The 69,803-nt window shown below is 40.7% G+C and overlaps 8 protein-coding genes across 13 annotated transcripts; 7 read left to right on the top strand and 1 right to left on the bottom strand.

The window, feature by feature from the left end:
- Nucleotides 1–15,391: 15,391 nt before the first annotated feature.
- Nucleotides 15,392–16,542, top strand: LOC104416641 (HVA22-like protein e). 2 transcript variants are annotated; one of them, XM_010028003.3, is made up of 4 exons: nucleotides 15,392–15,455; nucleotides 15,548–15,574; nucleotides 15,696–15,818; nucleotides 15,906–16,542. In XM_010028003.3, exons 1-4 carry the CDS (start codon nucleotides 15,409–15,411, stop codon nucleotides 16,171–16,173), a joined length of 465 nt encoding a protein of 154 aa, XP_010026305.2. In that variant the 5' UTR covers nucleotides 15,392–15,408; the 3' UTR covers nucleotides 16,174–16,542. The 2 variants fall into 2 exon arrangements, with proteins under 2 accessions (XP_010026305.2, XP_039162375.1); XM_039306441.1 differs by having other exon boundaries at nucleotides 15,396–15,455; nucleotides 15,548–15,818.
- Nucleotides 16,543–24,743: 8,201 nt separating this feature from the next.
- Nucleotides 24,744–33,702, top strand: LOC104416657 (HVA22-like protein e). 4 transcript variants are annotated; one of them, XM_018866003.2, is made up of 5 exons: nucleotides 24,744–24,869; nucleotides 24,982–25,370; nucleotides 32,450–32,476; nucleotides 32,572–32,727; nucleotides 32,827–33,702. In XM_018866003.2, exons 2-5 carry the CDS (start codon nucleotides 25,192–25,194, stop codon nucleotides 32,972–32,974), a joined length of 510 nt encoding a protein of 169 aa, XP_018721548.2. In that variant the 5' UTR covers nucleotides 24,744–24,869; nucleotides 24,982–25,191; the 3' UTR covers nucleotides 32,975–33,702. The 4 variants fall into 4 exon arrangements, with proteins under 4 accessions (XP_018721548.2, XP_039161698.1, XP_018721541.2 ...); XM_039305764.1 differs by lacking the exons at nucleotides 32,450–32,476; nucleotides 32,572–32,727; nucleotides 32,827–33,702 and adding exons at nucleotides 25,466–25,492; nucleotides 25,588–25,743; nucleotides 25,843–26,295; XM_039305769.1 differs by lacking the exons at nucleotides 24,744–24,869; nucleotides 24,982–25,370 and adding exons at nucleotides 31,880–31,991; nucleotides 32,103–32,367.
- On the top strand, nucleotides 31,060–31,797 carry LOC120290051 (11-beta-hydroxysteroid dehydrogenase A-like). Its single transcript, XM_039305771.1, has 2 exons — nucleotides 31,060–31,407; nucleotides 31,498–31,797. Exons 1-2 carry the CDS (start codon nucleotides 31,225–31,227, stop codon nucleotides 31,765–31,767), a joined length of 453 nt encoding a protein of 150 aa, XP_039161705.1. The 5' UTR covers nucleotides 31,060–31,224; the 3' UTR covers nucleotides 31,768–31,797.
- A 2,321-nt stretch (nucleotides 33,703–36,023) lies between the features above and the next one.
- Nucleotides 36,024–38,046, top strand: LOC104416667 (11-beta-hydroxysteroid dehydrogenase A). The gene is made up of 6 exons (XM_010028027.3): nucleotides 36,024–36,335; nucleotides 36,423–36,615; nucleotides 36,724–36,809; nucleotides 37,073–37,204; nucleotides 37,283–37,447; nucleotides 37,532–38,046. The coding sequence occupies exons 1-6, from the start codon at nucleotides 36,153–36,155 to the stop codon at nucleotides 37,820–37,822; spliced, it is 1,050 nt and encodes a 349-aa protein (XP_010026329.1). The 5' UTR covers nucleotides 36,024–36,152; the 3' UTR covers nucleotides 37,823–38,046.
- A 424-nt stretch (nucleotides 38,047–38,470) lies between these two features.
- Nucleotides 38,471–43,910, bottom strand: LOC104416598 (recQ-mediated genome instability protein 1). The gene is given in 9 exon segments (XM_010027972.3): nucleotides 38,471–39,625; nucleotides 39,709–39,837; nucleotides 39,933–40,043; nucleotides 41,113–41,609; nucleotides 42,191–42,321; nucleotides 42,678–42,823; nucleotides 43,112–43,282; nucleotides 43,370–43,640; nucleotides 43,643–43,910. Coding segments are annotated over 9 exon segments (1,845 nt in total). The 5' UTR covers nucleotides 43,864–43,910; the 3' UTR covers nucleotides 38,471–39,457.
- Nucleotides 43,911–44,563: 653 nt separating this feature from the next.
- Nucleotides 44,564–45,151, top strand: LOC120290154 (pentatricopeptide repeat-containing protein At1g59720, chloroplastic/mitochondrial-like). Its single transcript, XM_039305861.1, has one exon. The coding sequence runs from the start codon at nucleotides 44,564–44,566 to the stop codon at nucleotides 45,149–45,151; it is 588 nt and encodes a 195-aa protein (XP_039161795.1).
- A 31-nt stretch (nucleotides 45,152–45,182) lies between these two features.
- On the top strand, nucleotides 45,183–46,139 carry LOC104416587 (pentatricopeptide repeat-containing protein At5g66520-like). Its single transcript, XM_010027962.3, has one exon. It carries the CDS (start codon nucleotides 45,183–45,185, stop codon nucleotides 46,137–46,139), a length of 957 nt encoding a protein of 318 aa, XP_010026264.2.
- Nucleotides 46,140–47,507: 1,368 nt separating this feature from the next.
- Nucleotides 47,508–49,695, top strand: LOC104416571 (omega-hydroxypalmitate O-feruloyl transferase). Of its 2 annotated transcripts, XM_010027946.3 has the most exons (3): nucleotides 47,508–47,654; nucleotides 47,833–48,298; nucleotides 48,577–49,695. In XM_010027946.3, exons 2-3 carry the CDS (start codon nucleotides 47,852–47,854, stop codon nucleotides 49,435–49,437), a joined length of 1,308 nt encoding a protein of 435 aa, XP_010026248.2. In that variant the 5' UTR covers nucleotides 47,508–47,654; nucleotides 47,833–47,851; the 3' UTR covers nucleotides 49,438–49,695. The 2 variants fall into 2 exon arrangements, with proteins under 2 accessions (XP_010026248.2, XP_010026255.2); XM_010027953.3 differs by lacking the exon at nucleotides 47,508–47,654 and having other exon boundaries at nucleotides 47,823–48,298.
- The last annotated feature ends 20,108 nt before the right edge of the window (nucleotides 49,696–69,803 follow it).

The following is a 69,803-nucleotide window of genomic DNA, read 5'->3' as shown; positions in this document are numbered from 1 at the left end:
TGTATACACATTCAGTTGTTTCTGAGAATAATAGTTACCCTTAGTTCTAAAATAAACATAGAGTTTATTCATTGAAATGAGCTGTTACATATAGCCTAACGTTAAAGAAATAAAATGCATTGCGATACTTGGAGGATATTACTCGCTCTCAGAGGACATGTCGCCATGATTCATGCAATTTGTTTCTTTTCTTTAAGCATAACCTTATCATGGATTTGGATGCATAATCCGTATTATAAAAATGTTGGGATCATGTAGGAGAATGTTATCTATAATGTGATCCTACGTTTTTAAAGATATAGTTTTTAAAATAAAAACTTATCCATTGACCCACATTTTCTCTTTTGAGGACAATTGTTTCATCATGTGGTTTCACGTTCGTACTTTTTCATGATAGCCCATTTAGAAACCGCCTTGACGGGAGATAATTTATAAGAACAATTGGTCATTTATGCAAAGGCGATTATAAGGTCTAAAGTAAACCCTCTCATTGGAAATACACTATTAACACATGAGGGAATTAGGTTAATAGAGTGTGCCACAATCACCGTTGAATTTTCGTAAATTTCCGACAAATACAAATTCGAACAATAGTTAGAGGTCAGTTTTTTAAATCCCGTTTTCCGCATATGATTCTAATTGATGTTTGAAATTTGTTTTTCAATACATGATTAGAATCGTTCATTTTTATTTAGCTAATCTAATAGTTTAACTTTTAAAATAATTGAGGATGGTCTGGCCAAAATGTCACACTTGGAGTCCCCGGTCCCTCTCAACTTTTGTCGGCACATGTAGAAGCTCGGCCCGCCAACACTCGTGCCCCAACAAGGGAAAAATGACAAAAGAAGAAAAAGGGAAAGTCGTCGTCCCCATGGCCTGGGGACACCTGTCACCGTCTGCCCACGTAAGAATACAAAAACTTTAAAAAAGCAGGATGGAAAGCGTAGACTGAGGTGCAGAAGATCGAAAAGAAGTATGAACGCTCTCTCTCAGGTTGCATCTCTCTCTCTCTCCATAAAGATTGATGCAGGGACAGTGGAGTGGGAGTCGACGGTGGTGATTAATCGAACGGCTAGACCTTCGTCCATTCATTTCTCTTTATCAAACTGAGGTTCAGGAATGACGAAAGCTTCCTGACATGAGCAGGCCCCCGACGCCTGCCACTTGTCATCTTGAAATGCCAAGATATAGTTTGCAACTCATTGAAAAAACAAAAAGGCCAGCCTTTCTCAAGGCTTAACTAGGCTATTAGTATATATCAATTTTTTTTTGGTTAAAAATATATATCAATTATATAGAGTATGACTTACAAAATTTACTGCCAGAGTGAATGATCTAACCGATAGACTCTGACCAGTTTGACAACTCATCCTTCCACTCGTACATACTGCACAATGTTCCCTACATAATACTGGTACATTTTCTTCTGACTAATGAAGCCAACACCATACTGGTTGCTCCATCTTCATAGCTAGCAAATCACATGACAAGAAGTTTGCTTTTTTCTTATGGAGTAAGTTTGTTAATTCATTGATCCTTGCTTAGTATGATAGAGACAGACTCAATTCATACACATGGGAGCTTATTACGGCATCCTAAATATACCATACATCTCTGGCAGAAGTGTTGTGATTGGGTCATGCAAATGTGAGGGCTAAATTCACTAGTCCACATATCAAACACGGCTAATGCGCAAACTGGAGATTGAAATAAAAAGGAAAAATTCAAAATATCAACTTGAGCCACTCACTTAAAATCCAACTCCATCTCAGGAAAAATCGCGATCTCACGGGTCCATAAGTCACGACGCGTTTCACATGCTACGCAAGTATATATCAGTAAAGAGTCCACACACGATCATCAACGTGTTCCTTCACGTAGACACACGACTCGTCTCTCCTAGCGTCAAACTTCGATCAGCAAAAAACCACGGTGCGCTCGATCAAGAACGCATCGCAACCCAACCAGAGAATCGATCTCATCTGAGGCTGTAGATCCAATCTAAGATCGAACTTCCAATCGCAGTAGTACAGGAATGATGTCGTTCGACTCTAGCCAAGGACGTTGACGCAGCCGGAGCGGGAGCCGAGCTAGAGCGATCACCACGGGACAGTACATGGGAGCCGGTGACGGTGGCAACATCCATGCCAAGGAACTCAAGGTGGTCGGGGGACCAGAGGGTGATGGGATCATTGAGGCCGCTATGCCACTATAGGAGGAAGGTGAAGCAGGCGAGGGTTAGTGGGAGGATAGTGAGGAGGAGGAGGAGGCGGGAGGCGAAGGCCTAGTGGGGCAATGGAATAGCTTCCTATTATTTCACAAGAACGATGGAGTGGAGTTCGCAAGAGGGAGGCGAAGGGACGTAGCATCGGCATCGGCGTCGCGATTCACTAGAAGAGAGGCGCGACTTTGACAAGGAGAGAGAGAGAGAGAGAGAGAGAGCGGATTGGAGGTCGCGAGAGGGAGGCAGGGGCATTGGCGTCAGCGTCGGGTTTGGGGGCGTAGACAAAGGCGGAGGTGGAGGGGCATCGGCGTCATGCGAAGGAGCATCGGCGGCATCAACATCGGGGTTGGGGGGGAGATGGAGGCAACCAATGGAGGAGGGAGAGCAAAGGAGGGGGAAGAGCATATGGAAGCAATCTGCGATTTTGTTCTCCCGCAACAGAGAACGAGAGAAGAGAGAGAGAGAGAGAGAGAGAGAGAGAGATGGTGCAGAAGATAGTAGAGGAGAGAGAGCGTCAGAGCATATGTGCAGAGATGTGGGCCAGGTCTACAGAAGAGAGAGCAGAGGTGGGTGTTGAACAAATTTTGAATCGCTGACCTCATTTACACGTGGCTCCATGTGTCGACTTTTGAATGGTTTTACATTTCGTCTACATGGAGTGTAAAACCCACCCAATAATTTCTCCTTGAGTGATGCGAATTTTGACAGAATCGAGTCAAATTCTATCTTTTCATTGAGGATCGTTTCCGAGTCAAGAATCAATAGTTGACCTCAAGAGCTTGAGCCTTTATAAAACATGGTTAACCCAACTTAGCCCACTTCCGACTATCAAAATTCTTGCCACTGCCGCCACAATCGTGACTGCCAACAATGTTGCCCCGTCTTGCAAAGGTTGTTCGCGTGATGTACTCTTTGGTTGTGGTGCATGGAGAGGTCAAGAGCAGCTCTTTCGGTCGGTGCCATGTCGGTGCCATCCATAGGAGCCAGCTCGCTCTCTCAGTTTGTAGGTCGAGGTTGGCGGTGGCCTTGTGATCATGATGGTTTTAATTGGTGATGGGCTTAAGGCCCATCCGCCCATGCTGGGCCCAAAAGGCCTGGCCCACGGGAATAGGGCCCGTGGATGGGGGAAGGTATAAAAGGGAAGAGAGAGAGAGAGATGGCATCTGTTGGAAACAAACATACGTACGCTTTTCTCCCACTCGCTCTCTCTCTCTCTTCTAAAGACAAAAGAAAAACAGTAAGGCTTCGGCAATTTTTCTTCCCTTCATTGCTTCATCGGATCGAACAGGCCAAATCTCTTCCTCTTATCGGCGTCCTTGTCTAATATGTGGCTAACAAGGTACGCTCGAATCCGTGGTGTGTTTTAGGATTGATGATACGTGTTAATCTCGGGATTCGTCTTCCGCATTGATTTAGGGGTTCGATTTAGTGTCGAATCCAGTTTTCAGGGATCCGTTATTCCCAACATTGGTATCGAGCCCTAGTTTACGTTTTCCGACCTGTTTGACATTTTTTGATTGATTTTTCGCAAAAGCAATTCGGCCATACGAATCGGGGTGAGAAATCCCGACACTCGAGCACTATTCATCGATTTTTTTGAGTTTCTGTAAGTCGAAATTGAATTCTGAATGCATAGGGTGAAAGGAGTCGTCGAGGCGAGTCCGGCGACATGTCGTGCGCCCCCGAGCGATGCCGAGCGACACCGCACGCGCCCACATGCGCGGCCAGAAGGCGCTGCGCGTGGGCGCGACGCACCCAGAAGCGTCGGCTCGCCCGGCGCGTGCGGCACACGTGCCAGTCGGCGAATCGGCGCGTGCGCACCGACAGCCAGCGAACCGGCACACGCCGGTCGACGGACCGACGCGTGCTGACGCCACCCAACGATCTGTAACCGCTGGGATGACGTCATCGATGACGTCAGCGCCGACGACCGTTGGCCGGCCAGTCACCGGCTGGCGACCCGATCGGCGACCCGACCCGAATCGCAAACGCCCGGCACGCGCGCGGCACGTGCCGTCCGGTCCGACCAGTCCGACGACCTGGCCGTTGACTCGTTGACCGACCGTTGACCCGAAAAAAAAAAAAAAAAAAAAAAAAAGAGGAATTTGTTCATTTTTCAATTATGTCTATGTGGGTTAGAGGTAATCCATTTTTTATTCTGCATTTGTTGCATGAATCATGGAAAATTATGTATTTTCCATTTTGTTTATTGTGGATTATAAGTGATCCATTTAAGTTCTGCATTCCTTGTAGGAACTATGATGCGTTATGTACGGATACCTGCAATCCCAAGAACGGACGAAGGAAGAGCTAGACTAAGAAGGCTGATGAAAGAGTTAGCTGATTATCGGTGGCTTGATGGTGATTTAGTATCACACATGGTCAAGGTCAATCGATGATACAGAAATCATCTCGGAATGGTTATCTTATGCCGGATTTTGAGAAGGTGCCGGCTTTGATGAACACTATTTCACCTAAATGGCAAGCAGTGTTAGATCGGTTATGGGAGGTCAACGTGGTCCCGGATTACAGGGGGCTAGTGGAAACTTTTGTAAGAGAGTACTATAGGATTGAGTTGGCCAAAATTTCAACCCTTAGATTGAGCGCCACATGGCGCAGAGTGAATGCACCTTGGTGGCGACATGAGAGCTCTCCAACAGTTTTTCCATGGTTGTCAAATGTGCCTTCAGTTTTCTCAGATACTTTGACTGATAGATTAGAAGGGACTTTCCCTATTTATTTCTTAGATTAGTTTGAGATATTTTTTTTTAGTGATGAATATCTCTTTCAATGTTGATATTTCTTTTTTGGATATATTACTTAGTGTAATAGATTGTTGTATTAGTTGAAGGCATTATTATTTTATTGGATGTCAATTATCTGTTGATTTCTGTTAATTGCTGATTGCTATGGGTAGTTAGCTGTGGGTAGTTATAGAAGTTTTTGTAACTTCATAGAATTTATTTTGCATAAGACAATTATATGTGCTATGATAGTTTTAAGTTAGGATTTTTGGAGGATGATTGGAAACGTAGTGACCTTTTGATTCTGAAACCTTACTTGAAATTATTCATTGATATGATGGGTCTGTGCAAAGTGGATGCATAAATGATAGGCATTAAGTATTCGTGCATATATGTCTCGATGTGTTTAGATTGATGGAGTCAGCAACTAAGAACGTAATTGCTGATGTGAATGGCAATAATTGTGAAATATTGAATATGAAGATTTAATATGTGCTGGGAAAGCAAGAAGCACTAGAAGCTCTTGACTATATTATGGAAGATCTTGAGGATGCTGTGCGCCACCTTGAGCTAGTAGAGGACTGTCTATCGGCATTTGAGCCGAAAATAGACATTGGCTATGCTGGTCCTAGCTCAGAAAGGGCTTTGAGCTCTAAGCGCAAGCGTATTGATTCATTCAATATGTGTGAATGCAAAGGATCAAGTCCTTATTGCAAAAGATCAAGAGTTAACCAACACAAGAGAGGAAAACGTCCTCAAGTGAAGAAAAAGTCAAGTGTGAGGTGTTACAATTGTGACAAGAAAAGGTCACTATGGTCGTAACTGTTGTGTGACATCCCGATTTTCCAATTCTATTTTCAATAAATTGAGACGGGCATTTCGTTGGCACGCATATAGTTCTTTTCCTTGAGTCGGCCACTCATGTGAAAACTAGTTTATCGAGTGAAGCTGTTAAGAGTTTCTAATGCATCAGACTCGAGAATTTGACCAGGAAGCGATCTTTCGACCAAGCTAGTCTGCAAGGGTCATTACGGCACAATTTAAAATTGATTAGAGATCGGAGATGGGTCGACTCGACAGAGGCATGTGATCAGGTGTGGGTGATTCCACCGGATCACATAATCCTTGTCGATCGACACTGGACCGACTTTTCTATCGATTGGGTACCCTGTGTTCGTATTTGAAACCTTGAGATTTCCCCGACAACCGAAAGTCGCCAATGTTTCAAAGATGTACATTGTGGCTTGAGATAATCAACCATAGGTCAAATGCGTGAAAATTTCTAAAGGCTACCCGGTAGGTTGGGCCGCGCTAGTATCGTGCCAAAGTGAAATTAACCGTGGAATTGAGATCGAATTCAGAAATTGAAAGTCTGGGTGTGTCACAAATCATTTCAGGATCATCGAATCATCTTTGGAAGATTTTTTCATGCAATCAGAGTTCTTTGGCAAATTAAATCCGAAAATGGCTAATTTGGCTCGAGAAATAGTAGGCTCGTCTTTGGTCGTGCTTTTGGGACTTAAGTTGGTTCTATGGCCAAGTGAGGATGTGAATTGAAGGGTGGTGACATTGGATTAATTTTATGGACTTCAATTGGACTCAATTGGAAGAGAATTGAATGGAATTGAAGAGATTGGATGTACAAGATTTTAGGCCCCGGCGGAAAATGAAATTGGACCCATTGAAGAATGTTGTGGGAGAAGAGATAGTGAAAGATGACATGGGATGATGTCATGGTGGGCCTTTTTGGGGATTAAAGAAAAAGGAAAAAGAAAAGAAAAAGCCCCCATCTTTCTCTCTCTCCTCCCTCTCTTCTTCCTCTCTCTTCCGTGCGATTCCTCCATCTTCTTCATCTTCCTTCTTCGGCTACTCGGTTCCGTGGAGATCGAAGACCAGAGGAAGCGGCAGCCGCCGTCGTATGCCCCCTCCGTCACTCGTCGCCGCCGTTTGTGCCGCCGTCCGCCGCTCGCCCAAACCGCTCGCATCTCCATCTTCTCCTTGCATCTTCGAACCCAACAACCGGAAGAAGACCTCAGTAGCTGCAGGAGATCCGCCGAAGCCATTGTAGCCTCCGTGTGTCGCCGTCGCCGCCATCCCGCCGGACCGCCGTTGGCCGACCCCTTTCCTTTCCCCTTCCTCTCTTCCGCCGACTCTCTCTCTTGCTCCTTTCCGTTCGACGCCCAGAAATTTCAAAGCACAGGAGCTGCCTCCAGCCACCGTGTGGCCCGCCTGGCCGCCGCCTCGCCCATCCGAGTGACCGACGAGCTGCAGCCGCCGCTTCTCCGCCGGTTCCGCGCCCGAACCGCCGCCGATCAGCCCCTTCTCGGCCGCAACTAGCAGCTGGAAAAATGGGTATGCAGCGGCTTCGTGGCCCGTTTTGGCCGCCTTCCCGAGCCCGGATGCTTGGCCCGCTTTGAGGAAAGTTGTTCTCCTTGGCGTCCCCGTCGTTTTGGTCCGCTCGGCTCGCTAATCCGGTGAGTTTAACTCACTAAACCTCGCTTAGAGGGTTAATGATGCTTTAGGTGTGTTTAGTTTATGTTAAGTGTTATTAGGTGGTTAGTTTAATTTATTTAAGTGTAGATTATATTAATGTGCTTGATTAACTTAAATTGTGTTTAATTTAAAGTTAAGTGGGTGTTTATATTAATATAAACATTGATGTGACATAAAGGAATTTACTTTTGATTTATTTAAATATTCCGAAATCATTAAATAATTTAATAATATATTATTATTCGAAATTATTAAAATATTATTATTTAATTATTTTCGGAATAAATTTAGTTATTTATTAAATTCGAAAATTTTGTCGGGACCCTATGTTCTTAGAATTTCGTCTTTGGTCACTACCGTATAGTCAGATTTTGAAATTGATAATTGGATATTATGAATTGAGTGTGGATCGTGAAAGATATGCACATTATTATTTAATTAATTTTCGGAATAAATTTAATTATTTATTAAATTCCGAAAATTGTCGTTGGGACCTTATTTGCTCAGAATTTCGTGCCGATCGCTGTTGTGCATGTAGAATTTGAGTTTGATGATTAATTGTGGCAAATTGAGTGTGATTGTGATAAATATGAATTCTTTATAGAATCCTAAGTGTGGAAATTAATGGGAGATTGGCCGTGATTAACCACCTATTAGAGGTCGTGCCCAGTGAGGCCGTGATTAACCACCGATTGGAGGTCATGCCTAATAGGGCCGTGATGAACCACCTAAGAGAGGTCGTGCCTAATAGAGCCGTGATGAATCACCTAAGAGAGGTCGTGCCTAATGGGGCCGTGATTGACCACCTATTAGAGGTCGTGCCCAGTGAGGCCGTGATGGACTACCTATGAGAGGTCGTGCCCAGCGAGGCCGTGATGGACCACCTATGAGAGGTCGTGCCTAGAGAGGCCGTGATGGACCATCTAATTAAAGGTCGTGCTGAGTGGGGCCGTGATGCCACTGATTTTAAATTTGCCAAGTAGGGCCATAGTTGAGAGCAAGGATTGATTTGCTTGAATGACATGTAATCGACCGAGTCGATTGATCGCTGAGACGATCCCCATGATTGAGCTGTGCTGATGATGTGATTGTATCTCCGTGGTTGAGTTATTAGAATTGCACGTAGTTGAATTATATAAACTGTGCTAACCTGCAGATGAAGGCTAATGCGAGGTAAGTCTTCTGTGTGATGTGGCTAGGCCACCTGGGGCGTATTTTCTTTCTAATAGGGGTTTAGGGGGTTGAACTTGCTGAGACATCGTCTCATCCCGGTTGTGGGATTAAAAATTTCAGGTCCCTGGTGGGCGGAGCGACCAGATAGCTTTGGTTGGCATTGAGGAGTTGCAGAGGTGAAGTTATAAGGATTGGAGGACGTGCCCGACTTGTAGGTCATAGGACAATTCCTCTTTAAGAGCCTTGTCTTGTGTAGACTGTTGGCCGTAGACCTCTGTTTGTAATTCTGTTGAGTTATGTAAGTGCTTGGTTGTGAAATTGTTTCCTGCCTTTCTATCCCGTATTTTATTGTTAGGGGTTTTATAATACGTTCCGCTTGCGCAATAATAAATCAATGGGGTCGGCGACACTACCTGGGAATGTCGCAATTTGATCGACCGTAGTGGGATGTGCCCGTACTCGGGGTCCGGGGCGTGACATGTTGTGAGCCGAAAAAGGTAAACACCTCTTGTACATTTGAGAACTTTGATTATGTGTCAAGTTCTGAATTATTGGCTGAATTCAATCCTTTGTAGACTATAGATTTAGGAAAGACAGACCATGTAGCAAAGGATAGAGAATCCTTCGTGGAATTCCGACGATACCGACTGGAATTAAGTGGATCTATGTGGGATATAACTCCAGAAATGAAGTTAAATGGATTGGCACTTGCCAATTGAACATGCGTGGTGGACGCAACTTGTTCCTACATGAACTTCCATAATAAATGTGTAGATTTGTGTTTAGATACAAACTACTATGGTTGTGGTCACTTTCTGGATGGTTTTGTTGTACTGAATGTTGACTGTGGTGATGTCAATATATGTTATTCCCTTGTTTCACGTTTCCTACTTCATATGATAATGATGTGAATGTGTGGCATGCTAGACTTGGTCATATTGGCCAATAATGTATGAATAGACTAGCCAAAGAGGGCTGGTTGGGCAAAATTGAAAAAATCGATTTGTCCATATGTGAGCATTGCCTAGTAGGGAAAACGACAAGAAAACCATTTGGAAAAGGTAAAAGAGCTGACGTTCCTCTACATTTAATCCATTCTGACGTTTGTGGTTCAATGAATGTGAGAGGAAGGCAAAGGGCTGTTTATTTCATCACTTTTATAGATGATTATACTTGATTCGGATATGTCTATTTGATTTCTCATAAATCTGAAGCATTATGTTGTTTCAAAAGGTTTAGTGAACTTGGTAGAAAATCAATTAGACAAGAAAATAAAAGTATTTAGATCCGATCGAGGTCGAGAATATTTATCTGATGAGTTCAGAAAATCATGTGATGAAAAAGGAATAAAAAGACAGTTATCTATTCCATATACTCCTCAACAAAATGGTGTTGTAGAGAGAAGAAACAGAACCATACTAGAATTGGTTAGGTCCATGATGGCGCATGCTAACTTACATATCATTTTTTGGAGTGATGCGTTGTTAACTGCTGCATATATACTTAACCAGGTGCTTTCCAAATCAGTTAGTTCCACTCCATATGAGTTATGGACAGGTAGAAACCGGACTTAAGTTTTCTTAAGCCATGGGTTATGCTGCCTATACTCATGAGTCCTCTCACAAGTTTGGGAAATTGGGTCCCGAAGGAAAGAATAGTATTTTAATGAGATACTCCGAACACTCGAAATGGTGTGTTCATAGGTAAGTAGGAAAGTTGGAGTATAACTGAATTTGAATCACGGAATGTCACATCCTTAGTGGATGAATTTCCTAAGAAGGGCGAAATAGGAGAAGATTACTTCCTATTTGAAACCTTAGATTAAGATAATGATATTAGTGGAGTTCGTCCAAGTGGAAGTAATATGAGAAGTGATAAATTGAATCCAACTCGTTCTCAATTGCAACCACATCATGAGACGAAGTCATCATTATCTAATCCTAGTGGGAGCATAATGGGGAATGATGTGCTAAGTGTACAATCTCCCATACGGCGAACAAGTCGCCAAAGTATTCCCCGTCGATATTTTGATATTGAAGGGGAAACTTTTATGATTGTTCCGCAAGATGAGAATGAACCAAGAAATATTAATGAGGCTCTGAATTGCCCTAGTAAGGAAAAATAGATTCATGAAATGGAAGAGGAAATGGAGTCAATGAAATCAAACCAAGTCTGGGAACCGATTGATCTTCCAAAAGGACGCAGAGCCATTGGGAACAAGTGGGTTCTCAAAATAAAGCGAAAGGCTGATGGCTCGATATAAAGGCATAAGGCTCGCCTTGTGGTGAAGGGGTATAATCAACAGGAATGAATTGATTATGAAGATACATTTTCTCCTGTAGTGAGATTTACCTTGATTCGCATTATTCTGGCAATAATGGCAAGTATGGATCTTGAGTTACATCAAATGGATGTAAAGACTGCTTTCCTCAATGAAGAATTAGAGGAAAAAATATATGAAACAACTTGCTGGTTTCATAGTAAAAGGCCATGAAGAAAAGATATATCAACTTTTGGGATTGATATACGGCCTTAAGCAGTCATCAAGACAATGATATATACGTTTTCATAATGTCATAATGGCATATGACTTTACAATGATTGATGAGGATCATTGTGTATATATCAAAAGATCCAGAGATCAATTTGTGATCATATCATTATATGTTGATGATATACTGATTGCCGGAAGTAATATGGAGTTTGTTAATACTATCAAGAGTTGGTTGTCTTCCAACTTTGAGATGAAGGATATGGGTGAGGCTGCATACATTATTGGAGTTAAGATTTCAAGATTGTAAACCCATAGATACTCCTATTGCAAAAGGTGAAGGATTGAGCCATAGATTGTGTCCAAGGACTCCACAAGAGAAGGAACAAACGAAATATGTTCCTTATGCTAGTGCTGTTGAGAGCTTGATGTATGCTATGATGTGTACAAGACCTGACATATGTTATGCAGTTGGAATGGTGAGCAGATACCAATCCAATCCAGGTCAAGCACGTTTGGAAAGCCGTTAAAAGAATACTAAGGTATCTAAAGGGGACTGCTGATTATACGTTGAGTTATTATGGAAAGGATCTGCAACTCAAAGGCTATTCTGATGCTGATTGGAGAGAAGATTTAGATGAAAGAAAATCTACCTATGGGTTTGTTTTCTTACCGAATAATGGCACAATATGTTGGAGCAGTAAGAAACAAAAGAGTATAGCCTTGTCCACGATGGAAACTGAGTTCGTGGCATTATTAGCAGCAATATAAGAATATGTTTGGCTTAAGAGATTATTGGATCATTTAGGTGTTATTTGAAGTGCTGCAGATTCATTGTTGGTTAACTGTGATAGCCAAGCGGCAAAAGCATACACCAAATATCCAAAATATCATGGCAAGACCAAACCTATAGATGCCAAGTATAAATTTTGTCAAGAATATGATTGCACGAAAAGATGTGAACTTACAGTACATGTTACGCATAGAATGGTAGCAGATCCCATGACAAAGCCAATACCTAGAGATGTGTTTTTGTGGCCATATGAAATCTCTAGGATTGCGTAGAGGCTGATGTACTGAATATTGTAATTTCCCTAAGTGTTCACATTTGATGAATTTGTGTTTTCATCATTGATGCCTATGTATCTTTGTTTGATCTTTATGCATCTTAATGCTCAGTGCATTATTTTAAGTTGAGGAAGTATGTCGGACAGATATAAGATTAACCCACTCACACGGGTAATCGCCTCTATTTACTGTGTGATAAATAGAGATGAGACTGTTTTTAAGCTTATTATCTAGGTGATAATCGAGAGTTCAAGCTTAAAATACGTATGTCACCTTAACTGGGTGTTAAGATGATGACATAATACTTACTATGTCCGAAAGTAAAATACCCCACATATTTTACTTTATCTGTCTATGATGCCAGATGTGAGTTCTGATGAATTTTGTGAATGAGTAGATACATGAACTCAAGTTAGACATTGGGTATGTCTGAACTATCATCTGTACGGTATTGAAAGGAATAAACATATGCTCCATGGGAAAGGAGTTAATACCGTAATACGTGTTTCATACTACGTATGCATGAGACGACCAATAAGAGTGGCAAAAGTTTGATCTCAACTTTTGTGTCGTGTGACTCTTGAGGAAAAGAGTTCCTCAATTTTTAGTCCCCTCATGACTCTTACTTATTCTCAAGATTTCTATTTAGTATTTGCTATCTTAGGATGTTGCCAATGGTCATGAGTTGATTCGATCTAATGGGGCATTTCTAGAAAAGCAAGCTGAACTGAAATTGAGAGTTTGAAGGGAAGAGGAAGATCGAATTTGGAGAATCACATTGTAATTTTTGTATTCACCGGTTAACCAATTATGACTGTCTTTGTGATAATAATAATTGTGAATACAATATATATATCATTGTTTGAAAGAGATCAAGAGAGATATAAATGTGATCAATCGATCTAGGGTACCGCATACCGAATCTACTCGGAGTGTGATTCCCATTATGAGCTGGTATATATTCCTAACAGATGTATAGCAACGAGCTCTCAAAATATGCTGGTCGCACGGATTATTCACCGGTATGAATGTTGAAGAGAGGTAAAGAGAATCCTGTTCAGCTCACCATGTGTGAGTGGGAGATGATGGTTTTAATTGGTGATGGGCTTAAGGCCCGTCCGCCCATGCTGGACCCAAAAGGCCCGGCCCACGGGAATAGGGCCTGTGGATGGGGGAAGGTATAAAAGGGAGGAGAGAGAGAGAGATGGCACCTATTGGAAACAAACGTACGTACGCTTTTCTCCCCGCGCTCTCTCTCTCTCTTCTAAAGACAAAAGAAAAACAGTAAGGCTCCGGCAATTTTTCTTCCCTTCATTGCTTCATCGGATCGAACAGGGCCAAATCTCTTCCTCTTATCGGCGTCAGTGTCTAATCTGTGGCTAACAAGGTACGCTCGAATCCGTGGTGTGCTTTAGGATCGGTGATACGTGTTAATCCCGGGATTCATCTTCCGCATGGATTTAGGGGTTCGATTTAGTGTCGAATCCGGTTTTCGAGGATCCGTTATTCCCAACAGATCATTCAGTGGCTCAACACTTAGTCTAAGTCTAGTTCTATAAATGTCTGTGTGCCAGCAAGAGAATAACGGGTGGCATAGTTATTGGTAGCGACTTTGCCTACACCGATGGCATTGCCTGTTAGTGCTAGTGGACACTCAAAAGATGTAACTTTGGGGTGGTTCATTGTTGTCAAATTCTTTTGCTCATGATAGACTCCATGGCCACTTGGAAATGGTCCGATTCTAAGATCAAATGGTGTTCAAATTTTGCCCTTTGGGGCTGGCATGCTCTATACGGGGACCCAACTAAGGCCCAACGGAGCTTGTTTGAGTAGTATCTTTCGGTCCTCATTCCTTAAACTTTTATGGCTGGAACATGCAGAAGCTTGGCCCGCGAACACTCAAGCCTAAGAAGAGAAATATGACAAAGGAGAAAAGGGGGAAGGGGGCACTTGTCATCACATGGTTGGGACACGTGTCACCGACAGCCCAAATATGATAATACCAAGATTTGGCAAATGGATGAAAGCGAAGATTGAGAAGGTGTAGAGATCGAAAAGGAAGTAGGGGTGAGCATGGTCTAGGATGGGCCGATTCATCGCCTAACTTTGGGACCAATTCGTACAGATGTTGGTTTTCAATTTTTGGAACTGAAGACTGATCCTATTGAGCTTGGGACCAAGGATCGAACCAACTTAATGGATTTGGTCCGGTTCCAAGGTCAACTTGAGAACAATCAATAATTTTTTATTTCATTTTTTGTACTCTTTAAAAAAAAAAATTAAGGACCGAATTGACTCAATATGTTTGGTTTGGTTTTAGGGTCAACTTATGACCAACCAATAATTTTTTATTTCATTTTTTATACTCCTTAAAAAAAGATTAATGACCAAACTGACCCAATGAATTTGGTCCAATTTTAGGGTCAACCTAGGACCAACCAATAATTTTTTATTTCATTTTTTGTACTCCTTAAAAGGGCAACCAATGACCATATTGACCTAATGGGTCCGATTATGAGTGACGTCAGCTAAGAAAGGCAAGTGGTGAGGGTCAAGTGGGGTGAGCATCGAACAAAATGAGCATCGAATGTCAAGTGGGAAGCAACAAGCCAAACAAGTATCGAGCGGTGACTGGCACGAGTGACCTAAAGCGAGTGAGGCAAGTGTCAAGTAGTGAGAAGAAAGGTTGTTTATTTTTATTTTGGCAAATTGAAGACTAAGATGATAAATAAGATTGAAGAGAACGAATACTAGAGGATGATGCTATAATGAACTGTTTATGTCTTTTTGAACGCCGTGAGGACTCCTCGCAAAAACATTTTCTTCCTTCGTAAATTATGATAATTAACGCCGTAAAAGACATTAAAAATCTAAGTTATTAAAGAACAATTTAAATTACTTGAACTCCTCATTAAAAGTTTAATATTATTTTTTGGTAAAATATTGTTTAATACGCCATTTATTTTAAGATTTTTCTATATATAAAAAATTATAATTAATATTATGAGTCGAGTTGGGACCGACCCAATTTCCTGAACCGAAGGGACCAACAAGGTTGGCCCGGTCCAAGGTCGATCCAGGGTTGACCTTAGACCGATGCTCAACCCTAAAAGGGAGTATGAACATAAAGAGGGATCTTAGTTGTGGACAGGCTAAGCCTCGTTAGGATAGGATCCCCCGACGTCTCACGTTTCGCCCCCCCCAAAAAAGAAAAAATGGGTCATCTGTGGACTCTCCTCACGCACGCTCGCTCCCTTGCTGGGTACTTTTTCCTCTCCTTCCTCCTCTTCTTCTTCTTCAACGTAATATTGAACGACTCGTGTGGCTTATCAATCTTTGATGGAATTGGCGCAGGCCTATGCTGATGCTGTTCTATCCTGTGTAAGATACTTACTGGGTTCTTTCTTCGCCTGATGCTTATTATGTCGGGTCAATCAATTGAATCAAGGCAGGGAAGAGATTTGAGGTTGATGGTTGGTGGTCGTGTTCTCTCTCTGGGCAGGTACGCGTCTGTGATGGCCATAGAGAGCCCTTCCAAGATAGACGATGAGCAGTGGCTGGCTTACTGGATCCTCTACTCCTTCCTCACCCACGTCGAGATGCTCCTCCAGCCTCTTTTTGAGTGGTTAGTGGCGACCTACCCTTATCTCCTCTCTTGTCGGGTTTGATGATTGATCATCGAGATGACGAATCCTCCTCCTCTTTGTGTCAGGATACCCATATGGTACGATGTGAAGCTCATCTTGGCAGCGTGGCTGGTCCTCCCTCAGTTCCAAGGCGCAGCTTTCCTGTATAAGAGATTCGTGCGGGAGCACATTCTCAAGTGGCAACCCAAGTCCAAGTCCTCCCATACCACCTACCCCAAGGGCATTCTCAAGAAATCCAAGTCCAAGTCCTTCCCTACCTCCCCAAATGGCAAACCCAAGTCCAAGAAGAAGGTCGTCCGCTTCAGCATCCCCACGAACAATTCGCACGAATAGAGCAGCAGGATATGATTTGCTGCGCTTCGAACTTGACGACGCCTGATCTTTGAACGGAACTAGTTCGCTTTGGCTGGAAATGATAACAGAAGCTACAAGTTAGGGAAAATACAAGATGTGGAAATGGTCTCCATTGTGCCTGTCGCGTAGATTCCTCTAATTAGTCAAAAGCAATGTGGGAATGGATGAGCACGAGCCAACTCTGATGTCGACTTATTTCTGTGGTCCCCAGACCCCACACGGAATGGGAACTTTCAAGATGCAATCCCCCCTGCCTATCAGTCTTATCGCCCAAGGCCCTGATGACCTTTGCATCTTGTTTCCGAGAAATGGACATCTGTCCTAATTAGCGAAATACCTTTCATCAAAGATTGATTTTTCTTTTTATTTAGCGGGTTGAGTGGCAATTCGAACAGGAATTGTATTGGAAACTGAAAATGTATGGATAAATTGCAAATACAATAGGAATTTATATCGATGATCGTGCATCCCTTTACAATGGTTACACTTGATCGTACATCGCCCTTCTCCACGAGCAGGCTGCAACTCCTTACAAGAAAGAATGAATCAATTACATGGAAACCTCTATTGTATTTAAGAAAGATTTTCTTCATTGCCTATTTTGATATGGAATTGCATCAAATGAATTTCAAAACGACAATCCTCGTGAGGAACTAAAGCAGGAGGCTTATATGAATCAACCACAATTATTCTTCTCTAGTAAATGTGAGTATTTGGTGTATAAGCTTAATAAATTTATATATGTCTTGAAACAAGTATCCTGCCAATAAGACTTAAGGTTCCATAATGTCATTTTTTCATTTGGTTTTGTAGAGAATGTCATAGATTAATGTTTATACCAGAAGGTTAATATGAGCAATTTTTTTTCCTTATGCTATATGTGGATGATATTCTATTTGCAATCAATGATAAGTGATTGCTACATGAGGTGAAATAATTCCTCTTTGAAGGTTTGCCATGAAGGAAATGAGTGATGCATCTCATGTCATTAGCGTTAATATCCATAGAGATTGGCCTTGAGGAATTTTAAAACTATCTCAAGAAACCTATATTAATAAACTCTTAAAGATTTCATATGAAAGATTGTTCACTAAATATATTACCTATTGTGAATAGTGACAGATTTAATTTGAACACGTGCTCAAAGAACAATCTAGAAATTGAATAAATGAAGAACATTCCATATGGTTACGTTGTCGGAAACTTGATGTATGGTCAAGTTTGCGCTTGACTTGACATTGCTTTTCCCGTGGGAGTTTTGGAGAAATATTAGAGTAATCCAGGTATGGACTATTGGAAAATTGCAAAGAAAGTAATGAGATGTCTTCTAGGTTCCAAAAGTCACATACTTATGTATAGACAAATTGAAAATTTTGTGATAATTGGTTATTTGGATGTGAACTTTGCTGGTTGTGTTGATTCTCAAAATTAACATCTTGATACATTTTTATGTTAATTGGCAAGATTGTGTTATGAAGGAGTGCGAAGCAGATTTTGACCGCTACTTGAAACATGGAGGCTATGTTTGTTTTTGTTTTGAGGTTATTTTGCATGATGTATGGTTGAAGAGTTTCATTTCTCAACTTGGAGTTATTAATTATATTTTTAGGCTATTAAGAATATATTATGATAATTTAGTTGCTGTTTTTATGACTAAAATTGCTAAAAGAGAATGTGTTAAGGAGAGTAAATTGGTCATAGAACACGTTAGTACTGAATTGATAATAGTTGATCTTTTAAGTAAATGCATACCGTGAATGAAGTATAAGGATTGTATGACTAGGATGGGAATATGTCTTATCATGTGATTTGTTGTCATATAAACAATTTATGAAACTTTTATTCAGTTGTAACATCATTCTCAATTTTTTGTACACACATTTGGTTGTTTCAAAGAATAACAGTTATCCTTGATTCTAGAATAAACATAGAGTTTATTCATGGAGATGAGCTGTTACATATATGCTAACATTAAAGAAATAAATTACATTGTGATACTTGGAAGATATTGCTCATTCTTGAAGGACATGTCACCATGATTCTGCATTTTGTTTCTTTTCTTTAAGCACAATGTTATCATGGATTTAGATGGATAATACATATTATGAAAATGTTGGAATCACATGGGAGAATGTTATCTATAATATGATCTTACAATTTTAAAGATATAGCTTTTAAAATAAAAACTTATCCATTGACCCACATTTTCTCTTTTGAGGAACAATTATTTCACCATATGATTTCACATTCATACCTTTTTGTGATTGTTCATTTGGAAATCGCCTTGAAGAGAGACAGTTTATAAGAACAATTGTTCATTTATGTAAAGGTAATCAAGGTCTAACGCAAACTCTCTTTGGAAATTTACTGTCAGTACATGAGGGAATTAGATTAGTAGAGTGTGCCATTATTACCGTTGAATTTTCATAATTTTCCGACAAACGTAAATTTCAAACAATGATTAGATGTTAGATTTTTTTATCCCGTTTTCCACATATAATTCTAATTGATGCTTGAAATTTGTTTTTCAATGTATAATTAGAATCGTTCATTTTTGTCTAACACATCTATCAATTTAACTTTTAAAATAATTGATAATAGTCTAATCAAAATTTCACACTTGGAGTCCCCGGTCCCTCTCAACTTCTCTCGGCACATGCAGTAGCTCGGCCCCCCAACACTCGTGCCCCAACAAGGGGAAAATGACAAAAGAAGAAAAAGGGGAACTCGTCGTCCCCATGGCCGGGGGACACCTGTCACCGTCCGCCCACGTAAGAATGCAAAAACTTTTAAAAAGCAGGATGGAAAGCGAAGACTGAGAGGTGCAGAAGATCGAAAAGAAGTATGAACGCTCTCTCTCAGGTTGGATCTCTGTCTCTACAGAGATTGATACGGGGACAGTGGAGTGGGAGTCGACGGTGGTGATTAATGAAACGGCTAGACCTTCGTCCAATCATTTCTCTTAATTAAAATGAGGTTCGGGAATGACGAAAGCCTCGTGACGTGAGCAGCCCCCCCGACGCCTGCCACTTGTCCCTTCGGCCTCGGCCTTTTTATACGGGAGTTCCTTCCTTGGCGGATCGCATCGTTTCTGTCTCTCTTTGATCTCTCTCTCCATCCGAGAAACTGCGCTCGATTCCTCTGTTCTCATCTCCATTTGAAGTTCCTCTCTCGTCACTCTCGCTTCCACAAAGCAATGAGTCATCTGTGGACTCTCCTCACGCACGCTTACTCCCTCGCCGGGTACTTCTCTTCTTCTTCTTCTTCTTCTTCTTTTCAACGTAATATTGAACGACATGTGTGCCCTAACGATCTTGATGGAATTCGCGCAGGCCGGTGCTGATGCTGCTCTATCCTCTGTAAGATTCCCTGTTCTTTATTATGTAGGTCAAAGCAGGGGAGATTGGGGATTGATGGTGGTGTGTGTTTCTCTGGGCAGGTACGCGTCTGTGATGACCATAGAGAGCTCCAAGACGGGAGATGACGACAAATCAAAAGCCAAAAAGATAGAGACGACGACCAGTGGCTGGCTTACTGGATCCTCTATTCCTTCCTCACCCTCCTCGAGATGCTCCTCGAGCGTCTTCTTGAGCGGTAAGTGGCGACCTAACCTACCGTTGTCTCATCTCTTGTTGGGCTTGATGATTGATGGATGGATTATGAGATGATAAATGATCATGCTCCTCGTCATCAGCATACCCATATGGTACGATGTGAAGCTCATCTTGATAGCGTGGCTGGTCCTCCCTCAGTTCAATGGCGCGGCTTTCCTGTACGACACATTCGTGGGAAAGCCCCTCCGCAAGAGGCGCTCCAAGCCCTCCTCCCCAAACGGCAAATCCTCCAAGAAATAGTTCGTCTGACTTCATCACCCCGAAGAAAGTAATAGTCTTTTAGCATCATGGCCTTTTCGCTCTTGTCCCTTTTCTACATGCATGTACAATAAGCTTTCCTAACCGGAGCGTGCAACTTTGCCTTTGTCCTGGGGAAGCACGAGGCGTATTGATCGGAGGAGGCGTCTCGGATTCTCAGCAATTCTCTCTTTTACATGCTAGAGACTGTCGTGCTTTTTTATTTATGAATCCTGTACCGCTACTACTGATCGGATGGCTTTAAATAGTACCCCAGCTTCTTCACTGATCTTTCTGCTTAGCAAGCTTGAAATCACCCAAAAAAGCCGCAGTTTTTTTCGCCACAAGAGAATTCCAAAACAGCACAAACAATTCGCATGAACAGAGCAGTAGGTCATGATTTACTGCTCTACGAATTTGACTATGCATGATTTTCAAAAGGAACTAGTTAGGTTGGTCCGTTCACTGTGGCCATAGCTCTCGACAACGACGGCAAAGCGGATACAATAACAGCAGTGGAATAGACAACAAATATACCAAATTGGGCCAATGCAAGACATGCACATGGTCCCTCATAGCGCTAGTCGATCCTTGACAATACATCAATCCCAACGTAGCTTTCTATAATCAGTCAAAAGTGATGTGGAAACGGATGAGTACAAGCAAAGTCTGATGTTGACTCATTTCTGGGGTCCCCCATCGGAATGGGAACTCCCAAGACATAATCCCCTTACCCGATTCAGTCTTGTAGCCCAAGACCCTCGGGTCATTTCCAATCTTGTTTCACCAGAAATGGGGAGGGATCTGTCTCAATTTTGATTTTTGATTTTTTGTTAAGCGGACTCAGTGGCGATTCGGAGAGGATTTGAATATGCGTGACAAGGACGAAGAACAATAAGTTAAAAGGTAGAAATGCAAGCACCTGAAACTGAAAATATATTGATAAAGGGTGGCATTATTTCCACCCTCATTGGCCAAGACACTAAGTTTCTCCGTCAACTTACCAAAACACACTTCTTTCTCTCTTAATTTTATTGTTTCTTTTTTTATTAGACTAACCCATAAAATTGATTCTATCATCTCTCTTATCTTATCTAGGGGTGATTGGTTTCAAGATAAGTATGTTCCAAAATTGAAACCTAGAACCTATTTTGTTATAATTAGTTCCCAATTTTTGGACCCTAGAACCTACCTTATTTGTTTATAACCAATTCTTGAACCTACCATGTTTTTTCGGTTCGGCTCTAGGGTCTATCCAAAAATAGTTGGGCATTGCATTTTATAAATTGCAAACGATAGTTACAATTGCCCTCCACAACTTTTGGTCTTGTGATCAAATGCCAACTTTCTCTACAAGTGGTTACAACTCTTTCAATGCAACTGAGTTCAGTATTTTTGTCTTCAATCAACGTCTCCACTTCGTCTCCTTTCTTTACTTCCCCACGTCCAACACTTCCAGATTCATTTCAACATTGGCCATTTGTTGGTTTTGTCATCCAATCAATTTGTTTGGCGACCATTCACCAAGGTGCGTCATAGCTCCATTTCATGATCGATACATCATCATAGTCATTGACAAGTGTATCCATTATTGATAACTTATCGACAACCAAATCCAACTGAACAACAAGCTCTATATTCATTCAAATCGAAGCCATACCAATTGCAAGGACTTGGTTATTTTTGTGTGTGAACATGTCCATATCACGCCCATAGGATCATTTAGAGGACTTTTAGACATCATAAAATCTTTGAGAAAAATTATCAAAAAGCCATAAATCTATTGTACAATGATCAATTTAGTTTTAAATATTTCAATTATCCAATTTAGTCATAAAGATTTTGACAACTTGCCAATTTAGTTCTTCTACCAATTTTGACTACAAATTACTAATTTGAATGCTTACTATTCTACGTGGCATTGTTGACATTGATATAAACAATTTAGTATTTTTGAAAACTTTTTTTTCTTTTCTTTCCATTTGGCCTGTGGCTAGTACTTGGTCATGCCTAGTGATCAGCTACAAGCAAGAGTTGGCCTTCACTAGCCCTCACCAAGCCACAAGGGTCGAGCCCCCACTTGTGGATGGTCGTAGGCCATGGTCAAGTCATAGCCACAGGTCAAAGGGAAATAAAGGGAAAAAAATTTAAAATGTAAAGATTGTCCACGTTAACATTTGCCGTGCCATGTTAGCATGATGGATATCCATATTAGCGATTTCTAGCTAAAATTAGTTAAAAATAATATATTAATAAGTTGTTAAAAAGAATTAAATTGATAAATTTTCAAAATTAAGACTTGATTAATATAAATAAAATGTTTATTATCGATAAAAAATATTTAAAATTAAATTGACATAATTAAAAGATTTAGGACTATATTGATAGTTATATAATTGATAGAATTTTTTAAAAAATTATGTCGAGAACCTTTAATGTAAAGTCAAGAATCATGCCTTAATGATACTGACATCACTAAAAGAGTTCCTCGATCCTGTTGGAGGTCCTATTTATTCCTTTATCCCACGTGGACATGTCGGAAGAATCTTAATTAGTGGAATCAATTTGAGAAGGAATCATCTAGAGAGCCCACCTGAAAAAATGAGTTAAAAAAGAATTTCCTATTGATGTTTAAGTTTACGAAAACAACTTTCTTTTTGAAAAATTAAAAATCATTTTTCAAAATATAATTAGGTATTGATATCTGAACTAAAAATTCTGTGTTTGGGCATGGAAACCTCAACGCTCATTCCCTAGCCCTTGGCAATGGAGACGGATGGGTCTTTAGCACCCAAGCTTGAGTCCATCAAGGCTATGCTTGGGTCCATCAAGCTAGGCTCCAAACCCCTACGTCCATGGTCAAATCCTTGAATTCTTAGCCTAGGTCTATTGAGGCTAGGCCTAAGACTCATGTGCTTGTGCTCGAGTCCCTATGCTTGTGCCCTAGTCCATTGATGCTAGGCCTAAGTGTCAAGGGTTGAGGCTTGGCCTCGATGGGCTTGAGTTCGAGAGCCAAGATCCCGAGCCCAACTTCGATAGACTTGAGTCCAATGGAAGGGGACTGGGACCCGAGTGTTGAGTCACAAGACCTTGCCTTTATGGACCTAACCTAAGCATGGCATTGATATTGGAGAGCCTAGCCTTGATTGATGCTCATGCTCAAGAGTTGGTGATTAGGGCTTGAGACCCTAGTGCCCTTGCTGAGTTGGTTATCTATGTGCAAGTCACTAGTGCTTGCACTAAAATAATGTATATCTATTTAGAAAAGAGATTTTCATGATTAAATAAAGGAAAATATTTTTCAGTTCATTTTCAGTTTTAATTAAATACTAAAAACTATTATCATCTTCCAAAAAGTGATTTTCAAAAATATAATTTCTAAAAATGTCACATTTTTCACTAAACAAATATAACCTAAACTTCTATTTTAGCAACATAGACCGGATAGTGTGCAATTCAAGTGAGGACAATCAGTCGGTGCGAGTGATCGAGACGGTGTACAAAACAAACGAAAGGAAAAAGACAAAGGGATGCGAGAGAAAGAGAGAGACCGTGCCCCGGAGTTCCAAGGGGAGCGACATATAAGTACGGGGCGTATTCGCCCGATGCAGAAGCAGAAGCTGCCATCCCTCCCCCGTCTCCTCTCTTCTATCTCTCGCTCTCATGCCATCACTTCTCGCTCTCTTCTCAGGAACCCAAACACAAGCAAGGCAGCAAGCGAGCAAGAGAAACTAGGAAGAAGTGAAGTTATCGCACATGGATTTGATCCACGAGTTCCTCAACCTGGTTGCTCCTTTCACCTTCTTTTCTCTCTGCCTCTTCGTGCCTCTTTTCTACGCTTTCAAGTACTTCCTCTCCACCTTGAGCTCCGTGTTCACGCGTGGAGAAAATTTCAGTGAGTGTCGAAGGTAAAGTCGTCCTCATCACTGGTGCTTCCTCTGGCATAGGAGAGGTACGCTTCACCCTTGCTTTCTGACCATCTTATTCATCCGAAATGACCGACATGTGCTGTATATAAGTTAAACTTTATGTTGCTTGCAGTACCTGGCTTAGGCTTATGAGTATAAGAGAAGAGCGCTGCTAGGGTTTTGAGAAGGAAACTAAAAGAATAAAAAGGGATGTGGCGCCTTGGAGGGAGGGGGAAGTGTCAGGTGGTGGGGGAAGGAGGGAAAGAAAAGTGACAAAGAAAGAAGTGGGGAAGTGTCAAAAAGTGAGGAAGTCACATGAGGGAGTGGGGAAGTGTCAGGGAAAGAGAGCAGGGAAAAAAGGGAGGAAGTGACGGAAGGAAGGGAGGGGAAAGTGTCAGGTGGTGGGGGAAGGAGGGAAAGAAAAGTGAAGAAAATTTTGGTGAGTGAAAGAGGAGGGGGAGGAAGTAACAGGAGGGAAGGGGAGGGAAGAAAAGTGAAAAAATTTGAGGGCGAGGGAAAGAGAAGGGGAAAAAGGGAGTTGGGGTGGGGAGGCGACCCCGGGAGCTTTTTATCTAATCGAAAAAATAATTAAATGAAATAAAAATAATTTTAAAAAATAAAAGTACTGAATGTTAAATGATTAGTGTAAATTTATTGATAGGTTTTTTTAAAATTAATTAATTATTATAAATTTGAATTAAATTAATTATAAATAAAAAATATTTATTTATATATAATATATTTTAACATGTCGAAATCTTTTATTTTAAAAAAAATAACGTATTTACGTGTTATGTCGTATTGCGTATTTATACTATTTAAGTTCTCATTTCACCCACTTTGTTAAAAAGGAGGATTGAAAGTGAAGACCGAGAGGCGCAGAAGATCGAAAAGAAGCATGAACGCTATCTCTCAGGTTGTATTTCTCTTTCTGTAAAAATTTATGGCACGGTGAAGTGGGAGTGGCATCGTTGATTAATCACACGGCTTTTGCTAAACTCTAACCCAATCGTTTCTCTTAATTGAAGGTTTGGAAATGGCGAAAGAAGTGAGGAGGCCCCCCGATGCCTGCCACGTGATCCCTTTTCCTTGGCCTTTTTATATGGGGGTTCTTCCTAGGCGAATCGCATCGTTTCTATCTCCCTTTCTCTCTTTCTCCATCCGAGAATCTGCACTCGATCCCTCTGTTCTCATCCCCATTTGAAGTTTCTCTCTCATCACTCTCGCTTCCACAAGCAATGAGTCATAAATGGACTTTCCTAACGCTCGCTCTCGCTCTCGCTCGCTCCATCGCCGGGTACTTCTTCTTAGCTCTCGCTCGCTCCATCGACGAGTACTTCTCCATCGACGGGTACTTCAACGCTCTCGCTCGCTCCATCGACGGGTACTTCTTCGCTCTCGCTCACTCCATCGCCGGGTACTTCTTCTTCTTCTTCTTCTTCTTCTTCTTCTTCTTCAACGTGATATTGAACGACATGTGTGCCTTAACTATCTTTGATGGAATTCGCGCAGGCCGGTGCTGATGCTACTCTATCCTCTGTAAGATTCCCAGTTCTTTCTTCCCCATGATGCTTATTACGTAGGTCAAAGCCGGGGAGATTGGGGGTTGATGGCGGTGTGTGTTCTCTGGGCAGGTACCGGTCTGCGAAGACCATAGAGAAATCCAAGAAAGCTTCAGCGAAAAAAGAAGAAGAGAAATCCAAGAAAGACAATGAGCAGTGGCTGGTTTACTGGATCCTCTATTCCTTCCTCACCCTCCTCGAGATGCTCCTCGAGAGTCTTCTTGAGCAGTAAGTGGCGACCTACCGTTGTCTCATCTCTTGTTTGGCTTGATTATTGATGATGGTTGACTTGTCGAGATGATGAATGATCATGCTCCTCCTCATCAGCATACCCATATGGTACGATGTGAAGCTCATTTTGACAGCGTGGCTGGTCCTCCCTCCCTTCAATGGCGCGACTGTCCTGTACGAGAGCTACGCGCATGGGCCCATCTGCAGGGTCCTCTCTCGGATCTCCTCCTTAACTCCTCCCTGAATGGCAAAACCAAGTCCGAGAACTAGTTCGTCGACTTCATCGCTCCCGAGAAAGTACAAGTCTTTTAGCATCATGGCCTTTTGGCACTTGTCCCTTTTCTGCATGCATGCATGTAAGTTTTCCTAGCCGGAGCGGTGCAACTTTGCCCTTGACCAGGGGGAGCAAGAGGCGCATTGATCAGAGAATGCGTCTCGGATTCTCAGCACTTCTCTCTTTTACATGCCAGAGATTGTCGTGCTTTTTGTATGTTATGAATCCTGTACTGCTACTACTTATCGGAAGGCCTTATGAATCCTCTATCTCTCCCGCCTGCACGCACGCACGCTTCTTTTTGCAAGCGGTCGCGTCTTACACAAGATATGTTTATGAAAATGCCGACACAAGCCCTGACCACCACCGCTTCCTTCACCAATAGCTACGAGGCTTGAAATCAGGGAGGGTCGTGCCCTTGCCTGGATTTGGGTGAGGGCCCATGCCCTCGCCTAGATTGACCAAGGGAGGGCTGCCGTGCCCTCGCCGGCCAAGAGGCGAGGGTCGGATCTAGGGAGGGCCGACGCCCTTTGGCCGGCTTTGGCATGGCGGGCGAGGGCGGGGCCCCTTGCCTTGACCAGCCCATGGCCCGCGATGGTCAGCCGGCCAATGACCTCGCTAGCCAAGGGGTAAGGAGAAAAGAAAGAAATAATAATTTGAAAAATCTGAAAAAATATATATAAAAAATATAAAATTTATCCACGTGGGTTCACATAAGACTGCTGGTAGTCACGTCAGCAATTTTGGCTTAAATTAGTTGGATGGACTAAATTGGTACCAATGTAAAAAGTTTTAAACTAAAATGGTCTAATTAAAAAAAATTTATGTTTGAATTGGTCCCAATGCAAAAAGTTTAAGATTATTTTGGTACTTTTCCCCTATCATGGTCGTCAACAAGTGTTTCCATTATCGATAACTTATCGATAACCAAATCCAACTTAACACCAAACTCTATATTCATTCAAATCAAAGTTTTGTGTGTGAACATGCCCATATCATGCCAATAGGATCATTTAGAGGACTTTTAAACATCATAGAGTGTTTGAGAAAATTGTCCAAAAAATCTTGAATAAATTGTACAACAATCAATTTAGTCTTAATCTTAAACTTTTCAATTATACCAATTTAGTCCTAAATATTTTCATGACTTTGCAAATTAGTTCTTCTACCAATTTTGACAAAAAAATTGCTGATTTGAGTGTTTACCATCCTATATGGCATTGCTAATATTGATGAGGACAAGTTTAGCATTTTTAAAATTTTTCTTTTCTTTTCTCTCCCTTTGGCCTATGCTTAGTACTTGATCATGGTTGGCGATCAGCCACAAGCAAGAGTTGGCCTCGCTGGCCCTTGCCAAGTGATGTGAATTGTTGCGGAAAGATCATTCTATAAAGGCTCGATGGTGCGAATTGCGAACCTCGACCTCCAATCGAATCTGTGATTGGTAACCTTGGTATGAATGTGACATGTTGATGAAACCATGTCAACCAACCAACCAACGGTATAGATGCCACAATCGAAAGAATTCGTTATCTCGCTCAATAAGTTGAATCAACCGTCACAATAGAATTTTGATAAAGTCAAATTCTCAAAAGAATAATAGAAGAGAAATTCTTAATTTTTATTGCACTCAAAATAATGACCTTTCAAAGAAATTTGGCTAGCCTTAATTTAGGCCTTCTAGCCGCCACACAAACTCTAAAACTAGCCCCAAAATCCTAATTTAGTTTGGTTACTATTAGGAGATCTAATGCTTCATATTCTAGAATATGCCTAAAAAGGAAAACAATTTTAATTGACTTGGTCAAATATTTGGTGATTAAATAAAAGTAAAATAAACCAAAAATAAGAAAAACTAGGGAAATTAAAGTCATCACCAAATAATCAATTGCGCTAAGATTCCAAGATTCTTCAAGACTTGATTCACAGTCATCTTCACGCCAAAGATCACGAATTATGACGCTAATAGCATGCCTGAATTGTTTGGCCCACACTCGAGTGATCAGACTAGTCAAAATAGACAACGGGTTTCTAGAACCTCCTCTTGATATGACTCGATGTCCACATCACCAAGCCACAAGGGTTGAGCCTTCGCTTGTGGATGGTCGTAGGCCATGGTTGAGAGATGGCCACGGGCTAAAGGGAAATGAAAGGAAATGGTTTTAAAAAAGGAAAATATTGTCCATGTTAGCATTCACCACACCACATAAGCGTGACCAATATTCACATTAGTGATTCCGGTCAAAATTGGCTAGAAATACAATATTAACAAATAGTTAAAAGGTTGCGGATTAAATTGATGATTTTTCAATAAAATTAGGTCAAAATTAACACAAGTAAAAAGTTTATGACTAAATTGACAAATTGTTAAAATGTTTAGAATTAAATTGACATAATTTAAAATTTTATAACTAAATTGATAATTATATAATAGATAAAAGTTTTTAAATAATTATCTTGATAACCTTTAATATAAAGTCAAGAATCATGCCTTTATGATGTTGACATCGCTAAAAGAGCTTCCCAATCCTGTTGGAGATCCTATTCATTCCTTTATTGCATGTGGACGTGTTAAAAGAAACTTAGGTTGTGTTTGGTAGTTGGAATAAAATTCGGATAGGACGTTTGGTACTTATTCAAATCTTACGGATAAACTCCGATATAAAGAGGATATAGGCAGGGATAAAGTCCGATATAAAGAGAGATATAGGCGGATAAAATTATCTCATGGAGGAGGTGGGATAAAGGTGGATGGGATTTCTAATGTCCATGATAGAAAATTATTTTCTCAAATAACAAATTTATGAAATTAACAAAATTGAAATTATATTTCAATATAAATAATATTTGAATTCTAATTTAAAAAACTAAAAAAAAAATTTATTTTTTAATTTAATCTTTTCTTAATTTATATATTCAACTTTAATTCTATCTTATAATAAATATTCAATCTATAAATTATATATTTAAATTTATTATATATTTTAGGTTTTTTTTTTTTTTTTTTTAGTTTAGGTATGTTAGTACAGTTTACTATTTGATAAAATTTTAATAAATAATGATGAAAGGGGAAAAAGAAATAATAAAGAAAATAATTTTAAAAAGAGGAGAAATAAAATAAAAATAAAAGAAAAATAAATTAAGGCATAGTGTCACAAGAGATTTTCACCATCTCCGTTTATGAACTTTTAGGTTCATTTACAATGATATGTCGTTTATATATATATATATATATATATATATATATAAAAAATATAAAATATATAAATGTATGTGATATGATTTAAATATATCCGACTTTAATATTGTGATTACCAAACAATTGATATGAAATAGAAAAATCACAATATTTTATATCATATACCATCCCGTCCTGTCTTTGTTATAAATTTGGACAATTAAACGTAGCCTTAAGGTTTTGCATGGCAACGTTCCTATTTCTTTTTTTTCTTTTTATTCTTTTGTTCCTTGGAATAAAAAAAAAGAACATAAATCCATTTAGTGATATCAACTATTTTTCTATTCCCTGAAATAAATAAATAAAAATGGCAAGTGAATATATTTGGAACGGAAAGAAGAAGTGAAAAATAATAACTTATTGTTTCCTGAAACAATTTTTAGAAATAAGTCATGATTTTTCCTTTTCATTTTTTTTCTTCTTCTTCTGCCCCTCTCCCATGCCCCCGCCCCCACATGTTGCCAATCATCGTCCTCTGCCACCATCTACCACCACTGTCCATCATTGGCCACCACCCACCGTGGCTTAATGACCTACTAGAGGTAGAGGAGGAAGAAGAAGAGAGGGAAAAAAAAGAAAAATCTCAAAAAACTATTTTAAAAAATTAAAAGAAATTCAATGTCACAAAAAAACTTGTGAGTCATACTAAACTCATTTATATATTATTTTTAATTTTAAGAACAAAAATTTTTGTGTAGTTATCAAACTTGTTGTTTTATTTAGAAAAAAAAATTATTTCTAAAAAAATTATTTTCAGAAACAAAAATATTACTAAACACATCTTAATAAGTGAAATCAACTTGAGAAGGGATTCTCTAGTTTAACATAGATTCATTTCACAAGCACAGGATTCTCATGTAAAGCTCTAAGAAAATATTTTTCTCGTTTTTTGGCGGTTGGTTTGCTTGAGAAAATGAGTTAATAAAAAATGTTTTCCTACTAATGTTTAAGTTTAGGAAAATGATTTTCTCTATTAAAAATTGAAAATCATTCTTCAAATTATGATTAAATATGGGTGCATGAACTAGAAATTCTATACTTGGGCATGAAAACCCCAACGCTCAGTCCCTAGCCCTTCACAGTAGGGATGGATGGGTCTTTGGCACCCGGGCTTAAGCCATCAAGGCTGTGCTCGTGTCCATTGAGGTTGGGCTTGAACCCTAACGTCCATGGCTGGATTCCTAACTTATGAGCCTAGGTCTATTGAGGCAAGGCCTAAGACTCTTGTGCCCGTGCTTAGGTCCCTATGCTTGTGCCCTAGTCCATCTATACTCTGCTTAGGTGTCAAGGGTCGAGGCTTGGCCTTAATGAACTTGAGTCTAAGAGCCAGCATCCCAAGCCCAAACTTGATGAATTTGAGTCCAAGAGCTGGTGATTCGGGCTTGAGATCCTAGTGCCCTTGCCGAGTTGGCTATTCATGCACAAGTCACTAGCTTTTGTGCCCAAATAATGGATTTCTATTTAGAAAAAGAGATTTTTTTTTTTTTTTTTTTTTTTGGTAAAATTTAGGAAAAGAGATTTCTTACTAAACAAAGGAAAATATTTTTCAATTCGTCTTCAAGTCTTAACCAAACACTGAAAAATATTGTCATTTTTCAAAAGTGATTTTCGTAAAATATTTTCTAAAAATGTCACATTTTTTTATTAAATATATGAAAGTTGAACTTCAATTTTAGCGACAGAGACCGGATATTGTGGACAAGTGAACAATCAAACAAGACGGTGGGCAAAAAAACAAAAGGAAAAAGATAAAGGGATACGAGAGACAAGAGAAACCGTGCCCCGGAGTTCCAAGTGGAGCAACATGTACTTACTGGCGTGTTCGTCCCATGCAGAAGCTGCCATCCCTCCATCGTCTCCTCCTCTCTCATATCATCACTTCTCGTTCTCTCTCTTCTCGGGAACTCACACACAAGCAAAGCAGCAAGCGAGCAAGAGAAACTAGAAAGAAGTGAAGCTATCACACATGGATTTGATCCACAAGCTCCTGAACCTGGTGGCTCCTCCTTTCACTTTCTTTTCCCTCTGCCTCTTCTTGCCCCCTTTCTACGCTTTCAAGTTCTTCCTCTCCACCTTGAGCTCCGTCTTCAGCGAGAGTGTCGAAGGTAAGGTCGTTCTGATCACTGGTGCTTCCTCTGGCATCGGAGAGGTACGCGTCGCCCTTGCTTTGTGGCCATCTTATTCATCCCAAATGACCGACATGCGCTGGTATATAAGTTGAACTTTATGTTGCTTGCAGTACCTGGCTTATGAGTATGCGAAGAGGGGTGCATGCTCGGCTCTGGTGGCCCGGCGGGAGATCTCGCTGCGGGAAGTGGCGGAGGGGGCCAGGAAGTTGGGCTCTCCAGACGTCGTAGTCATTCAGGCCGATGTCTCCCTAGTTGATGACTGCAGGCGCCTCGTCAATGAGACCATGAATCAATTACAAAGACGTCCCTCGTTCTTGTTTCTCTCTTCTTCTCATTTGGTTGCTTTGTATGAACGGCCTAATTTAGATTTAATGGTTTGATGCATGCACGTGCTCCGTCGTTTTGGCTCGCGATGGATTGCAGTGGACCATCTGGTCAATAACGCTGAGATTTATTCCGTCTACAAGTTTGAAGATGCAGGCGACACCACCCATTTTAGAGCTGTCATGGCAATTCACCCACCCACTTTGTTAAAAAAGGAGGATGGAAAGCAAAGACTGAGAGGTGCAGAAGATCGAAAAGAAGCATGAACGCTCTCTCTCAGGTTGTATTTTTCTTTCTACAAAGATTGATGGCGACGGTGAAGTGGGAGTGGCGTCGTTGATTAACCACACGGCTTGCTAAACTCTAACCCAATCATTTCTCTTAATTGAAGGTTCGGAAATGGCGAAAGCCTCGTGAAGTGAGGAGGCCCCCGAAGCCTGCCACGTGACCCCTTTTCCTTGGCCTTTTTATGCGGGGGTTTCTTCCTTGGCGGATCGCATCGTTTCTATCTCCCTTTCTCTCTTTCTCCATCCGAGAATCTGCACTCGATTCCTCTGTTCTCATCCCCATTTGAAGTTTCTCTCTCATCACTCTCGCTTCCATAAAGCAATGAGTCATCTGTGGACTTTCCTAACGGTCGCTCGCTCCATCGCCGGGTACTTCTTCTTCTTCCTCTTCTTCTTCAACGTGATATTGAACGACATGGGTGCCTTAACTATCTTGATGGAATCCGCGCAGGCCGGTGCTGATGCTGCTCTATCCTCTGTAAGATTCCCAGTTCTTTCTTCCCCAAGATGCTTATTATGTAGGTCAAAGCCGGGGAGATTGGGGGTTGATGTCGGTGTGTGTTCTCTGCGCAGGTACGCGTCTGCGAAGACCATAGAGAAATCCAAGAAAGCTTCAGCGAAAAAAGAAGAAGAGAAATCCAAGACAGACAATGAGCAGTGGCTGGTTTACTGGATCCTCTATTCCGTCCTCACCCTCCTCGAGATGCTCCTCGAGCGTCTTCTTGAGCAGTAAGTGGCGACCTACCGTTGTCTCATCTCTTGTTTGGCTTGATGATTGATTATGGTTGGCTTGTCGAGATGATGAATGATCATGCTCCTCCTCATCAGCATACCCCTATGGTACGATGTGAAGCTCATTTTGACAGCGTGGCTGGTCCTCCCTCCGTTCAAGGGCGCGACTGTCCTGTACGACAGCTACGCGCATGGGCCCATCTGCAGGATTCTCTCTCGGTTCTCCTCCTTACCTCCTCCCTGAATGGCAAAACCAAGTCCGAGAACTAGTTCGTCGACTTCATCGCCCCCGAGAAAGTACAAGTCTTTCAGCATCATAGCCTTTTGGCTCTTGTCCCTTTTCTGCATGCATGTATGTAAGCTTTCCTAGCCGGAGCGGTGCAACTTTGCCTTTGACCAGGGGGAGCACGAGGCGTATTGATCAGAGAATGCGTCTCGGATTCTCAGCAATTCTCTCTTTTACATGCCAGAGATTGTCGTGCTTTTATATTATATGAATCCGGTACTGCTACTACTGATCGGAAGGCCTTAATAGTACCCCAGCTTCTTCACTGATCTTTCTGCTTTGTAAGCTTGAAATCACAGAAAAAAGCCGCAGTTTTATCCCCCCACGAGAATTCCAAAACAGCACAAACAATTCGCATGAACAGAGTAGTAGGTCATGATTTACTGCGCTACGAATTTGACCATACGTGATAGTTAAAAGGAACAAGTTAGGCTGGTCCGTTCACCGTGGCTACAGCTCTCGACAACGACGGGAAAGCGGAAACGATAAGAACAGTTGAACAGTCAAAGGCACCAAAATGGGACAATGCAAGATATGCAAATGGTCCCTCATAATCTAGTTGATCCTTGAGGATACATCACTCCCAACGTAGCTTCCTCCCACTCAGTCGAAAGTGATGTGGAAACGGGTGAGTGCAAGCAAACTCTGATGTGGTTTTGTCATCCAATCAGTATGTTTGGCCATTTGTTGGTCGTCTCCTTTCTTTATTTCCCTGCATCCAACACTCACCAAATTCATTTTAACATTGGCCATTTGTTGGTTTTGTCCTCCAATCGATACACCATCATGGTCGTCGACAAATTTTTCCATTATTGATAGCTTACCGATAACCAAATCCAACTTGACACCAGCTCTATATTCATTCAAATCGAAGCCATTGATTGAAGACTTGGTCATTTTTTTGTATGAACATGCCCATATCACGCCCATAGTATCAGTTAAGAGGACTTTCAAACATCATAGAGCATTTGAGAAAATTATATAAAAAGTCATAAATTTATTGTACAACAATCAATATTCACAATAGCGATTTTCAGTTAAAATTGATTAGAAATACAATATTAACAATTAATTAAAAGATTAAGGATTAAATTAATAATTTTTCAAAAAAAAAATATGACTAAATTAACACAAGTGAAACATTTATGATTAAATTAAGAAATTGTTAAAATGTTTAGAACTAAATTGATATAATTAAAAATTTATGACCAAACTAATAGTTATATAATAGATAGAACTTTTTAAATAATTATCTCAAGAACCTTTAATATAAAGTCAAGAATCATGCCTCTATGATATTGACATCAAATAAAGAGCTCCTCAATCCTGTTGGAAATCCTATTCATTCCTTTATCGTAAGTGGACATGTCGGAAGAATCTTAAGGTTCTCTCTCTCTCTCTCTCTCTTGTTCTCTAGAATAAAAAAAAGAACATAAATCCGTTTGGTGATGTCAATTAATTTCTCTATTCTCCAAAATAAAAAATGGCCGATGAATAGATTTAGAACAAAAACAAAAAGTAGAAAATAATAGCTTCTTGTTCCTAGAAACAATTTTTAGAAATAAGTTGTTTTCTTTATCTTTCCTTTTTTTCTTTTCTTCTTATTCCTTGTTGCCCGCCGCCTGTTGACCCTCGCACGTTGCTTGCTGCCGTCCTTGGCCATCGCTGTCCTTCGCCACTGTCTGCCACCTGTCACTGTCGATTGCCACTATCCATCGTCAGCTATTGCCTATCGTGGCTCGATAACCTGCTAGAGGAAGAAGAAGAAAAAAGAAAAAAAAAGAAAAAAATTAAAAAAATTTAGAAGAAATTCAATGTCACAAAAAAACTTGTGGATCATACCAAAAACTGTTCTTTTTCATTCGAGAATAGAAAATAGAAATATTGTTTTAAAAATTGTTTCGGGGAATAGAAATATAAAAAAAAAAAAATTATTCTCGGAAACAAAAATGTTACCAAATACATCTTAACTAGTTGAAACAACTTAAGAAGGGATTGTCTAGAGAGCCCACTTTGCTTAACATAGATTCATTTCACAAGTATAAGATTCTCATGTAAGGCTCTGAAAATATTTTTCTTGCTTTTTTGGCGGTTGGATCGCTTGAGAAAATAAGTTAATAAAAAAGGTTTTCCTATTAATGTTTAAGTTTAGGAAAACGATTTTCTCTTTAGAAAATCAAAATTTTTTTCAAAATATGACTAAATATTGGCGCACAAACTAGAAATTTTATACTTTGGCATGGAAATCCCAACGTTCATTCCTTAGCCCTTGGCATCGGGGATGGATGGGTCTTTGGCACGGGTGTGAGTCCATCAAGGCCATGCTCGGGTCCATTGAGGTTGGGCTCTAGACCCCAACGTCCATCATTGGATTCCTAACTTCTGAGCTTGGGTCTATTGAGGTAGGGCCTAAGACTCTTGTGTCTATACTCGAGTCCCTATGCTTTTGCCCTAGTGCATCTATATCGGGCCTAGGTGTCAAGGGTTGGGGCCTGGCCTTGATGGACTTGAGTCCAAAAGCCAGGGTCCCAAGCCTAACCTCGATGTTTATGAGTCTGAGAGCTGGTGATTTGAGGTTGAGATCCCAATGCCCTTGTCCAGTTGGTTATTCATGCACAAGTCACTAGTTCTTGTGCCCAAATAATGTATTTCTATTTAGGAAAAGAGATTTTCCTTACTAAATAAAGGAAAATATTCTTCAATTCATCTTCAAGTTTTAACCAAACACTGAAATATATTGTTATTTTTTCAGAAAGTGATTTTCAAAAATATATTTTCTAAAAGTGTCACATTTTTCGCGAAATATATGAAAGTTGAACTTCAATTTTAGCAAGACCGGATATTGTGCAATTCAAGTGAGGACAATCAGTCGGTGCGAGTGATCCAGACGGTGGACAAAACAAACAAAAGGAAAAAGATAAAGGGATACGATAGACAAGAGAGACCGTGCCCCGGAGTTCCAAGTGGAGCAACATGTACGTACGTGGCGTGTTCGCCCCATGCAGAAGCTGCCATCCCTCCACCGTCTCCTCCTCTCTCATATCATCACTTCTCGCGCTCTCTCTTCTCGGGAACTCACGCGCAAGCAAGGTAGCAAACGAGCAAGAGAAACTAGAAAGAAGTGAAGCTATCACACATGGATTTGATCCACAAGTTCCTCAACCTGGTGGCACCTCCTTTCACTTTCTTTTCCCTCTGCCTCTTCTTGCCCCCTTTCTACGCTTTCAAGTTCTTCCTCTCCACCTTGAGCTCCGTCTTCAGCGAGAGTGTCGAAGGTAAGGTCGTTCTGATCACTGGTGCTTCCTCTGGCATCGGAGAGGTACGCGTCGCCCTTGCTTTGTGACCATCTTATTCATCCCAAATGACCGACATGCGCTGTATGAGTTAAATTTGGTGTTGCGTGCAGTACCTGGCTTATGAGTATGCAAGGAGGGGTGCATGCTTGGCTCTGGTGGCCCGGCGGGAGAACTCGCTGCGGGAAGTGGCGGAGGGGGCGAGGGAGTTGGGCTCTCCAGACGTCATAGTCATTCAGGCCGATGTTTCCCAAGTTGACGACTGCAGGCGCCTCGTCAATGAGACCATGAATCACTTCCAAAGACGTACCTCGTTCTTGTCTCTCTTTTTCTCATTTGGTTGCTTTGTATGAATGACCTAAATTAGATTTCTTGATTTGATGCACGCACGTGCTATGTCGTGATGGATTGCAGTGGACCATCTGGTTAACAACGCTGGGATTAATTCCGTCTGCAAATTTGAAGATGCAGGCGACATCACCCATTTTAGAGCTGTCATGGTAATTCTTCCACCCACTTTTCCTGAGATTAGGATTTACGATGCATCAGCATGTTTAAGCAGTACAAGAGAGGGAATGGCTCTGAATGGGCAGTGGCACATGAGGAACATACAATGGATGGGATTCAGAGACTCCCATCAATTGAACCAAGTCTATTTCTTATACTTCGATGGAAGGGAGCAGATGGGATTAGAATCAAAAACTTGACTAGGTAGAGTGCAGGTGGTGGCCAAGGTTTCTGACTATTGAATTGACCGATGCAGGATACTAACTACTGGGGTTCGGTCTATACCACCCGGTTCGCAGTTCCATACCTAAGGAACAGCAGAGGCAAGATCATAGTGCTTTCTTCCGCTGCCTCCTGGTTGCCTGAGCCCCGAACGAGTTTCTACAATGTAAGCTCGTGTTTTCTGATCACGCGTGTAATCAGTTTGGATTCAGTCTCACTCATAGACATCTGAATCTCATCACAGGCAAGCAAAGCAGCCCTGCTGAGCATGTTCGAGACACTGAGGGTGGAGCTGGGCCCTGACATTGGTATAACCATCGTCACTCCTGGCTTCATAGAATCAGAGCTGACTCAAGGTAAACACTTCACCAAGGAAGGCAAGCTGGAGGTGGATCAAGACTTGAGAGATGTAAGCTTGAGCATTTTATGGAAACCAATGAAGAAAAGTGTCGTGTAAGGGGAGTCGGTAACAATGCAAATAATGATGATGCAGGTCCAAGTGAGCGTGTTCCCGGTGGGGTCAGTACAAGGATGTGCGAAAGCAATAGTGAACAGTGCATGTAGAGGTGACAGGTACTTGACTGAGCCGGCATGGTTCAAGATGACCTACTTTTGGAAGGCATTCTGCCCTGAGATCGTAGAGTGGTCATACCGGCTCATGTATCTGGCCGGTCCTGGAGAACCCCCAACGGAAGCACCCAGCAAGAAGTTAGTGGATCTTCCCGGCGCCAAGAAGCTGGTCTACCCAAGCACAATTCAGACACCCCAAATCAAAACTGACTAGCCCCTTTTCCAGCTCCACTCCTTTTCTATCTTGTCCTGCCTAGCATGTGCATAGTCTGTATGTTGTCGTATAGGGAAAAGTTACTCTAAGTTACTCTTTTGTAAATGGAACTGCAAATAAAAGGAATCACAGACCCTTTCGTTGCCCTGATCCGGTCACGAATTGCCCGGTCATTCCTTTATTTTGTCTCGAAGCCTAGACGATGATTATGGCAAGGTCATTGGATCTACGCACACTGTTCGCAAATATGTACACAGTCCCGTGCTTTCTTGATTCTTCTTGGCCATTCTGCATGTGTGGTTACTATATGTGGCAAAAATTAATCTACTATCGATTTGATTCTATTGAGTGGGATCTAATGGCTAAGGTAACATCCGGGTGGGTCAGGTGGCATGCGGAAAGGTTTGCCAGATCTAAAGATTCCAAATGGTGAAAATCGAGTGCGACCATATCCATCACAGAAGAAACTGAAAAGAAACTCAATTCTCGTGAGACTTCCTTCTCGTGAGACTTCCTACTTTATAGCCAGGGCACTTCAACGTCGGTTGTAGCTAAACGTTAATCACATGCGACACTCGAGATGAGTCTTTTCTTCAACTGAATGAAATCACACATGAAGCGACAACATAATAAGAAATACAAGAAAGGGGCCCATGGAATGGTAATTCTGCTGATGTTGATGGCACTGAATAAAAATACACACATGATGTTATTGTCCATGATTTACGCACGAGAGACTAACTACATACTGACAACAGACGGAACTCTTCGCTTCGCCCATTTCGCTTCTACTCTGCTTCAACAGGTCACTCTAAAAAATGTTAACAATGAATAATTATTTACACTCGCATGAGCTCTCCTATGTTTTCCCTAGTTCTACTGCACTTCTACCAATTAAAGATTTAAAGAAGCAAGTTAAACAAAGGACTAGCATAGAGTCGAATCCCGACATAAACAGAAGAGTTTGAAATATGGTATAAACATAAAGAAGATCGATCCAGTTGGCCTCCTCACCTGGAAAAACCACTTCCTTTGTCTCTGTTACTTTTTGTCTTCAGGACAGCAATCACTAACTTCTTCATTATCTCCCATATCTTCTGCCTTCGACACAGCAAACTCCAATATCTTCCTTTTGAGAGCCATTGAACTGAACACTTCCCAATATGACAAAATGATCTTCAAAGAGATCTCAAGGAACTTGATCAGCAATCAGGTTCTCCTTTCTTCTCTCGCCCTTTGTTTGGCAGCACACTAGCATTCTGATCAAACAGGCAAACATTCGTATTGAAAACTCTCCCATTTAAAACGTAGTTGATTGAAGACTACTTGAAAATGGGCCTTCTTTTTAGAAACAAAATGTTCCAAATGTTCTTTCTTGAGCTATAGACCTTCGAATGGTGAATGCAAGTTCTTTGGATAGTCTGCACTGCAACTAGTCTTTCACCCGAGAAACATCTTCAGAAATTAGCACACACAAGGCACTTGAAGCAGTAGCAGACAGGCTTATCCAACTTCCAGGAAGTTCATGCTTGAATCAAGTCCATCATGTTCTTTGCACTGTGCTAAATTTGTGATTATCAGTTTTCAGATCTCTGTCCTTCCTTAGTCAATAGGAAGCAATTCATGCCTGGACAATCAAGGGGATAAATCTATAGGACTTGATGACAAGCGTTGTTCCTGAGGCAAGGCAAAGGACTTCAGTCTTCTCAGGAGCTGCCACGCATCAGACGCATTACAACCTTCATCCATCTCAATGGCGATTGGAAGCGGAGAAGTTCCATTGATCTCCACAAGCATAATTCCCTGATATACAGTGATGCCGCACTATAAGTATAAAAGGTTACTAGCAGTTGAGTTGCTGTCAATAGAGAGCTGAAAATATTTACCTCGAAGTTCACTAGAAAATATTGAAATTTTCTTAATGTCTCCTTCATAGCACTGACTATCGTCTTGTCTGTAGAAGAAAGAGCTGCAGTGACTTCCTCTGGAGAATGCCCAATTCCCTTGAGCACAACCTGACAGTATGCACAACTGGTCAGCATATCCAGTTCTCAGATAAAAGAAATAAATCTGTCAGTTGTTCTGGGATCGACAATTAATCAAAACGCACATTGTGACTGATCAGAATCTCAGATATAAGGCTTCCATCATCAACATAAACTTGAAGCTCGTATGTTGTCCTTTGCTTGTACTGGAATCCCTTCACACCAGTCAAAAAGCACTGCAACATATGCATTCATGGAAAGAAGTGTGTAAAGGAGTTAGTCAGAACCTACTCTAAGTTCCATGCTCACTAACAGCTATGGGCTCTTAGATTTAAAGCCATGCTATACAAGTTCACATTAAAGTGTTAAAATTGCCAGTGGATTAAAAGAAATTGGTCATGTTGCTCTTCCAGGAATAGGACAGACAAAGAAGAGCAAAGATGCCAATCGAGAAGAATAGTGATAAAAGGCAAAGCAAGAGAAAAATAAAAAAGTACAAACATGTGAACAATACATGCAAACCATCCTAGTATTTTTACATTAAAGCAGATGACATTAGCTTATCCATTTTACTCGGTCATTGACGATCGATAACCTATCTGCTTTGATACAGCAAACTTCATTCAAAAGAGCGACTCCACACAAAAATTCCACCCGTCTAACTAGCAGTATTCCTTTCCACTGTCAGCACGTCAGCGTCAGCCCTTTCATTGAAGCCTATTCCCTCTACAATTTACAAAACAATGATACATGGTGATGTAGTTGGCATCTTTACCATCAGGAACTCTATAGAATCCGCTAGGGATGAGCCTTGGTCCAGGGTTGAACTTGGACCGACCCTAGACTGGCCCAACCCTAGTCGGTTCCAGGAGGACTGGCTCAATCCTTGGTCTTAGTATGTTTCTCATTTTAGGGAATGCAAAAAATGAAACAGATAAATAATGGTTGGTCTCGGATTGACCCTTGAACCAAACCAGACCTATAGAGTCAGTCTGGTCCTCAATCCGAGGCTTAACAGGGTCGGTCTGAGGTTCCCAAGAATTAGGGACCAACACTGTGCAGGTTGGTCCCTAAATTAGGTGTTTGATTGGCCCAACGCGGACCATGCTCACCTCTATAATCCACTTCCACAATCAGTGCCTCTGGGCAGGTCAACATATTATTTCCACATTCTAGAAATTCCATTACTCATTCCAAGGGTAGCATATGTACCTTGAAACCAGATTCATTCTATCAAGTATTTCTGTGCTTACAAGTCAAAATGATAAAAGTTGGAGTATATGAAAGAGGACCAGTAATCTGTACCTTGACTTTTCCTTGTATGGAAGATGCTTTCTCTTTCATTGCAGCCCACTTTGTGGATAAACTAGCTAAGTATGTGAATGGGCTTTCTCGATCTCCAGACATTATGAGAGGATGTTCAATCTCATCAACCATTTGAATGTCATCCACATATGATGCAAAATCTGAAGGAGGATTGGGTACAGCATCTGCTGCGTCCAAGGTCTCAACATCAGGATCTAACTCCTTGACAGATGAAACCATGCCACGTGAGGAGTTTGAAACCATGGATGGCATCACATTAGAAAAGGAATCTGCAGAGTTTGCTGCGACATTTGTTGAATAACGGGAGGCAGTCTCCATGTTACTTATTGGAACAGCATCCACATGCATTTCTTCAAATTCTGAGATGAAGTTTGGTGATGGGCTAGGCACTGCATTCTGCATACCAGCAGGAACAGCAGAAGACTGCACCGAGCTCCTTAGATCATTACTCGATTCAGTTGGTGCTGAATTAATGCCTAAAAACCCCAAAAAGAAAACCCAAAAGTAAAGGAAACTCAGGAAAAAATACACAAACTGACACTATATACTGGCCTATAATTTTTATATTCTCATTACGGATGCGAAATTATCATGGCCAGATTCCTGCCAAATTTTGACAAGCTGACGCCTATGACTAAATAAAAATGTCCACAGCAAAACATAAATCCTAAAATCACCAGACAGATTTACACAGGAAATCCAACCATACAGACAGTAAAGAAAAAAGAAACACAATCTAACCATTGTGGCCTCATCAAACTTCTCAAACTCATTGAAACAGAGAAAATATTAGCATCTTCGAGTAAACGGAGTCTTTTAACATTTATGATGAATCTTGTCACCCCATTTTATCTTGGAAAATAGTATTAAGAGCGGAAAAAGACACCTTTTGTGAAGCAGAAAAGGAATAACCAGATGCTTGAGATGATTATTCTTTTTTTTTTCCTTTCCCAAGGTTTTCTGGTCATTTGACATAAAGGATCACACATCTTTAACATCCTCTCATAATGCTATACAACTAACAGAAAATTTGCATCTCATTCCAGATTAGAAGTACCTCTGCTTGTGTGGGAAGTAGTTGAATCTTGTGCGCTAACACTACCATTTTGTGCCACATCAACAACATTAGGTGACCAGGCAGCAAGTGTTGCTCTGGTTGCTAATGAAGGAGCTGCTCCAGACCTCGTTCTGCCAAAGAATCCACAAATTAAAGCCAAATGACCAATAGCATAGAACTTGTTAAAAAGCCAAACAGTAAAAAATCAGTGGATTACAGGAAAAGAAGCAAAGACCACCACTTGAACATTAAAAGAGTATAAAAGATGCAACCAAATTGTTAGACTTGTCCTTTTCAAATTTAACACCACATTACAAAGTAAAGGAAGGAAACAAGAGAACTAAATGGAAAAGGCGTGATATAAATGTTTTGCAATTTCGGGTCACATAAAAGCAGCACCAATAATGTTCTTGATGCAATATATATGCATATGCTGCAGCTGAAAAAAGTGTTTAGCAAACCTCTCAAATTAGGGGTCAAAATATACCTTTTCCCTCTTGGAGGTTTATTTACTTCTTGAACAAGCCGCTGACGTGCTGCTTCCAACTCATCGACAACTCCTCCTAAGACCTCAATAGCTTCAGGGACCAACATTAGAAGGCCGTGACGTACATGGACATTACAAAGAGCAATCTGCAGCACATGATAGCAAGATTCATCCATCTTAGACAAAAGTAATTGCTAAACCAAGAAAATACACTGACATTTAGAATAATCCAGATGTCCTGCACACCCTAATCCAAAGGAAAAACGCAAGAAGAAATCGTCGAGCTCACTTTCAAATCACACTATTTTCCAGTTCAGCTGTGACATATGCAATTGATCAAAGATGTGAACTGAAAAACTACTTCTACATAGAAAGCAACCTTCAGAGAGAGAGACAGAGAGAGAGAGAGAGAGAGAGAGAGAGGCCATATTCACCTTAAATCCAGCAGGGGCCAAAGGGTGGAGATCCGGAAGGGGGCGGTATTCCATGCCGAAAACACGTTGAACACCGTCGGTCATGGACAACTTGAGGCACCTCTTGAGGCCGGCAGGTGCATTCTGGTACCTGCCTCGAAGAGGACAACTGATATTAACAATCTCATCTACCTGAAGACAGTGCAGTCCAGCGTGAGAAAAAACTACGGCATCGAAGAAGAAGCTCTACGCTAGGTAAAAAAATGGATGGAATTCGACCTGCAAGACGAAGGGCCCGGGGAGATGGGCGAGGTGCATGGCGTGGACTTCCGGGGGAAGAACGCCGGCGCCGGAGGAGTTCATGTCGGAGAGCAGGAAGTGCTGGAAGCACAGCTTGGCGACGGAGGGAGGGTCGAGGGAGGAGAAATGGGGGAGGGAGGCGCGGAGGGCGTCCAGGCAAGAATCGAGCCATTCTCCCCTCAACCTCAGCCCCATCCCCTGCAGCAACTCCGTCACCGGAGCAGGCGTCGTCGTCGTCGTCGTCGGCGGCGGCGGAGGCGGCGGCGGAGGAGGAGAATGGGATGGGGAGGAGAGGCTCTCGGAGACGTCGATGAAGGCTTCGCCGTCATCGTCGTCGGAAATCTCAACCGCCACGGGCGGATAGGAGGATCCGGCGTAGGGTCGGGAGCGGCGGCGGCGGCGGCGGCGGCTTCTCCAGTCTCTTCCTCATCGTCGGAGGAGGGGCAGGCGAGTCTGAGGCGTCGCCTGCGCATCTTCTTGCTCTCGCCTGGAAAAAAAGGGGGATTTTGCAAGTTCCGCAGTTCGCTATTTTCCACTTCGTTCGCAATGAGTAAGCGGGTGCGTGCTTTTTGAATGGGCAAAATCACAAAAACAATCTGAACTTCGACTCGATATTCAATTTGATCCCGAAATTTTAATTTATTTAATATAATCTTTAAATTTTAATTTAATATATAATAAAATCTCTAAATTTTTATTTTAGACTTTTGATGATTATTTAATTAGTCTGCATATCATATGAAAATATTTAATATTATATTTATTTAAAATTCAGGAATCATATTATATATTAAACTGTAATGCATTGAACTAAAGTTTAAGAAGCATATGGGACAAATTGAAAATTAAGGGTTAGCCAAAATTTATGGATTGGCCGTGTCTTACCCCTTTTGAATTGGATGTCGAGGAAGTAGGACGGGCAACCGAGGCCCCAAAGTCAGAAACTACAGAGGCCCAGTCAGAGTCAGTAACTACTGCAAAGCTAACGATGGCCCAATTAACTGAAAAGTACGCCTAAGCTGTCGTGGTTTTCTTCCGTGCATCGGCGATGCAGGTTGAACAAGAGGACGACGGATGTTGGGGACGGCGAGTGAGCTTCGTATCCGGACACACTCAGATGCTTTCGGCCTCGGCCTCCTCTGCTAAAATCTTTTAGACTGGACTGGTCAGAACATGAGCAGCACCGCCTTGGCCAACTGCTACCACCCGACGACGCAGCACTTGCCAAATTGCAATCGCTCTAGCTGTAGTCGTCCTGTTACTGGCAGCAGGGGCCCGACCCATTTCGCGGGACCTCATCGCGCTCTCCCGCCTCTTCTTGCCGAGTGCACCCATCTCCTCCAATTCAAGCAAATCCATGCCCACATCCTCAAGACATCGCCCCATCATCAGCATCATCGGACCGACTCCGGCCTCACCCAGCTCGTTCTGTCGTTGCTGGGTCCGGGGTCAGGCCACGCCCACCTGGATTATGCGGGCGCCCTGTTCGATCAGGTAGCCCATCCATCCGCCTTCCTTTGCAACACTCTGTTGAGAGCCTGCGCTCTTCACGGTCTGGGCAGCCGAGGGATCCGGGTCTACCATCAGATGATGCTCCGGGACGTGGACCCCGACGCCTACACTTACCCGTTTCTTCTCAAGGCTTGCTCCGATCTTGGCCAAGGGAAGGGGGTCCACTCCCTCGTCCTCAAGCACGATGTGCTCAGCTCCCACCTGCACGCCTTTGACTTCTTTGGTCGCCTTCTACTGCAGATGCGGTGATCTCGGCTCTGCGCGCTCCCTGTTCGACCGAATGACCCAGAGAAATCTGGTCTCGTGGACGGCCATGATTTCTGGCTACACCAAGCACATGCGGTATCAGGAGGGGCTAGCCTTGTTTCGCGAAATGCTACTTTCGGGGGTAGGAATAAATGAGTTGACACTGGTCAGTGTACTGTCGGCTTGTGCTCATCTCGGAGCTCTTGGCGTGGGAAGACGGGTGCACTGTTATATCCACCGGAATCATATTCCTCTTAACCCGTTACTTGCGGCTGCACTCATTGACATGTACGCGAAATGTGGGCACATGGACAAAGCATCACGAGTCTTCCAAACGGCACCGGTAAGGAGCGTTTCGACTTGGAATTCTCTCATTGGTGGACTTGCTATCCATGGTTGTGGAAGGGAAGCCTTGGAGAGGTTCCAGCAAATGCAAATAGATGGAACAAAACCGGATGATGTTACCTTCGTTGCCTTGTTATCTGCTTGCAGCCATTCAGGGCTGGTGGAGGAAGGCCAGGAGATATTCTATTCCATGAGAGGAGACTGTGGGATTCAACCTAACATCAAGCATTTCGGGTGTTTGGTAGATCTCTTGTGCAGGGCAGGCCGAATAGAGGAGGCTTACCAGGTCATGATAGACATGCCCATGGAACCCAATGAGTTCCTCTGGGGAGCTCTGCTCAATGCATGTGCTCGCGACGGTAATGTTTCGTTTGCTGAGAGAGCCATGGAAAAGCTTGTTGAGTTGGAGCCATTCAATGATGGAAACTATGCTCTCATGTCAAACGTTTACGCTGCTAACGAACAGTGGAATGATGTTGGCAAGGTGCGAAGACTCATGAAGGATATGCAGATCATCAAGAACCCAGGTCTTAGTTTGATTGAGGTTGATAACATAGTGCATGAGTTCATGGCTGCAGACATTAAGCACCCATTTCTAGGAGAGATCGACTCTACATTAGAAGATTTGATGATGACGATTAGCTAAACAGAGCGTAGTGATATTACGCAAGAAATGCTTCTGACAGTCACTGATGTAGTTACATGGTGGGGAGGTACAATTATCAGTCCATGTTCTTAGTTGAAAACGGCAAACCATGTCAAGGTCTTGTTGGCCACAAGAAGGTGTTATCTCGACTTTTGGAGATATGCAAGCCGCTGTTGGCCTCACGAGTAAAGAGATCTTTTGCTGGTACGGGACATGAAATGTAAATTTATTACATGAGACCAAAGCCAAGTGGTTATCAGTTCACATTCCAGTTAAACGTTTGTTGTCTTTCGTGGGAAGCTCAGTTCAAAGATTGATTTGGGGAAAAACTTCAGATTCAGAAGACGGAGGGTCTCTTTTGTAACATTACTTCTAGAGAGAGAGAGAGAAAACGAAGCTCTCGGTGATGGGGCTAATATAAATTATCTCGCGGTGGAGCATCGAATGATTATATTATGTATTGGTGATAACATGACACTAACGTGATATGACTAATCAATCATCCAGCATATTGTGATTTAAACATTGATTGGCAAGTAATGATAAATCATCAAAATTCCATGAGATTAGAACGATGTTACAAGACATACTTCATGTGATGCTTGTGTTAATATTCCTTTCCATCATAATCAGTATCGTTGATATGGCTATTTGATCATTCAAATTGCCCTACGATAGAGAGGGGTATTTCTGATGGCGATTTTAATTTGTTCCAAACACAATTAACTTCCCCACTTGGGAATGAAATTTGATGTTTGAACCACCTAGTATTAAAGCGTGATATTTAAACAATCACTTTCCTGCTTTGCATTATCCGAAAAAGTGGCCGCAAAAGTCGCTCTAGAGACAATGCATGTGACAAGGTTGTCAAGTGGATATTAACAATTGAAGGGATGCTCATGGAAGGACGTCACATATTTATTATACCACCATATCGTTGCACGAATTTATCTTGGAAGGACGTCACATATTTTATTATACCACCATATCGTTGCATGAATTTGTCTTGGAAGGACCATGTTTTCACTGTTGAGAGATGAGCAAAGAAAAGGGAGGGAACCAACATTCAGTATCGTCCCAAAAAAAGCAAATATAATCCTTGCATAATTAGATCAAGAAACCAAGAATTGGACGCCTACCCCACCAACCAATAGTACCAAATTCAGTCACACGCCACCCTTTACTTGGCCGGTAGCGTTTTGGTGAAGCCCAGCGGCCAGTGGCAGTAGCCTACCCCTCCTTCAAGTTCAACCCCGCAGCTTTGCAATTCCTCAAGAAGTCAAATTCACCATATTCTTCTTCTCCGTGCCCTTAATCCCTCCACTAATACCGCTTTGCGTACACAAGACAGACAGCATCACCTGTCTCTTTCATGGCGGTGCATTTGTTTACCCACACGTTTGTCCGTCAAATTTTTGGGCCACCTCCTCTTCATATATTTCCCGTCTTCCTTCAGCACATGAATATTATGCCCGCCCCCCTCGCTCGCCCCACTGCTCTCTGATCATCTCACAGGTAAATTCGCTTCATTTTTTTTCTTTTGTCTTGTTTTGTCCCAGTCTACTTGATGTGAAGAGACGAATGAAACAAGATTCATTATAATTCGAGGTGCATATACAATGCATCATTCCATGAGAAAAATTTCGTGCATCTGCTATATGAACCATGCGTGATTTGATGAAGTTGTGACCAGGCTTTTCAATCCAATCTTAATGGCGGCTACTGTTAACAATCGCGCCACCCTTGAGCTCAGCGTAGAGAAACGAGAAGCCGTTCTGGTTCCCCCTGCTGAGGAGACTGAGAAGGGCCTCTACTACCTCTCAAACCTCGACCAGAACATCGCGGTGATTGTCCGCACCATCTACTGCTTCAAGTCCAATTCAAGAGGCAACGAGGAAGCTTTTGAGGTCATCAAGAATGGTCTCTCCAAGGTCCTTGTTCACTACTATCCGCTTTCGGGGAGGCTGACAATCAGCCCCGAGGGGAAGCTCATAGTGGATTGCACAGGGGAGGGTGCTGTTTTGGTTGAGGCCGAAGCTAGCTGTTCCATTGAGGAAATCGGAGACATCACCAAACCTGATCCAGTGACTCTTGGAAAGTTGGTTCACGACATTCCTGGTGCCACAAACATCCTCGAGATACCTCCCTTAGTGTGTCAGGTCAGGTAACATTTTTTTTTTTTTAGTGGATGTCACTCGTCTTATCATTCTTTTCGTCCGAAAGTTGTAAGTTGAATCTTCAGAGGTGGCATAAAATATATGGATGTCCGTCCATTATTCATGTATCTGGCATTTTTTTTGTAGGTGAAGGTCAGTTAGTTGATTTTCTTTTTTCGCTGCATCTTAGCTAGTTTTGTGTTGTTCCCTCCCCTCGCCCTCGGGTTGGACAGTTAAATCCACCTTTGGAACTCTTATGGACTCTACTCTTTGTTATGCAGGTGACAAGATTCAAGTGTGGAGGGTTTGTTGTGGGGCTATGCATGAACCACTGTATGTTTGATGGGATTGGGGCCATGCAATTTGTGAATTCCTGGGGTGAAACTGCCAGGGGATCGACTCTGAATGTCCCTCCTTTCCTGGACAGAACCATACTCAAACCCCGAAATCCTCCTAAGGTAGAGTTTAAACATCACGAATTTGACCAGATTGAAGATGTCTCAAACACTGGCAAACTATACGAAGATGAGGAAATGCACTATAGATCATTCTGTTTCGACCCGGAAAAGCTCAAACAACTAAAGAAGAAAGCCATGGAACATGAAGCCCTGGATAGATGCACGACTTTTGAAGCCTTGTCAGCATTTGTGTGGACAGCCCGCACGAAAGCATTAAAAATGAAGCCTGACCAACAAACGAAGCTCCTCTTTGCTGTCGATGGGCGGTCTCGCTTTGAGCCTCCGCTGCCCGAGGGTTACTTTGGTAATGGTATAGTGTTAACGAACTCTCTGTGCAGTGCTGGCGATCTCCTAGAGGGCCCCCTGTCTGCTGCGGTGAGGAAGGTCCAAAATGCAATTGAAATGGTCACGGACAGCTACATGAGGTCAGCAATAGACTACTTTGAAACAACTAGAGCAAGACCATCCCTGGCAGCAACACTTCTCATCACAACTTGGTCTAGGCTGTCCTTCCACACCACTGACTTTGGTTGGGGAGAGCCGGTACTGTCTGGCCCTGTGGCTTTGCCTGAGAAGGAAGTCATTCTTTTCCTGTCTCATGGTGAAGAAAGGAAAAGCATAAATGTGCTGCTTGGGTTGCCGGAGTCAGCCATGAACATCTTTGAACAGCTGATGAACTTCTGAAGTGATTTTTCCCTGTGCTGGTGCTTAGTAGTCTGCACTAAGTTAAAGGTGAAGATGAAGCTACTCTGTAAAAGGAAGCGCAACCACATGCCCCTTGTAGTCCATCCAAGTATTATCATATGCCCCTTGTAGTCCATCCCAGTATTATCATACTTAATTATCATGTATCACTGCAAGTCCTTGTATTTCGATAAATCCAGGCTGGCATGTCCATGCCACGCCTCTTAATTGATGCAATTCTGATTCAAAATTGAAGTCCGATGCATTATAGATTGCCATGATAAGACTCAGGTGGCTAAAATTTGCCACCATAATTGCTCTTGTTTATCAGGCAGATATTGTGCACATCATCCAGCAACTTTCAATGACCTTGCTTGCTTGATGGGCTATTCTTCACTCTCATGCCAATTAGATATGTGATTATGACCGGCTTGTTCTAGCTATTAAGGCGACTCTTCGAATGACTGAATGGGTACTAACTAGTAACTTTGGGACCAAGAAACACGAAGCTTTATCGGAAAGGAGTCATTTTCCCATGTGAAACACACAATATGAATCCAGGACCATCTTACTGCATGAAACTGTGCTACAGGGATTCGATCCATTAATGGTTGGGGGCACATAACAACCACTTTTGTCCCCCTCTCGCAGCAGTTAGCTCGCCCTCTGGTCAACTTTCAAATGTTAGTGACAATGAGACGTCCTGCTACGTGGAGTGCGAAGAGCTACATAAGATCCGAGGCCCGAATTTACAGTATTTTCTTCCACGGCTATCTTGACGTGACAAGAGCGCGAAAGGGATTCAGGAATCAGTCTTGATACACGAAAAAGAACTTCCATAAGGCCAGAGTAATGAAGACGGCTTTGACATCCGAGTCTCTCCTGGAATGCTCCATATTGAGCTTAGATTTGAAGATCGTGTCAAATGATTTGGCAATACAGAAACAGAGAGAATGAGAGAAAGGATGCGTGGTTTGTGAATTGAATTGGAGGGCCAAAGCTAAGCTGATCAGACCAAAGGAACCCTCAAAAACCAACTTGGCCGCCTTCAATTCCGTTGTCCCTGCGACGATCGACTCCTAACTACACAAATTGACAGCGAAGCCGCCCAAAGACCACAGGTGATAAACAGATGTGGTCATCCACGGTACGACTACTCAAGCGTCCTTAATCATGAACGAGTGACTTCACCTTCATCAACCTTCAGAAATGGAGTTTTAAAGAAAAGGAAAATGACTTATACCTGTGATCTTATGAAACCACTGAACCATTATTTCTTCTTTAATTAATATCTCGTGCTATTTTCAGAATAAGTAAAAGTTGACGTGTCGTGTTATGCTTTTTGAAGACACCTACTCTTACGAAAGAGAGTCAAATAATTTTGTTTTACGAATCCCACTGAGATTAGAAGACAGGTCTAAATAAGAGGTGATAGTTATTAGGATTGTCTTTCTGATGAACTTAAGATGAAATTTGGATACTGGGGAGGTGATGGTACATGAATTACATTGCTATTGGAGATAAAAAAAAAAAAATCAGAAATAGAAGTAATTTTTTTCAGATGAAAGTTCCATCCAATTCTATTTATGCCATTATACCATTCTGCATATTATCAATATAAGTTTGCTTAAATAATAATTGTTTTGCTAAAAAATTGTTCATTAGCAAACCAAATGATGTCGGAGACTATTTGATTTGATTTGATTTTTCTTTTCCAATTTTTCAATTGTCTGTATTTGATGTTTTGGACATTTGTTCAAAGCCGATCACTTCGAATTCCTAGAACTATATAACCATCAAGGCTTGAGGTCTCTTGAGACCATTAAATATTCTTCATCGTTTATGTATTACTCCATTCTTTTAAACTATACGCCAAAGAAAAATGAGTACACACCAACCCCGTCGGCCCGCTCCCCTCCCCTCCCGGAGCATTCCCAAAATAGTCCAAGAAACTCAAACTGCCCTTTCCATATATGCCCGATGGGTCTGGACATCATCACATCTAGGATATCATCGTGGCAGTCCTAAAAAATGGTTCAAAATAACTACAAAATAAACGAAAATGCAAAAATATTCCTTCTCAAGCTACATGTTACACCACACGCTCTTGGACAGAACTTTTTCTTTTTATTGTTTGTCTAAAACATCAACTTTTCGTTAAAGAGCATGCAGAAAACGGACCACTAGCGGGGTTTCAAAGCCGAGCAGATCTCTAAGGGCCTGCGGAGGGTGGGCCAACCAATCTTGGGGAGGACTTTTTTCCACTGGGCCTTCACTACCCAATCAATGTGTTCACGACTTATTTTTTTAATTCAAATTTAATGAGCCAAGTCAGATATTGATTGTTTGAAAATAAGTTAAAAGTGGGTTCCATAATGTCAACGCCAATTATATGTGGGTAAAAAACAACCTTATTTAATAGAGGTGATCAATTTTAGGGTGGATAAGCTCATGAGCGTATAGGTTCCAGCTAATTCAGAACCTATCATGTTATAACCAATTTTTTTTTTTAACCCTTAAATCTACCTTGTTTTCTTCTAACTGGTTTTGGAACTTACCTCATTTTTTTGGTCCGATTCCAAAATTTACTTGAGAACTTATTTTACTTTTTTATGCCTTTTTTTTTGCTCATTTTTTACAGCAAAATCATATGAGGTTATGAGTAACTAAACGATTCAAAGTAAAAAATAAACAACAGAACACTTAATCCGCCGAAAATAACAATTCATAAGATTAATATGTAATAAAACACAATTATAAACGATAAAAAGTTTAAACACATAGCATAAATCATAAAACTCTATTCCCTATTCATCCATTAAATTTAGGGAAAGAGAAAAGACGAGTGAGGAATTCTAAGGAAGGACAAAGGATGGAGGGTGGCTATTCACTCAAAACCTGTTCTCAAACCAATTACATTCGATTCCAAAAATTTCAATATTCCCAGACCAGTTCCAACGGAACCGGTTTTCGGATCTATTTTTGGGCTATTCAATCCAATAATCGGATACAACAAGTTTGGTTGCATACTCCTACTATTTATAATCCATTTTAGCCCAAAAAGGTTATTAGCTAAAGGAATATAAATAATCGAAAAAAAAAGAAATAGAAAAGAAATAGAAAACTCGATGTCGAAGAAGAGAGAGGAAAGGGTGAAGAGCACCACTATCGACGGTGCCCCTCCACCATCGGGGATGTCGCCCACGGTGGCCGGTCTCGGTAGCAACATCGCCAGCAACAACGATGGTCTCGCTGGCCATAGCCCCGCAAGCAGGCAACAGTCTTCATCTCTCTCACGCGCGGGGAGCAAAGCGACCACGGTCTGCACCTCTGGTCCACCTCAAGAGCTACCCGCTACTCAACAGCAATGCTCCAAAAAAGTAGATTGCTGTTTTCTCTTCAATTCACGCGATTCATCACCACCTTCGCTGAGTAAAAAATGTTAGGATAATTAAATATTAAGCAACATCTTCATCTAATAATTTAAGATTTTAAACAGTTAGTTGTGATTTCGCAAATCTCACGTAGTATCGAGTGGAGATTTTGAGTTCAAAGTTTTCAAGACCCTATTTTCTTTTCTAATTAAATTTTTACGTTTATTACTGGGCAAAGTGGCTAAAATGTGAGAGGGAGTGTCCCATGATATCTTTTAAAAAGAACAAATAGCCTCCAACAAGTTCAACCGTGATTTCCTCAAATCCATGGGAAGCTTCGATTTAGAGCCTTCTACATGTCTATTCCCACCTTGTTTGCTTGCTGTCGTGGTTTCGAAGGTCGTGAACGAGAAGATACTCAAGCGTTCTTTCTTGTCTTCGGATTTGGTAAAGCTTAAGCCTTACGAGGTCTTGGTTTTAATTTTTTTTTTAAAATTATTTTTACCAATTTTTTTTTGTGCAGGTCAAATGAAAGGACAAGCACTGGTTTTTATTTAATTTTGTATTTTTTTTTGTTTACTTACTTTGCAGATCAGTTAGGCTTTTTCCTCCGTTTTTCTAATGGATTATGTTTTTTTTGGAGGGTTGCTGGGGTTAAGATTCAAAAGGTATTGATAGGGCTTAGATTTATCACACCGAGAGAGGTGAATAGGTGATAATGCGAAATTAAAACAAAATTGAGATAATATTGCGATAGGACAATGTCTGCAATATTCAGATCTTACCAATGTATAATAAACTATCACAAGATATAAATAAAAGTTTAAGAGCTAGAAAATTACATACAACAAGTTTATAGTGGTTTGGCCTTAACAAGTTTATGTCTATTTTCCCGTGTTGACAGCTTATCAGCTATGTATAGCTGAAAGTTGCCAAATCGGTTGAAAGAATTGAAACGAATGCTGGAAAATGAGCTTCAAAGCTTGAACTTCCATTTTCAATAGTAAGAAGAAGCGCTATTTCGTTATGATGAATCAATCAGAGGTTACAAAGACTAAGTAATCACTACTCAAACTCATGTGAAAAATAGTATGATCTCACACTCACGACCTCTAAGAAATATAATGTATGGCTCATGAACGAACTTGTGGAATTCAAAACTTCAGTACTCTCTTGGCATCTTTCAGCATCACAACTTCTTTTTATACTCATCCAAGCTAAACATTGGATCCCAGCTGTGAGGATCATTCATCCAATCAACTCGTTAGACTTGAATGTTGAAGAAGATCTAATTGTTTTTGGATTGTCAAGAATGAAGTTCTCCAAAAGATCTACCACCCATATAATAGATAAGATTTCCATAAGTTGAGTCATTCCTTTGGAAAACATTCTGTTTTTAATTAATTGTCGAGATGTTCCAAACAAGTAAGATTGTATTCAATATTTTCCTTTCGGACAAACAATACATATAAGGCGAAAAATCCATGCTAATCTTCTAGCCGTTAGCACAATGATTCATGGTTGGATTAATATCCTTGTTCTATTGAGATTGGATATTAAGGATAAGATATTTACTACGTCCTCTAGTCTGATAAATAACGTCTAATAATATATATATCAGAATTTCCACTGGAAAAGCTTACCATCATAATCAAAAGAAAATTAAGAAAAGTTTTGTCAATTTTTAAAATCAATTAGGGAATTTTCCTCAACCATGTGAGCCATCTAAATTTAAAATGTGGATTCGGGTCGAACCATCCAAACTTATCTTAATCCATTCACATTCCAACCCTAGATAATGCCGGCATGCCTCTAGTGTACACGTGCGATGTTGACTCGCCCACCATTTGACAACTACTAAACATCTTACGCTATATGCGGATCATCACCGTGCGAGGGTCCTACGGGAACGCTGAAAGGGTGTCATCCTTACGCACCTCTCTAACCTAATACACATTTTCTTTTTCCTGAATCTGGCCAACACAACAGCGGACTAAAAGGACAATCTCACCATTTCAAACTATAATGCAGCCCTAGAGAATACTTTCAACTCTTAATATTCCGAGCATGTACGTTTCGCGAGAGGATGCGGAGAGTAAAAGGCTTCTCAAGAATTCACGTTAGAACCGTCAATCAAATGCGCACGCGTATGTAGAAGCATGTCTTATATTAAATACGGATCGGATCTAACCAAGGCTTAACGACCCTCTTCCCGACAAAGCTCCAAACATGGGTTGGTCCATTTCGTTTCGTTTAGCTGATCGTCCAAAGCGCAGGCGTTGACCATCCAATTTGCACACGAGTGGGAAATCTACGGCCCTTCATTATTAAACTCGGTCACCGTTGGCGATAGGAATTTCCTTGACCGACTTTGAAATTCTTTGAAATTCAACCCGCGTCGGATTGCCTGGACATTTCCTTCTCTCCTACATAGATGGGTATATATACCCATATGCGGAACCTCGGTATCTCCTGCGCACAGATATCCCCAAATATATATACAGACGTGAATCTGATTCTAGTTTAGTTTGTATCACCTGAGAGCATATCTTCGTTCCATAACAAACATGGGGGTTGCGATGGAGAAGCCAAATGTTGATATGATTAAGAAGAGCAGGATCAACATGGTGATGAAGAGGTTACTTAGAAAATGGCTGAAGACGAACAAGACGAGCGGGGCGGAGGTTCCCGCTCTGGTTCCAGCAGGATGCTTCCCGGTGTACGTGGGAGAGGGGGACGGGAAAGAGAGGTTTGTGGTGAAGACGGAGTATGTGAACCACCCCTTGTTCAAGTCCTTGCTGGAGGATGCCGAGTCGGAGTATGGATTCAGCAGCCAAGGCCCTCTGTCGCTTCCCTGCCACCCCGATTTCTTCTTCAAAGTCCTCGCCGAGATGGAATCTTCTCATCATGATCATTGCTCTTGCAGCGACACCGATGGCAGCGATGATTTATTTCCCAATAGCAAGACTCCGGGCAGTAACCACGAACATAAATTCCAGTGGTTCCCCTTTCGGATAACTCCTAACAATAATCCTAGAGTTCGATGGCCTACAAGCAAGTCGGATGACGAGGCAAAGCAGTGCTGTCGTGCATCTCCTTACCACCTCCTCACTGCACCCAACTCATTGCTGAAGCGGAACCTACATGGCCGTCCTTCCTAAGTAGCTATAGAAATTGGAAATTCAGTTCATTCATGTATTAAACCCCACTAGCTCGGTGCAGCATAATCCTGTAATAATATTCTTTTGTATATCTGCACATCTTCATGAGATCAAGGAGGCAGAATTGTTCACTACAGGTAGATTGGCTTGCTTTTGATTTCGATCAAGTGACTTTTATCAGATATGTGAATCCTCCATAGAATAAGCTCAAGCAAACCCTAGCCGAATGCTCGCATCTGAATATAATTAAAACGACGCCCGTTTAGCTCTATCCAGCTCCCGCCTCCGGCTACCATGGGATTGAGTTTTGGCGTTATGCAGGTGCTTAAAGGCTCATGCATGAAGCATAGCAGATGTCTCGTTGATTATAACTCATGCACACATACTGTATATGCAAGAAAAAGAGAATGTCAGCCCCAAGTAAATGCAAATTAAAGAGTTTATGTTGGAAAATATGACTTCGAATTGGATAAAATCAATCAATTTAAACTTTGAGGCATGATTTCACTTTCTTTGATGATTTATTTACTTACAATGTTGCTAATAATCACCGACAAATATCCTCCATAATACAATAAAGTCATAATTGAGAATACTAAATAGCAATTCTAATATTTTTCTAGAGCCTATCTAGGAAACAGTTAAAATAATAGCAAGAGTTTTGAATGAAAGACTCGAAATGACTTTATTTTTTATTCATGTCAACAACTGACATATATATCGATTTTAAAGAATATAGGTAACTCTTCGGAAAAAGTTGCAAAGTGAATAAATGTATCTTTTCGGGAAAAATTACAAAGTAAACAAAGATATCCCTTCAGAAAAAATTGCAAACTAGATTAGTATAATTTCAAAGGTTATCTTCAAAAGATATATATAAAATACGAAATAAAATATTTTTAAAAAATTAATAATAATTTTTTAATGAAATAAAATTCTGAACATCATAATTTCTGAAAATATTGAATGAACAAATACAACCTTTTGACTAATAAAGGTTAACAAGATAACCGTACGATATATAATAAAAATAAAAATAAATGGATTAGTGTTAATTAAACCGTGCCCAAAAAAAGGGATAAGTGCGAAGTGCGCCTAATAATCACGCACTTAGCACAACCAAACATTTTCTTTGAACAGATTAGAAAAGGCTCATACTTATAAAGTAACTTTTCTTTTCCCATGGAAATAATATTGCCACATAAGTCTTCCAAGATTTTAACAAGAAAAGCACCTTCTGTTTGTTTTTGTTTATTTTACAAACAAAACAACCAACGGTTTCTCCATCCTGAAAATAACTATTTTTTATTGGATGATGCATGTACGAAGCCGAGTATATGTCAATGGCGATTCGATGAGAATGCACAGAAACGTGATGAATACTGATCGGGATGACTCTGCTGGCGTGCGGGCGCATAATCAAGATTGAAGGCTATATAGCGAGAAGATAAGCTGGCGATAGTGGAATTAGGTTCGGTTTAAGCAAAGTGCCGTGATGGATTTCGTCTTTCTGGCGTTGCTAATATTGATTAACGTCCCTGGCCCGTTCACACCTGACGTGGGGAATGACAGGAATGAGACTTCTCCGCCACCCCCGTTGACGCGTTGAACTTGGGCTTCCGCCTCCGCCACCCTCACGTCATCCAACGACCATCCTCATGACTCGTCCACATATTTAACACTATATTCCCAATCGACGGGTTTCGATGTTTTATTGGAAAAGGGAGTGATTCGGGTTTATTTTTTTATGTTATTTAGATAAGCTTTCTATCTCGCTGCGTATTATCTTGTGGGATGATGTTCTTCTTGAGTTGCTTTAATTAAGACAAGCTTTCTATCTATACCACTACATTCTTATCATATGTGATGATTCCTATTTATTTGACTTTGGTCCGGAAAATTTCTACCTTTTTCCCCATTGCTTGTACATTTTCTATTAATCAAATCCCTAATCATTTTAATTTATCTGATCAAGTTCCTCTACATTCACAAACTTTTAAGATCCAAGTAAGAAAGATGCAATAGGGCCTACTCTTTAAGATCCAAGCGGGTTTGCACATCCTCATTGGAGAAGACATTCTTACATTTTAAGGTTTAGTCATTCTCTTCTTTCCTCTCCTTTTCTCTTCTCTTTTTCATGCCTTCCTCCTCCAAGCTGCCTTAGAAGCCGATTGACCACCAAAGAAGCATTTGGAGTTAGGTCCAAAAAGTTGTAAGTAGACTTTCATAACCCTTCGATAGGGTGATGAGTTACGCGTATCGATTTTAAGATCATGTCATCATTTGCTTGTGTTGATTTTGTATTGTTATGCTTGTTGTGTTCTATTTGTTTATTGTTGCATCAAGTAAGTTTATGGTCTCGTGTGGATGTTGAGCACACTTGGATGTCGAGGAAATATCTCACGTGACTTTGGACATGTGCCGAGGTGGGTGCATGACCCACACTTGATTTCGGGACAACATTGAGACGTGTTGTTACTCGAGACAAGTCACGGATCAATGTTAACGCCAGAGCGAACGGTTCCAAGTCTAGACCATGAGCTCAAGTCACATTGAGTATGAGTTTAATTTAGTAAAACACAAGAGTCATTCATTGGTTCACCTTGTATGGCACGCCTTCGGGCCTTTTATTAGGCTAAAAGTCGCCTTCGGGCCTTTCATTAGGCCTTTCATGTTTTTTATTTGCTTCTCTACTATTCATTTTGGAAGATGAGGATCTGCTTGTATGGTGCCCAAGGTAATAGAGAATAAGAATTTAACCTTCGATGGCATGGATGAATGGCATTTCCGCTACAACAATGGCTCGTATTACACCTTTGATAAGAGATATGAAGCCATTAATTTAATATTTGCACTCCATTTTGACTAAGACAATCATTTTTTTCAATTAAGTAACTGGAATAATCTCCTCTCTCATCAATCATATCCTGCGTCAACAAAATGCCCCATTACACCCAGCAAGACTTCATCTTATCCTGCGTCATGCTTTGCCTAGAGAAGGTTGTAATTTAAATAAATGGTTTCATATTTCTAATCAAAGGTGTAACACTTTGCCTAGAGAAGGTTATTAATTTAAATTAATAGCTTCAAATTTCTAGTCACTTTTGTTTCCAACTTAAGAAATAGAATATCTTTCTTACTATGGAGATATTATAATAACTAGTAGATGCAATTTTGGTAATGTAAAGTATCCATTAAAAATCTGCATCTAAAGATTCTAAAAGGGAATTAATTATTAAAGAAAGAATTACATAAATAGTTTTTCCTATTAACTTTTTAGATAAGACATCTTTCGAATTCAACAAAAAAGAGAAATTTTTTTTAATAATAGAATTATCTATCATCCATTCCCATAAATTTACCTACTAATCAATATGATATGTTCACTTAAAGAATTGTTCCTCCGACGTATTCGTCCTCATTAGTTTCCCGTTCTCTTATGAAATGCAACAACTGAAACGATTTTTTTTTTTTTTGGTTTTCTTTTTACCTTTTCAACTTGACATGTGCCCCGTTTCTACAAGGAGATTATAGCTCTATTCCTGCACGTATCCCCCTCAAAATGTAATAGAAACAATTGATGGATTTGAATGACGAATGATATTTGAGAGCGTTCGTTGGATCTGCAATTGGTGTTGCCATTTCCTAAGATTCTCGTGACTGCTATCATGCAACAGAACGTGTTTTTACCCCCTCAAAGAGAAGACGCCGGAGAGCGCAAGAGAGGGATGGTAAGGGAATTCGATATGCGAAGCTAGGGTTGACGTCTAGAAAAATACTAAAATTGTTGACATGAATACAAATAAAGTCATTTCGAGTCTTTCATTCAAAACTCTTGCCATTATTTTAACTGTTTCCTAGATAGACTCTAGAAAAATACTAAAATTGCTATTTAGTATTCTCAATTATGACTTCATTGTATTCTGGAGGATATTTGTCGGTGACTATTAACAACATTGTAAGTAAATAAATTATCAAATAAAGTGAAATTATGCCTCAAAGTTTAACTTAATTGATTTTATCCAATTCAAAGCCATATTTTCCAACATAAACTCTTTAATTTGCATTTACTTGGGGCTGACATTCTCTTTTTCTTGCATATACAGTATGTGTGCATGAGTTATAATCAACAAGACATCTGCTATGCTTCATGCATGAGCCTTTAAGCACCTGCATAACGCCAAAACTCAATCCCATGGTAGCTGGAGGCGGGAGCTGGATAGAGCTAAACGGGCGTCGTTTTAATTATATTCAGATGCGAGCATTCGGCTAGGGTTTGCTTGAGCTTATTCTATGGAGGATTCATATATCTGATAAAAGTCACTTGATCGAAATCAAAAGCAAGCCAATCTACCTGTAGTGAACAATTCTGCCTCCTTGGTCTCATGAAGATGTGCAGATATACAAAAGAATATTATTACAGGATTATGCTGCACCGAGCTAGTGGGGTTTAATACATGAATGAACTGAATTTCCAATTTCTATAGCTACTTAGGAAGGACGGCCATGTAGGTTCCGCTTCAGCAATGAGTTGGGTGCAGTGAGGAGGTGGTAAGGAGATGCACGACGGCACTGCTTTGCCTCGTCATCCGACTTGCTTGTAGGCCATCGAACTCTAGGACTATTGTTAGGAGTTATCCGAAAGGGGAACCACTGGAATTTATGTTCGTGGTTACTGCCCGGAGTCTTGCTATTGGGAAATAAATCATCGCTGCCATCGGTGTCGCTGCAAGAGCAATGATCATGATGAGAAGATTCCATCTCGGCGAGGACTTTGAAGAAGAAATCGGGGTGGCAGGGAAGCGACAGAGGGCCTTGGCTGCAGAATCCATACTCCGACTAGGCATCCTCCAGCAAGGACTTGAACAAGGGGTGGTTCACATACTCCGTCTTCACCACAAACCTCTCTTTCCCGTCCCCCTCTCCCACGTACACCGGGAAGCATCCTGCTGGAACCAGAGCGGGAACCTCCGCCCCGCTCGTCTTATTCGTCTTCAGCCATTTTCTAAGTAACCTCTTCATCACCATGTTGATCCTCCTGCTCTTCTTTATCATATCAACATTTGGTTTCTCCATCGCAACCCCCATGTTTGTTATGGAACGAAGATATGCTCTCAGGTGATACAAACTAAACTAGAACCAGATTCACGTCTGTATATATATTTGGGGATATCTGTGCGCAGGAGATACCGAGGTTCCGCATATGGGTATATATACCCATCTATGTAGGAGAGAAGGAAAAGTCAAGGCAATCCGACGCCGGTTGAATTTCAAAGAATTTCAAAGTTGGTCAAGGAAATTCCTATCGTCAAAGGAGACTGAGTTTAATAATTCATTGCCCGACAAAATGAAGGGCCGTAGATTTCCAACTCGTGTGCAAATTGGATGGTCAACGCCTGCGCTTTGGACGATCAGCTAAACGAAACGAAATGGACCGACCCATGTTTGGAGCTTTGTCGGGAAGAGGGTCGTTAAGCCTTGGTTAGATCCGATCCGTATTTAATATAAGACGTGCTTCTACATAGGCGTGCGCATTTGATTGACGGTTCTAACGTGAATTCTTGAGAAGCCTTTTTACTCTCCGCATCCTCTCGCGACACGTACATGCTCGGAATATTAAAGAGTTGAAAGTATTCTCTAGGGCTGCATTATAGTTTGGGATGGTGAGATTGTCGTTTTAGTCCGCTGTTGTGTTGGCCAGATTCAGGAAAAAGAAAATGTGGATTAGGTTAGAGAGGTGCGTAAGGATGACACCCTTTCAGCGTTCCCGTAGGACCCTCGCACGGTGATGATCCACATATAGCGGAAGATCTCGAAGATGTTTAGTAGGTGTCAAATGGTGGGCGAGTCAACATCACGCGTATACACTAGAGGCATGCCGGCATTATCTAGGGTTGGAATATGAATGGATTAAGATAAGTTTGGATGGTTCGACCCGGCTCATTTTAAACTACCAGCCACTAGGTTGTTGGTGGAGTCTTTTAGTCACTCAGTAACCTCGACCATGACCTTGGGTCGATACATCGCACGTTTATATTCATTAGAAGTGAGCTTTGCCCTAATCTATGTTGTGTTTACCATATGTTCGTCTTCCAACACACATCTTTTTCATCACAAAATTACAACAAGACACCGCATAATCAATAATTATCCCTGCCACATTGAAAGATAAAAGTACATAATTTAAGGCCTTGACTCTCAATTGAACTCGATGATGAGAGTTATATAATTCACGCAGTACTCGAACATATGAAAATGATAATACAAGTGATAGTGCCGACGTTTTCTACCACGGTCCTTGAGCTAATCAAGTACGGTTGCCTACCTATCTAACCAATTAAAAGAAAAAAAAAATGAATATCGATTGCTTGCAGATTAAATCACAAGTGAATTTCGTTTAGTCACATTCAGTCAACTTTTTTTGGCTCTTGCTATCTGGAAAATGAAAATGAGCCAGAGGAAAACCAAATATACAATCGGATCGACCTAGATTTCTCGGATTGAAGTTTTACTCTTGAAGACATTTCTTTGGCTTAGGAAGAACGTCCTTATGAATTGTTATGGTCTTAGTTAACACCTTATAAACGGAACTGATTATTTTGCACTTATTACTTAACGGAAAGTGAGCATGCGATGTCACATGTTCCGAATTTGATACAATCGGTGGAATTTTGGCTCGGACATCCAAATAGGAAAACATAGAATTAAAGTATAATATGTTGACTGAGACAAAAGGAATTGATTGAGACTGTTGGAATATAATATGCGGAAACGACAAAATCTTACAATTTATGTTAACGCGAAATCGTCAGAGAAATTAAAAAAAAAAATAAGGACACCAGAAATTTACCTGATTCGATCCGATTATCGGTACCTACGTTCATGAGGAGAGTTAGTAACAAATAATACACTATAATCGGAAAATCAAAATTTATAATTACTCACACGTTGTTTCCTACACCTAGATTTAATCTCAAATCCAAAGTATTTATAAATAAACAACTCACTTGAATATAAATTCATTTGTATAAAATTACTGCACATTCAAGCTAAAAATACAATGTTCTACATATATGCCTGGTTCACATATGTACGGATTTGCATTCTTCTTTCTTGATCGCACGCTTCAGCTTGACGACGTGCAGCTCCTTTTTTCTCGTTGGATTTTTTTCAGTCGCGCACGTCCTGGGGACGTTAGCTTTATATTTATATGTGTAAGTCAAAGTTTTGACTTGGGCCCACCAGCTTTTTGGCTCCACGTACAGACGCTTCTTTCCGTTTCTTTTCTTGATCGGGTGAAAGAAACCCACGCGTGAAATACGTGCGTGTGTGCGCCCAAGGTCAAAGGTTTGACCTTGGGCCCCACCTTTCTTACCTTCGTTGAAAGAGGGATTCGGACAACTTGCAGAACAGAAGAAGAAAAAACCTTCTTCTTTTTTTTTTTATCTCTTATTTCCTCTTTTCTAAATCTTCAAGAGTCCAACGAAATTTTTGGCCCTGCATGTTTTCGTTTATGAAAAGTGTTCCTAGAACACTTTTTTTATTTTTTTGTTTAGAAAACAAAAAGAATGTAAACGCATTTGTTGGTTGCGTTTTTGTTCTTTTTGTTCAACACTAAAAAAACAAGAAATGAGAAACAAAAAAATTGTTTCTTGTTAGGAAACAATTTTGAACAAACGCTTCTTCTCCTCTCTCTTCTCTTTTCTTCTTCTTTTTTTCTTCTTTTTCTTTGGCCGATCGCCGGCCTCGACCATGGCCGGCGATTGGCCGTCGAGGGTCGCGACCTTGCAGGAGCGTCGCCGGCCCGGCGAGGCCAAGCCTCGCCCATACCAACGAGGCCGAGCCTCGCCATGGCTGGGCGAGCTCGAGCTCGCCCGGATCCGGCGAGGCTACCGCCCGAAAGAAGAAAAAAATAAAAAGAAAGGAAAAAAATGAAAAATAAAATAAAAATATTAAAAAATTAAAAGAAACAAAAAAGAGAATAAAATTTACCAAACGTGTCTGTTCATTTTTATTCCCGAAACAAGTTTACTAAACGCGTTTTTATTCAAAAATTGTTTTAATAAACACTTTTTTCTATTTTTGTTCCCTAGAACAAAAAAAGAACAAAAACGTTACCAAACGCGCCATTTCATTGACCAAAAAAACATCCAAGCGAATCGCGTTTTACAAACTTTAAAACTCGAAATATAATTTAATAACCGAGATAACCATAAAATTACGAGGCGGACAAATTAGAATTAACCCCGTTGTTTATTGTGCCAAACAAAATAATGAGAACATGCATTAGATATGGTGCTGGGCACAAAGGTGGCGCTATCCGTGCTGACTAGCATTTTTAAAATAATATTTTAATATTTTTATTTGTTTATAATTTTCTTTGCTCTTTTATTTTCTTTTTTTTTCCATCCCCTCCCCCTTCCCCTACCTTTAGTGCCGGCGAGGGTTGCCGACCAGCCTTGCTAGCCATAGGTGAGGGCTGTGACACCCTTGCGAGCGAGGCCGACAATGCCCTCGCCCATTGCCGGTGACCCTTGCCAATGCTAAAGGTAGGAGAAGAGGAAGGGGAAGGGAAAAAAATTATAAAAAATTTAAAAAGTAATAAAATATTATTTTAAAAATACCATGTTAGTACCAAGAGCACCAAATCAGTACTAGCCAGCCAAAATTGGTCGGATGAACTGAACTAGCACAACGAGAATTTAGAACTGAATTGGCAAAAAAAAAATTATGATTGAATTAGCACAATTACAATGGTTTTAAGACTTTTTTGGTAATTTTTCCAAGTGTACTAAGACCATCATAAACATATATCGAATAAAATATCTTTGATATTAATAAAGAAAATGAACCACTCACATTATAAAACATTCATATATTCCAGCATCACATTTTTCGCATACCTTCTTGTTTTGTTTTATTTGAAACCCACCAGGAGAAAAAAAAAAAAAGGAGGGGGAGGGGGAACGCGGCTGTTCTCAGGCCAGAAAAGAGCATTGATTTTAACGCACAATTCAAATCGTTCGGAAATGTGCGACGCGATGGATGACGGCTTGGTAATTAAACTTGTTCTTCTTGACCCATCACATTGGCATGGATTGACGAGCAGAAGAGTCACAAACTGTTTGAAATTGGTCCCAGCATTAACGTAGTGATTTGTTTCATCTTCATAGACCACATGCATGGCTTGTGCAAGATTGATAATTCGCATGAGGAGTACCATCGGAACCGCAATCAGACGGGGCAGCTCTTCTTTAATGTCCGTCCAGCATTGGCCACTTTTTTACAGAGTTCCTTCTTTGCCACTTCTTCCATAACTCTGTATTATTCTGTGAAACCCTCCATTAAAGATGCCACATGACCTCTGTCTTACTCAAACTATAATATATATATATAATTTTTCTCCTATTGATAAAACTTACGAGAAAAATTTAGATAAAATGATGTTGTTCGCTGGTATAGCTTTTGTATACCTTGTGTCCAGCAATGTCATTCATAAGCCAACCAATTACTTGCGAGGCCTTCACTATCTTGGGGTCGCCAAACAGTAACCAGTCAAAAGTATCTTTTGTTACAATATCTCCCATTACCAAAAACGCTGTCACAAACACCAATTGACTACCATTGCTTATTAATCCAACAGGGATGTACTCCTCCATCGTCGGTATGTGGTTTTGGTGGAATCATTTGGCTTCAGCCAAGTACATGCTCACTTGAATTTTCATCCGAGAATTCATTATCAAACGTAAAAGCTACATCAATATTTGAGCTTTAATGTATTTGATGGACTTAGATATATGACAGCCTTTCATCTTTATCCAAAATCTTAGTATTTTGTCTCAAGTATGCAGAGTAAACATCACATTTGATTGATGTAACGTCAAATGACTTACCACTTCTTTTGCATAGAATAGGCGGTATGAATCTTTCTTTTCTAGTCAATTCATTGCCAATTTCATCATAAAAATCAAGAAGTGTCTTGTAAAAAACTTGCATGCACTTTGACAATCCTTCTTTGGCATCAACATCCCACTTGAGTTCCAATTTTAAAAATATATAACTTGATCCTAATCAACAGTTGGCCAAATTAAAAAAAAAAATGAATTTAGAATCAGTAAATTGGAAAAAGCTTCAAGCGCCAATTGTGTCTTTCAATTGCTTCCGTAAAGAGTTCTAATTCTTCCAATATGCCATAAACATCAAAGATGTCATCGAGAATGGAAAGAATGACCATCATTTTGGTTACCATTCCTCGAGTGATCTCATGCTCTGGCTCGAAATCAATTCCTAACATCCAAACATGCACCTCCCCAAGCCTATCTCTAGCAAATGGAAACTCCATCTCCATATCTATATGCTTCCACCACCTACAGTTTGCCAACAAATCCCATTTAAGGTAAACACATCAATAATGGAATTATAGAAAGTACTTTGGCCCTATGATCCAAAGAGCTTAACACTCCTTGACACATGCAAATGATTTTTAGTTCAGAATAGATTGCAATTACACTAATCAATCTACAACAATTTGGTGTTTTTAGAACATCTAGCTACTTCAACATGCTATCATGAAGTTCACCTAGTAAGGTTGCCGAGTTTCTTCTCGCGTTGCTCTTGCAATGAGTTGAAATCGAGCTTAGCCAAGGAAAGCAAGACTTCATTATGCAAAGGCTCCACTTGGTAGAACTGAATGTAAAGCCTCGCTTCTAGTCTTGGCAAACCCTTTTGGATTGGCTGATGTAGGGCATGACTCACTTGTTTTTTGAGATTAGGGGTTACTTTTTTTTGTTTAATTGATTCAAGGTAAGTTATTGTAAAAGCGAGTGCACCATTCAACATATCATCACCGTGATAACTTAGATGGCAAGCTTCAAATAGACTTAGCATTCCTTGCACGTCAGTGATGCATTAGCTGAAATTTCCTTTGCTGTCCTTGAACCTATTAAAGATTTCTATATGGCCAAATGGAATATGGAAGAAGATGCCGTGAAAAGCACCGTGTCCAATATCTAGATCAATTGGAAACGATGGAAAAATGACATACTAAACAAAGGAATTGGAAGAGAGGACTACTCAGCTTTTAAAACAAGAAAATTTGAACAACTCGTAATATGAGAATTATATATAGAAATAGGTTAACAAATAAACAAATCAACATCATAGTAAACTAAACATGCTAGTGATATTATTTGTTCCCTCTAATCAATCAAATGGATTATCAAGCTATTGTTTGCAGTATAATTTCGCCAACTCTTGGATCAATGACATCGAAAGATTACATACCACATGAAACATTGTAACCTTATTGTTGTAACAATCGAAAGAGGAGCAATAGTGTGTAGGTTGCCGTTGTTATCGCCATAGTGAAACTTGAAATAGCTTCTATGGTTTTGTTCTAGTTGCTCATCTATCTCATGTTCAAAATGGTAAGCAAATTCCAAGCGTTGGATCTGATCAATCAAGTTCTACGGCGGCTTATCCATAGCACCTATCCACATCTTCTTCACTTCTCCTTCCAATCTCTCAATCCGTTCCTCTACTACACCATCAGAACTCTACAATCAATATAAAATTGAAAGTCCAACAAAAAAAAAAATAGAGATAATTGAATAAATCGAGGGGTTAAGAATGCAAAAACTAAACTAGTGCACTTATGACAAATTTACCCCAAACTATTTTTTAACCATGAAAAACCTAAAGATGATACCGTTAAGACCAGTTTTAGTAACATTAAAGAAGTTCTTTCTGTTGGAATTTTGTTTGTTAAAACAAAATAAGTGCCTTTTACTTTGTCCCACATAGAAAAGGTGGGAGCAGGAGGATTAGTTTATTAATGAGGAATTTCCTTTTGTAGTTAAAGGAGTGATTAGGTGGGGCTAGACCCACCATACCCGCGTGCGGGTGCGCGGATAATTGCGCGATTATTTGGCGCACTTAGCACTTGGCACGCTTGCGCGCCCGCGGTTTAATTAGCATTAATCCCTTGCTTTTTATTTATTTTATTTATTTATTTTTGGTTCAAAGGTTGCCTTTTAATTTGAGAATTTCAGAAATGAAATATAAATGAAAATTCGAAATTATATTTAAAATAGATATATATATATATATATATATATATATATTATTCAATTTTATTTGTGCCCTTTCAAGACAACCTTTGGAAAATTACTTATTCGGTTTTGATTTATCCGAAGGATTGCAATTGTTCGTTTTCGACTTCTTCCGAAGAGTCGCGTTGGTTTATCCGAACAATTTTCTAAAGACGTGTTTGTTCGCAATTTTCGCGAAGAGTTGCAAGACCGTTTCATATAAATACTTGTCATTTTCGGAAAGAAAAAATGTGTGGTCATTTTCGAGTCTTCTTTCTGAAAAACTGCAGCCAATTTTCGATTGTTTCTTAGAGAGACCCTGGAGAAATACTAGAATTGCTAGTTAGTATTCTCATCCGAGACTTTGTTGTATCCTGGAGGATTTTTGCCGGTGACCATTAGCAACGTTGTGGGGCAAATAAATCCTTAAAGAAAGTGATATCACGCCTCAAAGTCCGAGTTGTTTTTTACTCGATCCGATTTCATTATTCAACCCATTTCGAAGACATATTTTACCAACAATTTTAAGGATTTATCTTGCTACAATGGAGTCAGAGACAATCAAAGTCATGAATCAAGATATGGTCAAACTAGACCGGTTCGATGGGAACAATTTTGCTTTTGGAGGGACAAGATGATGTTCTTACTCTTTGCTTTGAAGATCTCCTACATTACGGGATCCTAACCTGGCGCCTATAGAAGATCCTAAGCCTACTTTCGATGGAGGACAGCCAAGTGCGGAAGCCATTGAGAGGGTTAATAAGGAAAAGAAGAAACGTGCGGAGGATGAATTACTTTGTCGAGGACACATTCTGAACACACTCTCCGATCGTCTGTACGACTTATTCTTGAAATGAAGTCAGCCAGAGAAATTTGGAATGCACTGGAATTCAAGTACAAAGCGGAGGAGCAAGGTACCAACAAATATCTAATTGCAAAGTATTTTGATTTCAAGTTTATTGATACTAAGCCCTTGTTGGAACAAGTCCATGAATTGCAAGTGATTGTGAATAAGATTCGTGCTCTCAAGATTGATATTCCAGAAGCTTTTCAAGTTGGAGCAATTATTGCGAAATTGCCTCAAAGTTGGAAAGAATATGGAAAAAGGTTGATTCACAAGTCGGAGGACTTTACTTTAGAGCAAATACAGAAACATCTTCGCATTGAGGAAGAGTCACGTTTACGTGATAATTCTGTTTTATACAATTCCAAGGTGAATTTTGTGGATAAAAACGGAAACTCGGCCAGAACTTCAAGGTAAAGCGGGGGCATAAATTCAAGAGAACACAAAAGAAGCAAAAGGGTTGTTGTTTTGTATGTGGCAAACAGGGACACTACGCCAAGGATTGCATTCACCGTAAGAGCATTTCAAAGGACAAGAACATTCCGGTGGTGAAAGCAGATGCAAATCTGGTTGAAGAAAATTATGTAGCCATGATTTGAACATGTTTTCGAACATGGAAATTTCTGAAATAAATGATGCGATGGCTATGGTTTCTGAAATTAATTCTACCACTGTCCAATCCGGTTGGTGGATAGATTCTGGAGCAACTGTTCATGTGTGCAATGACAAATACATGTTCAAGCAATTTGAAGAGATTGTTGACTCAAATGTTCAAGAGGTCCGATGGCGAATAATGCTCTTGCAAAGGTTGCTGGAAAAGGCACGGTGGAGATAGACTTCACTTACGGAAAGAAGATAACTCTTCTTAATGTGTTATTTATACCCGAAATTAGGAAGA

Source organism: Eucalyptus grandis, chromosome 2, assembly GCF_016545825.1.
Source record: "Eucalyptus grandis isolate ANBG69807.140 chromosome 2, ASM1654582v1, whole genome shotgun sequence".
Taxonomy (NCBI): domain Eukaryota; kingdom Viridiplantae; phylum Streptophyta; class Magnoliopsida; order Myrtales; family Myrtaceae; genus Eucalyptus; species Eucalyptus grandis.
The sequence above is the reverse complement of the archived record's forward strand: the minus strand, read 5'-3'. Positions and strand labels throughout refer to the sequence as shown.

Bases quoted from the DNA above. Each gene is read 5' to 3' on its own strand.
- LOC104416641 (XM_039306441.1), top strand. From the start codon at position 15,607: ATGCTTATTATGTCGGGTCAATCAATTGAATCAAGGCAGGGAAGAGAT. The intron at 15,819-15,905 runs GTTAGTGGCGAC...TCTTTGTGTCAG, and splicing joins CTCCAGCCTCTTTTTGAGTG to GATACCCATATGGTACGATG.
- LOC104416657 (XM_018866003.2), top strand. From the start codon at position 25,192: ATGAGTCATAAATGGACTTTCCTAACGCTCGCTCTCGCTCTCGCTCGC. The intron at 25,371-32,449 runs GTACTTCTTCTT...GAATCCGCGCAG, and splicing joins CTCGCTCACTCCATCGCCGG to GCCGGTGCTGATGCTGCTCT. The intron at 32,477-32,571 runs GTAAGATTCCCA...TTCTCTGCGCAG, and splicing joins CTGATGCTGCTCTATCCTCT to GTACGCGTCTGCGAAGACCA.
- LOC120290051 (XM_039305771.1), top strand. From the start codon at position 31,225: ATGGATTTGATCCACAAGCTCCTGAACCTGGTGGCTCCTCCTTTCACT. The intron at 31,408-31,497 runs GTACGCGTCGCC...TGTTGCTTGCAG, and splicing joins CTTCCTCTGGCATCGGAGAG to TACCTGGCTTATGAGTATGC.
- LOC104416667 (XM_010028027.3), top strand. From the start codon at position 36,153: ATGGATTTGATCCACAAGTTCCTCAACCTGGTGGCACCTCCTTTCACT. The intron at 36,336-36,422 runs GTACGCGTCGCC...TGTTGCGTGCAG, and splicing joins CTTCCTCTGGCATCGGAGAG to TACCTGGCTTATGAGTATGC. The intron at 36,616-36,723 runs GTACCTCGTTCT...GATGGATTGCAG, and splicing joins CATGAATCACTTCCAAAGAC to TGGACCATCTGGTTAACAAC.
- LOC120290154 (XM_039305861.1), top strand. From the start codon at position 44,564: ATGAGCAGCACCGCCTTGGCCAACTGCTACCACCCGACGACGCAGCAC.
- LOC104416587 (XM_010027962.3), top strand. From the start codon at position 45,183: ATGACCCAGAGAAATCTGGTCTCGTGGACGGCCATGATTTCTGGCTAC.
- LOC104416571 (XM_010027946.3), top strand. From the start codon at position 47,852: ATGGCGGCTACTGTTAACAATCGCGCCACCCTTGAGCTCAGCGTAGAG. The intron at 48,299-48,576 runs GTCAGGTAACAT...TTTGTTATGCAG, and splicing joins TACCTCCCTTAGTGTGTCAG to GTGACAAGATTCAAGTGTGG.